The sequence below is a fragment of the Euleptes europaea genome, chromosome 2 (genome assembly GCF_029931775.1).
Source record: "Euleptes europaea isolate rEulEur1 chromosome 2, rEulEur1.hap1, whole genome shotgun sequence".
Lineage (NCBI taxonomy): Eukaryota > Metazoa > Chordata > Lepidosauria > Squamata > Sphaerodactylidae > Euleptes > Euleptes europaea.
The window spans coordinates 35,890,308-35,962,396 of NC_079313.1; the positions used below are offsets into that span (position 1 = coordinate 35,890,308).

General features: G+C 45.4%; 1 protein-coding gene across 4 annotated transcripts; it reads left to right on the forward strand.

Annotated features, from left to right (window-relative positions):
* Positions 1-877: 877 nt before the first annotated feature.
* Positions 878-33,426, forward strand: LHX9 (LIM homeobox 9). 4 transcript variants are annotated; one of them, XM_056844449.1, is made up of 5 exons: positions 878-1,097; positions 4,133-4,335; positions 8,135-8,505; positions 24,195-24,397; positions 32,647-33,426. In XM_056844449.1, the coding sequence occupies exons 1-5, from the start codon at positions 924-926 to the stop codon at positions 32,701-32,703; spliced, it is 1,008 nt and encodes a 335-aa protein (XP_056700427.1). In that variant the 5' UTR covers positions 878-923; the 3' UTR covers positions 32,704-33,426. The 4 variants fall into 4 exon arrangements, with proteins under 4 accessions (XP_056700427.1, XP_056700428.1, XP_056700425.1 ...); XM_056844450.1 differs by having other exon boundaries at positions 8,138-8,505; XM_056844447.1 differs by lacking the exon at positions 32,647-33,426 and adding an exon at positions 26,409-26,676.
* Positions 33,427-72,089: the final 38,663 nt, after the last annotated feature.

Consider the following 72,089-nt stretch of genomic DNA (forward strand, 5'->3'; position numbering starts at 1 on the left):
CTTCCTTCCCCCTCCCCTCCCCATTGTTAAAAGCGGTGAACTTGAGGAGTGAACGCCGGGCAGGGATTTAGGAAGGGGAGGAGGGTGGGTGTGGGGAGGGGAGGGGGAATCCAGCCTGGGCCCACAGACCGGTCCCCTCGAGGCAAGCGGCGAGCTTCTCTCCTTTCCTGGAGGGTGGGGGGTGGGGGGAGTCTCACTCTCTCTCCCCTCCCTGGGATATTTGTCACTGCTTGCCCATCACCGTGGGGGCTGAGAGGAGTTTGACAGCTCTTTGTTGTCTGTGTAAGAAAGGAGGGGGGGACACCGGTGGCAGCTCCTGGGCGCGGACTCCTCCCACTGAATTACCCCAAATGGGTTGGCTTTCCTCTCCAACAAATTGGACAGAGCTCCGACAAGCTTCACTCCCAAATCCAACCTAGAGGCAACTGGGAACTTTTCAAGCAACCGGGGATCGCTGCTACTGCTGTTATCACTGTTCTTTTTAAAAAACATCCCCCGCCCGCCCCAAATCCTGCTTGGCTTTTCTTTGTATCCTTTCAAAAGAAGAAGAAGAAGTCGACGGAGGACTTGCCTTTGGACCGACCCGAGTCCGCCGCTTCGTTTGGCGGCTCTCTCTCTCTTTCTTTCTCTCTCTTTCTTTCTCTAGTTCCGCCAGCTGCAGAGCCCAGCCCGGACAGACCCTTGAGCTGAATCGGCGCTTCCCTCCGCCCTGCCCTTCCCTCCCGGCTGGGGGCTGTTCTGGGCGGCCGCCCTCCGTCCCCCTGCCCCTCTTCTCCAGGAAGGAGCCCGGCCCTTGAGCTCCCGCCGGGGGGAGCCCCCAGCGCCCCCCGCCCGGCCGAGCCTCCCTCCGGCGGCCGCTCGCCCTCCCCGCCCCCCCGGCCCGGCGCTTCGGATGCTCTGACTCGAGACTCTGGGGTCTGTATATGGAAATAGTGGGGTGCCGAGCCGAAGGAAACGCGTGTCCCTTCCGTCCCCCAGCCATGCTTTTCCACGGCATCTCCGGAGGGCACATCCAAGGCATCATGGAGGAGATGGAGAGGCGCTCCAAGACCGAGTCGCGGCTGGCCAAGGCGGGCCAGATGAACGGCCGGGAAGCGGTAAGCCCGGGAGGGGGGGGGCGGCGGGAGGGGGCGGCATCCAGACCGGGGGATCGGGGACTGCCCGCGGCTCTCTTGGAGTTTTCTTTCGCAGTTTCCGAGCGGGGAGGAAAGCCCCCCTTGTCCCACCCCACTCCACATTCAGGGTTCTTTCCCTCTTTTACAAAACAAGAGGCTGCAATAAAAACTCTTGCAGCATGATCCGAAGGATATTTACTCGAAGCACGACCCGCTCAATTCAGTGGGACTAACTCCCAGCTAAGCGTGTGTCCTCGTTTGTCCTACATTTTCGCCGCCCCCAGATATGACCAAAACCAAACAGCTGAATCCAGCACCTGTTAAGCACTTCTAAATTGTTTTTTTTCCGAGGGGGGGGGGGTCACATTGAATTCAGCGGCATCTACTTCTAAATAAACATGCTTAATATCGAGTTAGTTTCCCCTGATTTCTAGCATAAATTTGAAATCAATGGGGCTATAAAGTGGTTAAGGTCGGCCGGATTATGCTTCGGATGTTTTAAAATTCTCCCTCCAAAACACACTCCAGGCCCGATTCTAATAAAACATGGCTACTTGGATGTAAGTTTATTGGCACTTAAGTAACATTTCCGACTGGTGGCATACTGGGGGTGGGGAGTCTAGTTCTTAACTCTCCAAGAGGGCGAAAATCCCCAAATAATTACCAAGACTTAAATTCGAGGAAGCCACCGTGACTTACTTCTGAGTAGATCTGCTGAAATAGAACTAGAATGATTCGGGACTCGAAAACGTGTTTAGAACCGGAATCTAGCAAGACTTGCGTTAGGAAAAGGGTCCCTCACCGGAGGGGAGTAATTCGGCCTTTGGCCTGATTTTACTGTTTGCCCTTTTCTCATTGCCGCGACTGCATCTCTAACCCATTCTTGCCAGGGAAGGATGGAATACTGCGATACTGAGAGCAACAGCTTCAAGTGACTTACTTCTAAATAAGCACCTTTCCTATAGAGTTTTAAAGTCCAAATTGCTATCAATAAAAAAAAAATACTGCGGGGAAAGGCCCCTGTTTTTTTTAAAACAAAGAATTAATTGGGGGAAATTACTAGGATGCAGATAATTAATTCCAGCTCCGTCCCTTTAAAATCTCTCTCTCCAGTACTTTATACTCCAGATCTGCAAACGTTAGTCACAACATGCGGTGGGGAAAATCGCTTTTGAGAAAAACAGTAAAGGACAGAGTTCAAGAGCAGGGGAAATAAAAATGTAATCCAAGAATTTTATCCTTTTTTGCACCTCCGGAAATGGTTTTAATACCTAGTGATTTTAAGTGGAATCATATCTAGTAATCTCTAGATAAAGAGACACAGGCCCGTCCCTTTTCAGATGGTTTAATTCCCGAGAAAGAAAGAAAGAAAGAAAGAAAGAAAGAAAGAAAGAAAGAAAGAAAGAAAGAAAGAAAGAAAGATCGTTTGCCCTCCCTCCCCCTAAATCCCAGAGCTTCCGCTGGGCACCCCCATCAATGCAAGTCCCCAGGAAAGGCCTGGAGAAAGTTCAGCTTCACCTCTTTGAACTGGCGTCTCTCTCCTCCACCGCCCAGCAGAGACCCAGTTCGTTAGGAAGGGGTTCATTGGACCCGCAAACTTGCCTCCCTCCCTTCCTCGCCGTGGGGAGGAGGAGCGGAAGCCCCAGAGAAAGAAGAGGGGGAAAAACAGTCCTCCGATTTGCGTCTGGCTACTGGAAGTTGATTCTTTTGATTCTTTCCTATCTTTTTAATCAGCAAGGCGTTTACAGGCGCTTTCTAACACGTGTGGGTTTCTCTCCGCTCCCTCTTCTCTGATTTTCAAAAGACAAACTTTACCCCCACCCCCCCAAAAAAAAACACTTTGAATTTTAATAGGCCGTTGTGGATTTGGGAAAAGACAAACGCTTTTTTCTCCTTCCTTGTTAATGGGATTTCTGATGAAATTTTTTTTTTTCCGGGCGACAGGGAGACAGGCCGTGATTTTTTTTTTTTTTTTTTTTAAGGGTAGCACCAGGGCGTTTTCAGTTAACCCCGCTCCAAGAAACGAACACTTTCACCCTGTTAAGAATCTGATCCTGCACATTTGCAGTTCGGTCCAAATCGCGGCCTCCAGGCCCAGCGTGACCACAAACAGTAAACGCCCTGGGATCGGACTGTGCTCTGCTTAAGCACTGCGGGTCGCAGTTGGATCCTGTGTGCGAGTTTCCCGGGCTGTCAATCCCAGCCAGTTCAGTGGCGCTTCCTGCCGAGTTCAGTGTCCTGCAGCCCCGACCGCCCCGTCAGGGTTGGCGTGAGGCTGTTGTTTTGCAAAGTTCCTCCTCCTGGGTCAGCGAAGTTCACCGCTCGGCGGAAGGAGGGGGCTTTCAGGCTGGCGGGAATGGCCGCTCCCGGCTTGAAAGCAAACCCGCTTTCCTGGCCGTCAACGCGACTGAAATGCACGAGGTTCACCGCTCACCCTGCTTCGGAGGGGCCTCTTGCGCGCCGCGGAGGCCCCGCGCTCCCTTGCGCTTCTCCGCCTGCGTTTCTCTTTTGGGAAAGCAGCCTCTTTGCACGCTGCGAGTTGGAGAATGCTTGGGCCCGGAGCAGCAAACTGATGAGAGCTGGAAATCTCTCGGGGAAATAATAATAATAACAATAACAATAACAATAACAATAACAATAACAATAATAATAATAATAATAATAATAATGGAACATTTTTTCAAAGCCCTCAGAAAGTCCAAAGTGTGGCTCACTTTCCTCGGGTCTTTCGAAACAAAACTCTGGAGCCAAGTTCGTCCCGTCCAACTGTGGTCTCGAGGCGGCCTTGCCATAAAGTTTCAAGGCTTGATGTGGTGTGTGTGTGTGTGGGGGAAGAAACCCAGGAGTCGATGTCAGGAAAGACCCACACAGAGAAAGTCCCCTGCGACCCCCTAGCATGGAGGCTGTCTTTGATGGACTCCCGTCCCTGGAGGCCCTCGAGTCGCCCGCGCTCTGCATCGCCTGCTTTGCACATGCCATTGTTTTTTTTCTGACCCCCCCTCCCCTTTCCCTTTCAGAACATGCCCCCTCTGAGCCCGGAGAAACCTGCCCTGTGTGCTGGGTGCGGAGGCAAGATCTCCGACAGATATTACCTGCTGGCTGTGGACAAGCAGTGGCACCTCCGGTGTCTTAAGTGCTGTGAATGTAAACTGGCTTTGGAGTCAGAGCTCACGTGCTTCGCCAAGGACGGCAGCATTTACTGCAAGGAGGACTATTACAGGTACAGCACCCCGCGGTGGGGGGAGGGAAGGGAACAACACACCTGGGACGTGGGTAGTTACAAAAAACAGCATCTTTGCCAAACGGAAATGCTCCTCTGAGATTCCAGAATCCAAGTGGAGACTGATCCACACGTGCTTGGCATCCCTGGATGTCTTGACCCCCGGGGCACCGACGTCAAGGTAATCACTCTGCACTCTGCAGATGATGATGGGCCAGGGACGGGTCGAGAGGCAGGAAATGCAGCAACCGGCCTGGCTCTCGCCAATGCCTGGTCTGGCAAACCCTTTGCGCGCCGCCGTGAGCTCCGTAGTAGATGAATTATAAATGTGAGAAATCAATCCGCTTGGGTCTGTTTGCCGGCTAATCCTTCCACGGGTGGAAAGCCAGTAGGGTTTGCATGTCTGAGTCGGCCAGATGTGCATCATGGCAGATGGACTCTCCCTGTCAAACCGCCTCAAAGGCAATGGAAACACTTCCTGCCTTCAGCTGCCGGTCCACTGGACATGAAGCAGGTGTCGAGAAATCAAGTCAGCTGCGCACGTGTGAACTGCCTGTACTTGAGGCGCCGCAGGAAAAAAAACCCGTCTGTGGTTGTAGCTGGAGCCTGGCTCCTCACTGGGCCCTGTAGCCAAACGGGCCCGCGCGAAGGGGTAGACGGGCTGCATGGAAAAGCTGGGCAGGAGACAGGGCAGCCCTGGCTGTCCGGTTTGGACCGGCAGGGCTTGACTCGCACGTGCAAAATCGCCCTCTTTGGCCATGCAGACGGGCACGCGAACCAGAGCAGCCGGCTGGAGAGAGGCTGGGAAGCAGAAGGCGGCCTTTGGGGACAACCGCGCGGGGCCAAGCGGCCGCCTCCTTGGAGGCCGGCGGAGCTTCGGTTGCCCACCCGGGGGCCGCTGGCTGAAAAGTGCAGCCCAGAGACCCGCTTGGAAAAGATTGGCCATTTATGCACCGGCCGTTTTGCCTTGGCTTTGCCGCTCTCTAGCTGCACATTTTCCCCATCCACATTCGCAAAACTCAACAATAAGCCCCCGCGCAGGGCTTTGAGAACTCGGATGGGGGAAACGTGCATCTAGAGAGCGGCAAAGCCAAGGCAAAACCTCCCATGCATAAGATCTGACCATACAATCGCATCTGCAAAACGCTGCACCGGGCTCACCTGCGCTTGCTGCCTGTCCATGATCTCGATCCTCTGCACGTTTTCTGGGTTCAGGGGAGATCTCCCTGCCGGGGAAGCGTGCAGAGGATCGCTGCGGGAGCCCCTTCTGGGCTGGAGAAACTCTCTGAGGCCAGCCACGGCCTGGTGCGGTACGAAAGCCCCCCCTTCCCCCCCCTTCCCCCCCTTCCCCCCCCTTCCCCCCCCCTGCAGCCAGAGCCTCTCTCTTGAACCAGCTCGGGCCCTCCCGCTGGGCAGCCTCGCCGCGCTCCCTCGTTAGCGCTCAACCGCCGGCAGACAAGCCTCGTTTTTGTGTCCTCATTAAAGGGAGGCATTCGGGGTTTGCCAGCCTTTCAGACGCAGCTCAGGGCCATTTGGTAACCGTCCGGACCGTCCCACGTCTCCTCGGAACAATTTCCCATTGATTGCCAGGGCAAAGGCCTGGCGAGCGCAGAGTGCGCAGCCTTCGATCCAGAACCAGGGCATTTTTGCTCACAAGGAAGCCCCGCCAAGTCCAGTGGGGCGCGCTCCCAAGACGTCGTGCATCGGAGTTCCCTCTAGCCCAGGACCGTCTTTAAGGTGTCCCCCAAACGCTTGCTTGTTTCTGTGCATTTGGGGGAGGGCTGTTCTGTGCAAAAATCGTTTTCCCCCCCTCCTTTCTTTCCTTCATTCCTCCAGGGTGGTGTAGTAGTGGTTAAGAGCGGTGGGTTGGAGCGGTGGACTCTGATCTGGAGGACCGGGTCTGACCCCACTCCTCCACATGAATGGCGGAGGCGAATCTGGCCTACTGGATTTAGTTTCTCCACTCCTACACATGAAGCCAGCTGGTTGACCTTGGGCTAGTCACGGCTCTCTCAGCCCCACCTACCTCACAAGGTGTCCGTTGCGGGGAAGGGAAGGTGGTTGAAAGCCGGTTTGATTCTGCCTTAAGCGGTAGAGAAAATCGGCATATAAGAACCAACTCTTCTTCTTTACAAAAATACTTTGGGACAGCGACTTTTGCCCAGCGGGCAATTAACAAAAACGGCACAAAGCTGACTCTCAGCTTTTCCCCAAGAACCGCATCGATGGCGGGGACGAGTTTGATGAGGCTGGGCATGATCTCTCAGCCCCCCTCCCTTGCTCGGGCAGCCTGACGAAGGTCGAGGAGGCCAGGAGAGGCAGCTCCCAGGTGAAACGCCCAGGGCCAGGTGTTTTACTCCTTGGGGCTTCCCCTCGCACGACGGGCCCTGACTGGGAAGTCCCGACGTTTGCAAACGAAACGTGGCAAGGCCGGGCTCCAAGTGGTGCCAAAGCCCAGCGGGAAGAAACGGAGCCCACCCAAGCCTTCGGCCGGGCCTGAAAGTCCATCCCAGACTCGATTGCCTGGCCTTGCGGCTTCGTCAAGAGTTTTCCGGGCTTTGCCTGTCAGATGTTTTCACTTCCAGAGGGCAGAGTCCCTAGACGGTCAGTCGAAGAAGAGGGCACCTGAGCATGTACAAAGGGCAGCGGAGCCGCTCTAGGCGCTGGAGACAGGGAGGGGTTTCTTTGCAGCTTACACCCGGGAACCTCTCCCTGTCCCCTGAGCCGCTCGGGAGCCTCTTTCTCTCCAGCCAGGGAACTGCTTGGCTCCGCGCACGGTCTGTAGCCTACGCAGTCCGAGCCTGTGCAAGTTTACTCGCAAGTAGGTTTGGTTGCGTTCAAGCGGGCCGACCGGGCTGCAGCCGTTATTCACTGGTCACTCCAGGGTGAAATATTTTTAAAATTTCCCCTCGATCAAAATAGGCATTAAATTGATCCGTGTTAATAATCTCGCAACTCGACGCGTCTTCTGAAGGGGAGCCTGTTGCAAGACCAGCGGCATCGTGCAAAAAATAAAAATACGTAGGCTCCCCACCTTTATCGTTCTTGTTTATTCACTTCCAATTTTATGAAGATTTCAGCCATTTAAGGGCATACGACTTCTTCAATCGGGAGACAGCTAAATTACCGAAGCAAACCCTTTTGTTCCTTGTTCTGTTTTAAGAAGGGTCAGAAAGGGCACCTGGATCTAGGGCATCCGTATGAGGCAGGAGAAGCGTATGAAAAAAGTGGGGGCAGGAGAGGTGAGGAGAAGCGTGTTGCGATTATTTGGGGCCACCCTCGACCCAAAGTTAAGCCAGGGCGACTGGAACAGGTGCTTCCCCACTGCTTTTTCTCTATTCAGATTTCAGGATGTTTAAACGCGGGCCATCTAAGCAAGGGGTGGGGAGGAGAAAGCCGACCCCATCTCTGTCTTTTCCCTCCTCCAGTTGAACGTAGGGCTCCTGAAGTCCTGTTTCTCTAGGGTTTTGGAGGCTCCCCCCCATTTTACTGGTCCGATTGCGCGGCCTTGAAAGGACCAGCTCCGGACTGCGCATGAGATGCGTTGGAGAGCATCCCTGCAGTGCAGGCCGCCCCTTCGTGCCACCGTCCTCAGTTGCCCTCTTGCCCTAACTTTGCAGCCTTCTTTCTTGATGCCTGATGCCAGTCAGGGTCTATCCAGACCACCACTGTCCCACACACGTGTACCTAAGGCGGGGCGAAGGTCTGTCCCCGAAGCGCTCAGGGTGGGGGCTCAGCGCCCTTGGGGGGGGGTCTCCCGGCCTTCCCCGGCGCTAACCGGGCGTGCTTTTCCCTCCAGAAGGTTCTCGGTGCAGAGGTGTGCCCGCTGCCACCTGGGCATCTCGGCCTCGGAGATGGTGATGCGGGCGCGGGACTCGGTGTACCACCTCAGCTGCTTCACCTGCACCACGTGCAACAAGACGCTGACGACGGGCGACCACTTCGGCATGAAGGACAGCGTGGTCTACTGCCGGGCCCACTTCGAGAGCCTCCTGCAGGGCGCCGACCCCGCCGCCTACCCGCCGCCCCAGCTGAGCTACACCGAGCTGGCGGCCAAGGGCGGCGGCCTGGCCCTGCCTTACTTCAACGGCGCCGGCACCGTCCAGAAAGGCCGGCCCAGGAAGAGGAAGAGCCCCGCCCTGGGCGTCGACCTGGTCGCTTACAACTCAGGTGAGTGGGGGGGGGGTCCTGTCTGCGGTGCCCTGCGGTGGGGTGGGGGCATTAAACACCTCCCTTCATAATACCCCGTTGGCATTGGAAAGGAACTTCATTGGGGGGCGGGGGCTTCCCTGTAAATGGATTTTGGAAGCCATCCCTTTGCTGGGAAGGGTCCCTGGCTCAGTGGTAGAGCCTCTGCTTGGCATGCAGAAGGCCCCCGGTTCGATCCCCGGCGTCTCCGGTTAAAGGGACTAGGCAGGAAGGTGATGGGAAAGACCCCTGCCTGAGACCCTGCAAAGCCCTGCCTGTCTGAGCAGACGATACTGACTTTGATGGACCCAGGGTCCGATTCAGTATAAGGCAGTTTTCATGTGTACTCATTTAGGGGAGAGGCTGTGGCTCAGTCGTAGAGCATCCGCTTGGCATGCAGAACGTCCCAGGTTCAATCTCCGGCATCTCCAGTTAAAGGGACTAGGCAGGAAGGTGATGGGAAAGACTGAGACCCTGCAGAGCCATGGACAGGGGCCATGGCTCAGTGGTAGAGCATCTGCTTGGCATGCAGAAGGTCCCAGGTTGTGTCCCCGGCATCTCCAGTCAAAGGGACTAGGCAGGAAGGTGATGGGAAAGACCCCTGCCTGAAACCCTGCAGAGCCCTGCCGGTCTGAGCAGACAATACTGACTTTGATGGACCCAGGGTCTAATTCAGTATAAGGCAGTTTTCATGTGTGCTCATTTAGGGGAGGGGCTGTGGCTCTAGTGGTAGAGCATCCGCTTGGCGTGCTGAAGGTCCCAGGTTCAATCTCTGGCATCTCCAGTTAAAGGAACTAGGCAGGAAGGTGATGGGAAAGACCCCTGCAGAGCCGCTGCCGGCCTGAGTAGACAATACTGACTTTGATGGACCCAGGGTCTGATTCAGTAGAAGGCAGCTTCGTGTGCCCATGTATATGATTTCCAAGTAAGCCAGTTTTGTGATCCACGTTGGGCAGGGTGACAGCGCTGGCGCTTCAGACGGGAGGAACAGGGCTGGTTTTCAGAAGCCAGCCCCCCTCCCCATCTCAGGATTCTCCCCATATTGCGGACTGGGTTGAGTGAGGCCCAAGGGCGCCTGGTGAGTTTATGGCCGAGGCCGCCTCCCAGCCTGGGACTTTCTGATCCCGGCGGTCCGACCCGCGTTTACTCGGCAGTGTCCGCCACAGAGGTCGCTGGGACTGCTGCTTTCGGTGCTCTGTCAGGATCGCAGCCTGACCTACCGGCTGCACCAACTCGGAGAAATCACCCCTTTTCTCCATTAAAAGAGTGCGGAGGATGTTAATTGGACTGAGGCCCGATTAATTCTAATGATTATCCTCAAATGAATCATTAATATATTATATTAATTCAATATGTTAATATAATATATTATATTAATTCAAGCGGGGGTTCACTTGCGGGGGGGGGGGAGGCGAGAAGAAAGGGACAACCGAGCACATGAAGGCTCTTCATCGCCAGAAATGATGTCCATAGTATTAATAGGCATCATGAACTTGACCGTCCGGCCACCTTCGGAGACCTAAGGCTCTATCTGGCCGGCCTTCCTCCCCCGCCCCCCTAGGGAACCCCCGCTTGAATTGGGAGCGAGTGTGGCTGAAGCCCAAAAGCTGGCGGCCGACGATGCCAAGGGCTCAGCCGAGGGCGGGCGGGCTTGCATTTACCCGTGAAATTGCCCTCGGACGGGAGGTCCCCGAGCATGACATTTGCCGTTGGCTAAAGCGGAGCCCTTCTGGTTTGTTCCTCTCCTTGGCTGGACCAACTAGGGGCGCGACTCATTTGGAGAGGGGTGGGCGCGAGTCTTCAGGTGGGCGTGAAGGGGTGGCCGGTTGGCTCCGCGGGATCCAACCCCTCTGGTAGGGATGGTGGATGGCCCTCTTTCTCGCTCGGCCTTGGATTCACCGCTCCCGAGATGCGCGTTTCCCCCACCCGAATTCTCAAAACTCTGCCTGGGGGCTTACTGTCGAGTTTCGAGAATTTGGATGGGGGAAAGGCATCTCGAGATGCAAGGCGACCCCCCGCCCCTGCTTAAACAGAACGTGTGAGCCCGTGCAACAAAGGCCTACCAAAGTCTGATCGGAGTTGGGGGCCGTCCCGGGTGCATTTGTTCCGGCACGAACGGGCCTGAGCCCGTGGCTGTGGCTCAGTGGTAGAGCATCGGCTTGGCATGCAGAAGGTCCCAGGTTTGATCCCCGGCATCTCCAGTTAAAGGGACTAGGCGAGTAGGTGATGGGAAAGACCCCTGCCTGAGACCCTGCAGAGCCGCTGCCGGTCTGAGTAGACAATCCTGACTTTGATAGACCGAGGGTCTGATTCAGTAGAAGGCAGCTTCATATGTTCATACAGGACCGCTCGCCAGCGCACGCTTGCATCCGAGATGGAGGTCCAGGAGCGTTTGAGGCTTCCTCCCCCCAGAGTGGGAATGTGGGTTTCCAACGGGGTCTAGCCCCCCAGGAGTTGAAAGGGGCCCTTCCGCCCCCCCCAAAGGCGAGGCAGCCCTGCTCCGGGGTGCGGTCTCCCTCCGGTTCACCCGAGGGCCAGCCAGAGCAGCAACCCGCTTGTCCTCCCCCCCCCCCAGGCCAGCCTCTGTCCCCCGACGGGGCGGCGCAGCGGGAGGGAGGGAGGGAGGGAGGGAGCGCGGCCGGCCCGCATTGTTCGCCGCTAATTGGAGACGACATCGGAATCTGCGGCAGCCCAGCCGCCGCCCGGCCAGCCTCTGCCGGCTGCGCACGATGTGGGGCGGGAAGGGGAAGGCTGGACGGGGCCGGCTTCCGAGAAGCCGGCTGGCCCCGAGCGAGCGCCGCGGTGGGCGCAGAGGCGGCTGCTGAGCCGCCTCCACCCCCGAGCAGGCCCGGGAGGCAGCCGGGCCTCTCCCGCGGAAAGCAACCTGCGCCCCGTCTAGCCACGGAAGAAACCCCTTTTCATTGGGGCCCAACGGGTTCAAAGGCAGACCCTTCCAACACTGGCTGAAATCGACAGGACGTCTGTCTGGCACGTTTACTCGCGGATAAGTTCCGCGGAGCCGAAAGGCGTGTGTGTGTGTGTGTGTGTGTGTGTGTGTGTGTGTGTGTGTGTGTGTGTGTGTGAAGCCCCATCAAGTCGCTTCGGACTCATGGCGACCCTATGAATGACAGTCCTCCAAAATGTCCTGTCTTTGACAGCCTTGCTCAGGTCTTGCAAACTGAAGGCTGTGGCTTCCTTTATTGAGTCCGTCCATCTCTTGTTGGGTCTTCCTCTTTTCCTGCTGCCCTCCACTTTCCCTAGCATGACTGTCTTTTCCAGTGACTCTTGTCTCATGATGTGAACAAAACAAGATAGCCTCAGTTTAGTCATTTTAGCTTCTGGGGTCAGTTCAGGCTTGATTTGATCTAGAACCCACTGATTTGTTTTTTTGGCAGTCCACGGTATCCGTAACCCTCTCCTCCAACACCACATTTCAAAGGAATCTATTTTCTTCCTATCAGCTTTCTTCAATGTCCAGTTTTCACACCCATACTTCTAAATAAGAGTGTTGAAGGTAGCCGTGTATTCTTCGTTCCAGGTCCTACTGTCATGTGAGGTGACAGGCATGCGGTCTTCAATTCCTTTCGCCAACCCTTCCCAGCATTTCTAGAAGGGGGGGGGGAGCGCACCCATCCAGCTAGCCCCATACCTTAATTACAACCATTTATTTTTGCTTCCCAGTGCTCCATTTTTAGGAACAAAACATTCTCAGTATGGAGATAGTTATAAAATTCCAGCAGGGGACTTAGACTTTGAGAAGAAAAACCTTTGGGTGAGTTTTTGTAAAGCCAAGCTACTCTGGAAAACAGAACTGGAAAGGCAGAGGCAGAAAAGTTAAATCAAGATGGCTTGTCCTAGGTTAGAGCATTTCTCCAATCTGTTTGCAAAATCACCTCCCTTATATTTAAGTGGGGCTTGCACAGGAGTGGGGCTTTCTGGTACCTACAATTCCCTAAAGATACAAAATGAAACAATCAACAACAAAACTATCAGCATTGTCTGGTGAAATTAGGCACTTCCTATGCTCATTTTACTAATTTTTTTTAATCCTTCAAAATCTAATGTTGCAAGAATAGCCAAAATCTCCCAAATTAATGCAGTTACTGAACAATTTATTTTGGAGCAGACCCATGATTTCCATTGCACTGCAGCTTCATTGGTAACATCTTCTAAAAATCTTAAACTGGTTTTACTGCCCAAGTTAAATGTACCTAGAACTACAACTTTAAAATTTGCTTTAAATGGGAGAACTGCAGTGCAATCCTTAACAGATGTATACCCTTCCAAGCGCACTGACTTTGCACTGCCAAACTGTACATCTTTCCCCATGGGAATTTAAACATAAGCTTAACATAGGCTGAACTGTACCAAGAATAAATAAGGAGATATCTGCTATTTTTAGGGGATAAAAATGGGTGAATGTTCCAATAACACTAACGTAAAGGTACTTAAATATTAGTATCTGACAAGCCACGTAATTAAAAAACTCTCTGGATGATGATGATCTGTTTTTGATAATTGTTTACTGGGAAGCAAGAATCCCAAAACAAGAGAAAGTCAAGTGTGTAATCTTGCTTCCAGTACTGCTATTATTTTCTGTAAGAGCAGAATTGCAGCCTAGGCAACAGAAGTTTCCAGGCAACAACCTACTTCATCAGATGCTAAAGTGTTGCTTAGAAAAACCTCAGCCCAAACAAACCATTTGATCATCTTCACACAATGCCACTGTACACAGCTCTTGACTTTTCCACAGATGTGATAATGCTAAAATGCACATTGCATTGAGAAGTGTCTACCTTCTGCTTCTGTTTCCTCCTTAACAAAATTATCAAATGCACACAAAGCGTGAAACAGATTCCCAAGTTATATTAATGGCATGTGTGAAAATAAAACATTGACTGTCCTAAATGCATTGTCATAGTTTGTGATCTATCCCAAACTCATGAGAAGCCTACACATATGCACTCAGAAGTAAGTCCCCACTGATTCAACAGGATTTATGTCCTAATAATGCAACCTTCCTAGTAAGATTGCAGCTGTAGCTAGCCATCCCATGAAGCTTATTTGGAAATAAGTGTTATAATCTAGAGCAAAGTAGGACATTTCCAAGTAAATATGCATTAGGCTGACCTGGCATTTGGAACCAGGAGCTGATTGCCTTGTTCAGGGGACATGCAGTACACTTCTCTGTGTGATGGCAACTTGTCAGAATGCTCTGGGAGCTGGGCCTCCCCAAGTCAAAGGTCAAAAACGCATGGTCGCTTTATCCTCCTTTAATCCCTGTTTCAGCCAGGATTCAGCCAGGATCCAATGCATGTGTTTTGCTTAATGTGCGTTTAATCCTGGCTAAAACAGGGATTAAAGGAGGATAAAGCGACCATGCGTTTTCGACCAAAGTCTTCTTGCATGAGAATATGCCAGGCAGAAGGGAGCATTTAAGAAAGTAGCAGAGTTACCACAGATCAGTTTCACCAAGTGAAGCTTAAATTGGGGGCAGTTTGAACCAAGGGGGAATAGCCTGCTGGTGGGAACATAAAGTATTTTTAGATTAGTTTTTAAATATTTTGTGTTTGTTGTGTTAATATTTGTTTTAGCACATTGTTTTCATACCATTGTTACCCGCCTTAAGTCCTGAGAGGCTTGGCATATAAGTGTTTTAAATAAGTAAATAAATTGGCATTTACATTTCCTGTTCTAATTTTCAAGTAAAACCCTGGCATTGGCTGGAATGTACATTTGATTTTGTGGGTCTGTTCCCCTCCTGCAGAAATAACACAGAGAAGTGACATATAAACACAGAGTCAATCTAACTAATAATCCTTTCAATGTTTACTTGGAAGCAAGTCTGACTGAGTTCAAGTAGATTTGCATGGGATTACACATGTAGACTGCTCTGAGGTGTCCATTCAGAACAAAAATAAAATGATCTCTACCTGATTTATTTACTTCCAAATCAGGGTGCATGCAGCCTTACTATTACATGTGAACGTGCCTTTCATTTTTAGGACTCAGTTCCTTCACACAGCCTATTTAGGAACAAATCACGCCATTCTCCAAATTTTTTCCCCCTTTGCATTCAGTTTGATGCCTTACGGGCATTGAGTCAATTATATAGTATCTTGACAATAATGTTAATGTTACTTTCACATATAAAGTCTAACATATGCAGATGTTAAATGGCATTGAATAATTGTTAAGAAACTACAGCAGTGCCCTCAAGGCTACAATCCTATGACACTTACTTGGGGGTACACTGAACTCCAATTACTTCCGAGTAAACTCGCACAGGATCAGAGATGTAAACTCATTTATTCAGATCTGAGGCACTAGGTGTGACTTCTTTCACAAGATTTGGGATTGTGTCAAAAGTCTGTGGGCCCTGGTGCTTTTAAAGACTTGCACAGAAAAAAGAATTTTGACTGATGGGTTTTCCTCCCCATAGAGTTGCGGTGGAGTATGTATTCCGTGTATTCAGGAGTGTATTCAGTGGCATTTAATCTTTTGTTTGGCAAGGGGGCATTAATCCTCTTATTCCAGATATCTATCTTGAGAGAAGATGTGTTGACTTTTTTGTATGGTGACTGAGGTGACTTTAACTAGGAGATGGCAGTTCAAGGCACCTAACAGAACTGAAATATTGGAAGGCAGAGCATGGGGTTTTTAAAAGGCCTCACTACATAGAATATATGTGGCAACTGACCTCTATACCCATCCTTCTTTGGGATGGGAGTTGCATTTCATTCTGGGCTCAAGCAGGAGCTGTAACGTTTTCCACCAGTAAAAAAAATGTCTCTAAATTCTAACTCCCAACTTGCTGGAACAGTCAAATGAATGTAGCAGTGACCTCTGGTGGCTTCTGAAGGGAGAAATCCTTCTCAGAAAGAGAGGAAGACAGGGCAGAGAAGGCTGGGGGACAGAGTTTTTAAATTTTGAGCTGACTGTTACTGATGTGTCGGCCTTAAACATGAGGGACAACAAAAGATGGCAGATTATACAAAGCCCGTTTTCACCCGTTCACCAAGCCTCCTTCTGAAGCATTAGTAATTCAGAACAATAACAGAAACGAATGAGGTTTGACTTCTCTTAGAAAATTTGGGATGTCAAAATTCTGTGGCCTCTTGTACATTCAAACACTTGCTTGGAAGAAAGAATATTTTAGAAAAGAATTTTGCTTGATGTGTTTTTCTCCTGTCACCATAGTGCTGACATGGTAGGGGAAGTTGTACACAGTGGCATTTTCCTTTCTGGGCAGCCTTCTCAAAGGCTGTAAACAGAGCACCCCTAGTAGGAATACAGTATTAGACTCAGTATGGTGTGTGTGTGTGGGGGCAGATCTGCCGATTAAAGTCTCTCTGCCCCCAACTGTAAGCTCCCTTCAGGTCCACCACAAAAATTCCAAGACAGCCCCTTTTCCCTTACATAAAGTCCAATCCACTCTTCCCTCGCAGGGAGTTCGGTTTGCTTTGGAGCTAGTTTTTAAGTGCAAATGAATAGTCTCCACAGACCATATAAGAAAAATGTAGTTCTTCTGTATCAGCAGGTCCATTTCTTAGGATGAGGACTAAGCAACAGCTGAAATGTGAGATTAAAAAAAAAAATTTTTTTTAAAGAGGAGAGTAAGACCGTTGGGTCAGAGGCACTGATAAGAGCCATTAAAAAGACACTGGCCCATTTGTGATGGGGCTCTTCCGTATGGCTTTGAGGAGGGCATATATCCTTCCTGGATCCCTCTAGGGTTCTATGTTTTCTTGATTGCTTTGACTGTAAATTCTATCTGGCCCTGTATTTTCCCACTCAAAGCAATTTCTGCCTTTCCCTTATCATGATGTATTAGAAAAATATAGCTTTGGATTTTAAAAAAGATTTCCCTCTCATTTTGATTCATAGTTCACAACTTTTGTATGTGTACTATATGTGACTAGTATGTAAGAGGCTCAAAAGTCCTTTCATGTGTGAAAAGTTGGGCATGAAAAAACCAGACTAAATAGTATTTATGTGTGAATAATTTCTATTGGAACCACAGGGGCTTACTTCTAGTAAATATGAGTAGCAGCATCAGGCTTCATGGGTGAAGTCCAGTGCTAGTGAATGTATCTGATTAATTAACATATTAGTTTTCTCACTAAAACAGGTTCTTAAAGCAATTTGCACCATAAAATCTAAATCTTATAAAACACTGCAAGATTCTGTTTCAAGCAACCAAACACAACTAAGGCTGCAGTCCTACAAACACTTACTTGAGAATATTGTCGAAGGCTTTCACGGTCAGAGTTCATTGGTTCTCGTAGGTTATCCGGGCTGTGTAACCGTGGTCTTGGTATTTTCTTTCCTGACGTTTTGCCAGCAGCTGTGGCCTCTGAAGATGCTGGCCACAGCTGCTGGCGAAACGTCAGGAAAGAAAATACCAAGACCACGGTTACACAGCCCGGATAACCTACGAGAACCAACTTACTTGAGAAGTGGAGCCAATGAAATTTATTTTCAAATAGGGATGCATAGCATAGGGTTTCAGTGTTAAATTGCAGCAATTAAAACACATTGTAGTCACTCATAATAGTAGGGTTGCCAACCTCCAGGTACTAGCAGGAAATCTCCTGCTATTACAACTGATCTCCAGCCAATAGAGATCAGTTTCCCTGGAGAAAATGGCCACTTTGGCCATTGGACTCTATGGCATTGAAGTCCCTACCCTCCCCAAACCCTGCCCTTCTCAGGCTCCACCCCAAAAAACTCCCACCAGTGGAGAAGAGGGACCTGGCAACCCTACATAATAGCCAGAAAAAGCTGTTGTATATAGGAATATTTTTTATCTAGTGGCAAAAAGAAAGCAAGGAAATGAGTTGATTAGTGTTCTGGGATAGGAGTTCTTGTGTTGATGTGACCATGGCAAAGGCCATACATTATGTCTCCACTATACTTGCATCTGAGAAACAAAGAACACTGAGTAAGACCCCCCACACACACACACATGTCTCTGTTTCTGATTTGAGGGGGCTTGGAATGAAGATCCCATAGAATTCAGCGGGCCTGAGAAAACGTGTATAGGATCAGGCTGCAGATTCTGGAGTAACTTTTAAATTAAACATTGCTCAATTTGAATTTTAGTTGTATGTTTAAAAAGAACTGTATTTCCTTTTCTTTTAAAAAGAACAGTATTTGTTCTGAATATAAACTTGCAAGAAACAAACTCTGACTGGCAGAAAATCTGACTAGCATCCAGCTCGCCATTGTTAGAGCATCAGACTGTTTGGCTCCTTGATACAATCTAGAATAGCAAGTCTTTGGGTCTGATGATTTTTCTTATGATCTAAGCATGTGCAGCTTTATCTGTTCTCAAAAGCATAGCCTGCCCAACTATAAGTTTCTCTAAGTGGCACCTGGATTCTTAAGTAAAACCTTTTAGGACAGCAGGCCAACTGAATTGGTTTATACTAAAAAGGGCATCAAATTTAATCAGGTGCTTGATGATGGAATACAGGTAATGGAAACCAAATCAATAAAACTCTGCTAAAATAGGAGGCTACTCATCATGAAGTGTACATTTTACGAGCTCAGCCTACTGTTATTTTGACAACTATGGAAATTATCCATATTTTTTTCTCCCCCCCCCCACAAATGGAATATAATATGTTGACTCCAGTAAACAGAACATGACAACCAAGTGGGAAAGGGGCAGGCCTATATAAAGCCCCATGTAGGATTCCTATTTAGGAATGTACCTTCACCTTTTATTCACATTGTGATTTAGAGTAAGGTCTGGGGTGAATTAAAGACATGCTGAATGGAGGCTATTTTAAATTGCTCCCTGTGGTGCTTGCCTCCCTTGTGTGGACTGTTTCAGTGCAGTTAATTGGTGATGGAGTTGCCAACTTCTCAGTCAGCCCCCATAAATGCGCAGGTGATATTATTTATCTCCATGCTATTAAAACCTTCATCTGAATCAAAGCACTGTTAAAGGGACAAAAGTAGCCCGAAGCACTTCTTCTGGTCAGTTGGCAATCCCAATGGAAAGGGAGCATTTGCAAGGACAGGAAGGCCAGTGTCCAGGGGCATGCTCTGTTTATACCAGTCTTGATGCATGCTTCATCCTGGTTGGATTTACTGGACACTTGGGAAGTTAAAGTTAGTAGTATTTGTGATATAGTGAGAATCATCAGGGGGAAAATAAATCCTAAACATAAATATGGCCTCTGGCATATTAGTTTATTATGCATTTTACATGTGTATTTACCTTGAAAATCTTTGTGGCAAGATATTGCTCAGGGCTAGAAAAACACCACAGAGGTAAATGCTTGCAAGAACAGATCCGAAGCCAAGGCAATTTCCTTTCCCAGACAATACACTGTGTACTATTTCTTTAGATGTCTACACTTAGTCATGAATGCAGTAACTTTGTAGCTGAACCCTAACAAAATCATGGTAGCCAAACATCGCTGCAAACCCCTTTTCATTTTGATGCCACAAAATGGTATTTCTTTTCATCATCTTCGGAGAATGCTGAAATCATTTCCTATTCCTTAAGCCTTGAGGAGTCCCATGATATTTTTATTCATGATCAATGGGCTGTCACTTATTAATTATACAGGCCTTCAAGTAAGAGAAGTGTTTTTAAGTTCCGAGAAGTAAATGTTTACTGTTAACATTTTACAGAGGGGGAAATGAGGCTGAGAAGTGGTTATGCCTACCCATAATCTAAAAGGAGCCCTGCCCAACGTGTGGCCCATTGAGACAATGGGTTACCAGCCACGTATTGTGGCCTACTAGGAGCTTGACCCCTCCCCCTTTCAAAGTTCCAGGCAGCATGAAAAACAGGTGGTTTACTGAGCTCCTAGCAGACTGCCACATATGATTTGTGGGCTGTGTTCCACTTAGTGGACATGCAGGGGGCAAGTCTGAACTGAACATTCAAGAGATTGGACTTGAATCCATTTTCTGCTTCTAAGTCCCAATACATTTGCCCACTAGATCAAAATGATGAGAAGACTATATACATGGGCATTCCTGAAGTACCATTTTTGCTACTGAAATTAATTTTGGAGGGTGGTGTGGTCCCATGGCTGTATCGAAGAACTTAGCACTGGAAACTGGAATGCAAAGCTTGTTCCTGTGAACAGCACTCTTATGTGGCCTTTGTGGAAGTCACTGTGGGTGCTTCCAGATGATGATTTTTTTTCTTTGCTAATGTTATAAAACACTAGCCTGATTCAGTCTTAATTGTGTATATGCTATGGATTGCCTTAAGAAGGCATATCTAACCTGGAGAAACTTCACCTCCACTCTTTCATCTGGCCACCCTTTTCCTTGTAAAGAGGACTCCAGTCTGGCACAGCTGCTGTCTTGGGGAGGGGAAAAGTCACTCTCTCCTTAACTAGAACCCCTGGCTCTTGAGGGTGCTTCATCTGTCCTCTCCTTCCCCCAAAATAATTTCCATGCTACTGCTGACGTTGCTCTGAATAGCAGGGAGCGCACGTGAGATGCACACAGTATTATCTTTTATAAAAGATGTGAAGTTGGCAATGGTGTTTTGGATGGGGTGCAGTGCCTGATAATTTAATCCAAATTGGACGAAAGATGTCACAGCTAGAAATGCTTCCCACTGAACTCAGTGGGAACAAAAGTGGTTATAGCAATAAAAATGAGTGAATGTAACATACCAATTGTAACATACCAAACTTTTGAAACAAACATTGATTTATAATTAAACAAAACAAACAGAATTATCTCTAGTTCAGACATCACACAACTGTTACACTTACGATAGAAGGTCCAAATTAGCAAAAACCCAGCACTTAAAAATAAAATAAAGATGCCATCCAAGGAGAAATGCAATAGTTTGAGGGGGAAAAATACTTTGGATTCTCAATAATATATGCATGAGTGAATGGTGTCAATAATGGAGAAGAAAGCCATTTCACATGACGGGACTGGATCCTGACATAGATGGCCTCAGAAACTTAATGAATATTACTGAATATTCATCTTATCCTCTGACATGCTAAAAGAGGCACAGTGGCCTTTAACATCTGTAATATGAAGGCGTACAATTCAGATTTGCTTGCTTCTGGTGGACTACCTTCTGGCTATCATGTGGGATGACGCAGGAACAGTCCCTTGCACAAATACTTCCCATGGTTAAAAAAAACACACACCAGTTCTGTACATTTTGCTCCTTTAATTGATCATCATTCCATTTTGGAGTTTTCCCAGCCAGTGCTCTGTTGCAGTGGTTTTATAGTTGAGATGTTAAAAATTTATATCAAAAAGTAGCTTGCCTCTTCAGCATGTAACAGAAACTTCTCAGAAAACTCAGAGTCCTCAGCTTTTTTAAATGAAAGCATCAGGAACCACTTGGCAGTGCTTTGAGGGACCACACTTTAAGAACCAGATAACTTGCATTTCTTGATTTGCCTTTCACAGAGCAGTGGAGAGAGCATTGTTTAAAGATTTTTGTTTTCTTTTCTATGGGAGAGGGAGGGTAAATGCAGATGTGAGATACTTTAACTTTTTAAAAATATATAAACTGTAAAATCTCAGTCTCCATGGACTGATGTAATGTTCAGTGTATACTGTATGCTTTTCCATCATTTTCTCAGGGGTGGGGATTGGCTAAGCTTCCTAAATAAATCTAGCCAACTGTTGGGACGCAGTCCAAGGTGTCTCTGTGTGTGGAAATCACATGATGCTCACACACTCACACACATGCTTTAAATACAGTCTAATTAAATTCCTTTACAACTGATCATTTAAATTCCTTTTAATTTTGTATCGGTTGCTTTGTGACCTGAGCTGTGCTGCTGAAGTCTCTTCCCTTTCCCCGCAGGGCTGAGCTGGCTTCATTAAGCAGATCCTGAAAAATGATCCCATTCCCCCCCCCCCCAGACTTAATAGTTAAAACAAATCTACTCACGCCCACAGTCCTAAACACATTGCACAGCACCCCCATAACAGTATCCACTTATTTCCCCATAATAGGATCAGGGTGTTAGAAGACTTGTTATTTCTCTTGGTACCTGGCTCAGTTCAGCTGTTTGAGTACAGCTGCAGTGTCAGTGGCTCTGAAAAACCTGTGAGGGAATGGTTTGCAATATACTCCTTTTTTCCCCAAAGACATAATCCTACTAAGGATTCTTTCAAATGTCGGCAATGCAGTTAGTTTTGCAAGAATAGAAAGCAGCTATGGATTTGAATTCAGTGCCTCTAAAGGCTGGTTTAGCTCTTCTACAGCATGCAGCAGAGTGGTCTCCAACTTCTCAAGATCCCGGACCCACCTTCAACCGATGAACTGCAAGTATGTGACAGGAAGTAACACGACATCAGTCACGTTACAGGAAGAAGAACCCAGCTTTTGCTAAAAAGAAATCCTGTCCACTGCCCAACTTGCTCTCCTGTTGTGCCTTTCAGCTTGCTTGCTAAAGAAGGAAGGAGGTGTGGCTCTCTTGCTCCCTGTCCATGACTATTAGCAGCAAAAAAAAGTGGCTCTACAGGAACTTGTCGTAGGGTTGTCAGGTCCCTCTTCACCACCAGCGGGAGGTTTTTGGGGTGGAGCCTGAGGAGGGTGGGGTTTGGGGAGGGGAGGGAATTCGATGCCATAGAGTCCAATGGCCAAAGCGGCCATTTTCTCCAGGTGAAGTGGTCTCTATCAGTTGGAGATCAGTTGTAATAGCAGGAGATCTCCAGGTAGTACCTGGACGTTGGCAACCCTAGCTTGTTGTGACCCAGCAGGTGGTCTCCAGGATCTTCACTCACTAAGGCATGGAAGCAACTTCATGATTTGCACCTCCCCTCACCACATATAGAGCATAATGTGTGACATAAGACCCACATACATTTACTCTTAGTCTCACCCACCAGGAGGGCTGCCAGGTTCCCCCTCTCCTCCTGCAGCAGGCTTTTGGGGCAGAGCTGAGGGGATTGTGTGCCGACGCACATCACTTCCGGTTGACAACTGGAAGTTGACAACCGGAAGTGCCACCTCGCAAGGGGCCTTATCCCACTCAAACTCCCCGTTTGGCACTTCTGGGTGTAAACACATTGCAAGGGGCCTTTTACCACTCAATCTGGAAGTTTGAGTGGGATAAGGCCCCTCACGAGGCGGCACTTCTGGTTGTAAACCGGAAGTGAAGTGCCACGGTGTGTATGTGCACGTTTGCCCCCCGATCCACAGCTGGTCGGTGGGCAGAGGGGTGAATTGCCAGGGGTTTGCCCACCACCACCGGGCACCTGGCAACCCTACCCACCAGTGACTGATCACATGGGTGAGACATGTGTATGCTGTCCATATCAGTGATCACACATGATGTTTTTATGGGTGGTAGTTGGGAGGGGGCAAAATGGACTACTGGCTCAACATCTAAAGGCTTACAACCTCACAACACAGTGCCTAGAACATCCGTGCTGAGCCCCTGTGTGAACTGATCCTAAATCGCTTGCCAATTTGATTCCATTCTAGAATCATCTATGCAAAGCAAACATTCATTCTGAAATGTTGTCTGAGCAAGAAATAAAAAGCTGCATATATGACTATCCACTTGTGAATTTAATGTGAACTAAGACAGTATGGTGCTGGTAATATGTGAAGATCTTGGAGAGCAACCTGAGAATTCAGGGGTAAACTGGAGATATTTAAGGATAGTATAACTATTAATGCTTAGGAGTATTGTTTCTGTGGCCAGGTACAAACATGGATTCCTGCCCCCCCACAATGTGACAAAAACAAGCTGTGGGGTGATGAAGGGGAAATGTAATGGATGGAGAAAAGGTTAAGCATCCTTTCTCTGATCCGCTGAAAACTACCCCTTCCAAATTGTACTTTGCAGAGAAGAAGTGACTTCCAGGTTTCAGAAGGTGGCTGCATAACATGTAGTTCTAGCCACAGTTGGTTGATTTTTAGCTAGTGAAGTTTCAAACTATGATGAGCAAGGTTTTAAATGATTCCTTGGGGATGCACAGCAAAGTTCTTCTTTTCCTTCAGGGAAGAGGCCTGTCTTAAAAATAGTGCTAAAGGAGTGAAACTTGGCAGGCTTGCTCTCAAAACACTGGCGGCTCCCTTAGCAGATGTGGATCCAAGGGACATAATGCATGTTTAAAGCCGGAAAAGATCATTATGATCGCGTTTGCATTTCATCTTAAAAAGCACTTCTCCTTTTATTTATTTACCACAACAATCTAATGCTGAAAGAGGTGGTAGAATTCTGTACTGCATGACGTCAGGTCACAGGTGTGATGTATATGTTTGTGATATTTCAGAATGTTCCCCCGTGTTAAAGAAAAACACGTTCCTGTATATAAAAAGCAAATGGATTAGGGATTATGTCTTTCCCTCTGATGTAACTAGTTTATAATATGCAGAGAGTTTAAAAAAGGATGAGCATTCAGAAAGGCAGTCTATCACCTGCAGAATCAAGAATCTAGAATTCTGTCACCTGATGTGTAGTTTAGATCTTCAATACTGCTAACTTTTCTAGTACATAACTATTCACAGTGAGTAATATGGTAATACACATCCCATGTTACCAGCCATGGTATTACCCAGGCCTGGCAAACTTCCCACAATGTGGGGAAATATGCTAGTCTTCTACCCTCTTCTACCATTTTAAAGATGACACATGGAAATATCTGACAAATAACATCTTCAGCCAACTCCTTGTTGCTTGTGTGGTTTTTCGGAACAGGTTGTAATGAAAATGAGGCAGATCATCTGGACAGAGACCAGCAGCCTTACCCCCCATCTCAGAAGACCAAGCGTATGCGCACTTCTTTTAAACACCACCAGCTCCGTACCATGAAGTCCTACTTTGCCATTAATCACAACCCAGATGCCAAGGACCTCAAACAGCTTGCCCAGAAAACAGGCCTAACCAAGAGAGTTCTGCAGGTAAGAGGTCTCCATTACAAATTTTCTCCCATACCTTCTTCCCCACCTAAAAGTAGCATTACCCTTATTTAAAGGTTTTGAATTTCCCTAGTGAATCTCCCTAATACATTTTGTCCCTGAAAAGATACATAAAGAGTTAAGGCATTTGGATTGTATGATCCAAACGCAACAAAGAAAATCTGAAGTGGGGTATGAGGCTACAGTTCCTGGGATTGAAGGAGTATCCCACCTTGAAAGGAGCAACCTTCTGCTCTGAGCAGGGTGGAAAATCTGTAACCTTCATGTGATGTCTCTCCTGATTTAAAATACTAACAATTTATTGCTCATTTAAGGCAAATGAGCTGTTAGCACTGAGCACCCAGGCATGCTGTAAACACAATATTTTCTTTACCCGTTATGTGAAGCACGTTTTAGTTATAATTTTAATTGCTGAAATTCTCCATATTTGTTGGATACAAATAATATTGAGGATCCTCCCTTTGAACTAAAGTAAGGGATGCTTTTCCTGATTGGTAACCCCATGTGATATATCTGTTGCTGGACTGGACTGCTTCAGGAGGCAGGCAGGGGTTTTATAGAGTGGAGAGGGAGAAAGTTCTAGCTTCTCCCTGACATACTAGTTTTGGCTATGGAGGGGCAGTGCTTGTTTGCTTGTTTGTCTACAAGGGGAGCATTTGAACATATGATCCCCCAACCTGCTGCTTGCCATCCAGCAATAGATACATCACATGGAATTCCTGGTCATGTGTTCTGCATCTAAGACTGGATTCCTGTGCTAGGTTTATATGTGTTTTAAAAACACTTTAACTTGTTATATTTATATATTGAGCACATCTTTGGAATGCACACCGTTGAACAGCTTTGCATCATTCTCCAGGCTGTGAGAAATCTCATAGTTCACCGAGTGACACATTCCAAAGTACTGATCACCATGTAAAGATGCTATACAGAAAGTCACTTCAGGTTGACTTTCCCCCTTTAAAACTGAATGCCAGCTTCTGGCCTTGGATACCACATCTTAACATTACCCATAGTTTCCTATATACTGTATGCCAGATCCATAGAAGCTAGCAAAAATGAATAGCAGAGGTTTAAGAGACATTAATTTCCTAGACTATGTGCAAAGGGATGTGAGCAAAGCCAAAGAGATGACCAGCACAGTGCTGAAATGCCCTCTGTGCTTTCCCTGTAAGAAAATTGGAGATGGTATTTTTCCTCCTGCATTAGCTCTTAAGGGTTTAAAATGCTGATGTAAGTTTACAAACTCCAAGCACAAAACTCCGTCCACCCACCTTTTACTAAAATGCTGTGGCAATTAAAAAACATAAGTTAACCCATCAAAGCAGTTCTTTTCTAGAATAAGCGGGTAAACAGAATTTTTCAAATCTGTCGCTAGCATTATTTCACTATAGGCTCCAGAAATGCATTTACCAGCACCTACAGATTGAGGTGAAGCATGTGAACAGAAGAAAGTAAAAATCAAAAGAAAATCTTTCATATGATGGTGGTTTTCATACGATGTTCACAAGAATCCTGGAGTTCCTTGGGAACTTATCAGGGTTTTTCAATCAGAAGTTTAGTAATCGCAAAGCTTCCCCAAGAGGTCATTTGCCCAGCACTATAGATTTACCCCCGTAATGCACAGCTGCAGAAAGGTATGACAGAGTGTACTCTGGAATGCACTCTTAGTTCTCGTAGGACAGCAATGAGACCCAGTAAGCCCGGCAGTGTTCTATGTGAGTGGAATATGCATCTTTATCATGCCCCAGCATCTTCTACAATGCATTAGGTTTCTACTACATGGCAGCAAGCATTCTATGGCAAACAGGCTAGTGAGGAAAGAGTTCTCTGATGGTACAAAGTCTGAAAACCACGGGTGTAAAAGATTCGTTCCCGTCCCCTCCACTAAATCCCACAATTTTTTAAAAATGCATTAAAGCAAAACAAGAAAAAAAATCCATCAAAACAAAGACAAACATTGGTAAAGAAATCAACTGGGATTGGTTTGCAGGTTTGGTTCCAAAACGCAAGAGCCAAATTCAGAAGGAACCTTTTGCGGCAGGAGAATGGGGGTGTTGATAAAGCTGATGGCACGTCACTTCCGGCACCGCCCTCAGCAGACAGCGGCGCTCTCACTCCACCCGGCACTGCGACCACTTTAACAGACCTGACCAATCCCACTATCACTGTAGTGTCATCAGTGACCTCTAACTTGGACAGCCACGATTCCGGAAGCCCCTCACAAACTACCTTAACAAACCTTTTCTAACATTTGACTTTTAGAAAGGAAATTCTTACTCTTTTGTTCTTCTATCTTCATTATTATTATTATTATATTATTATTATTATTATTAATATTATTTGCAAGACTTTTTAAAACAAACAAACAAACAAACAAACCCACAAAATAGTTGGGGAAAACCAGCTTGGTGTGTAGCATTTGCAGCCACTTGGCGAATGAGTTTGCAGTAACCTAACTCTATTATGAAATGACGTGCTCTGTCTATAAATTGTATTCAGACTTTTCTTAAAAGAAAAATTCATTGCCTAATTAAAGGGAGTTTTCAGTCATTCTATTAAGTGCCTCTTAAAATTGTATGTTCCTTATTTCCAGAATCTTGAAAAAAAATTGGTTACTATGGAAGTCGGAGAATTGTGTTTCCAAACAAAGCCACAGGTTTCTTCCAACCGTTGGCACCTTAATCTTAAAGATGATATCCTTGTAAGCAAGTCCCATTGAGCAGGGCTGGAGAAGGTTATTTTGGTGCCTGAAATGGAAAGTGCAAACAGTGCCAATCCCCAGCAGTTGGGGAAAAAACCCTGACAATTTGGCACTCCAACATCTGCCACATGGGGTTGCTGCCTCTTTCTATCCCATAATAGAGCTGGCCCTGTCATTGAGTCCAATGGAATGTACTTTTTGTAAATTTGCAGCCTTAAAGGCTGCTTTTAAATCCTACTGTTTTCATTTGCAGAAGTGCATGCAAGTAACTCCTGCGATGAAAACCGTGATGCCAGAAAGACCTTTCCCTATGTGCTGGCAAGTCAGTGCGATATATGTGGCTACTGGGTTCATGGCAATTCCTTTGTTCAACAAACCACAGTGGCATCCTCCTTTTGGGATGTGAATTTATGACTCATTTGCAACAAGCAGAATTAACGAGATTTGCACATCACCACCACACCATGCTGTGGTTTGGTTGACATGCCAAATTGGCACCTGCTTGCTATGGTAAATGAGGCATGACACCTATGTGCCACTCACAGGGAGCCACACCAGGCCAAGGAGAGAAGCAACCACCACAAAACTAGACTCCATATGAATCAGGGTCAATATAAATGAATCAACATAGGTCTATAACAGGGTGGATACAGACAACCACTTACTAGGAGCCATGATACTACCATACAACTCCAGGGTGCACACTCTCACTTAGAGGTAACTTGCAATACAATCCTCTTCAGAGTTTCTCCAATTCACCATTGATTCCAATGGACGTAGACTGCAGAAACTCTGGAGAGGATTGCACAGCCAGTCACCTGCTTCACCCTGTTAAGTAGTAATATGAATTTTACCACACATGAGATGGAGATGCATGATAAAATGATTGTATGTGCAGACTCTAAATAGTAACTTACCACTGGATGTTTATAATCGCTTAGGGTTAGGGTTAGATCCAAATCAGCATGTGTCAAGTGAAGCTTGAGGAACAGTACTTTCCCAACTCCTCTTTCCTGCTGCCCACCCCTCAAATTCTGCCCTTGGGGGCCCAGGGACCTTCAGGAATGGCATGGGGGACAAAGTGGGGGTTTACAGTGGGACAATCAGCGAAAATCATGCCTCCCTCCTCCATCAATGGAAGTAGCAAAAATGCTGTTACATCAACAGAATGGCACCTTTGGATCCAACCTTTAATAAGTTTTCTGTATTATCCTGCCCATTAGTAAGGATGTTACTATATGTCAGACCTGCCTTTATGCACACTCAGTGTAATGAAGCCAGAGCCTATGTGGGAACATACTGTATGTATATAGGTTCTATATGTGCAGTTAGAGAATCTGCTTTTGGTACAGCCTAAACAGATACACTGGCTATGCATGTACAGTTTATACACATAGGTTCTTGCAGAAATTTCAGATGACTGTGCGTGTGGATGGGGCGTGGCTAGTGGGTGATCTACTCCCCTCCCAATGTCCAGTGACTGTACTCACATGTAATGTGTGCACCATCCTCCACAGTCAGTTCTTTGAGGATAACAGTCTTCAGCCATGTTCAGTCCACTCCAGTATGTACTGAAAAGTACAAGAATTACTTCCTAATTCTCACACTTTATTAACACAGAAATAATTATCTGGTGGTCTGAAGACTGGGCCCCAAAGCCCTATTTACACTACCAAATAAGTTTTCCCTAGAAGGAAAGGCAATTTGTTTCACATCTCTCTCTCTCTCTGTCTCTCTGTGTGTGTGTGAGTCAGTGTGTGTGTGTGTGTGAGAGAGTACACACTTCAGTTTCTTCTCTCTTTGGGCTTTGTGTGCATTACCCCAGTTGAGCCCCAGTGCATGCACTCAATCATCATGAAGCTCCCATTGCTGGATGGCACCAGTGTTATCAAATACTTTGTCTACTTGTCAAGATGTCAGTCTGTGTCCCTCATAGTGGGCAGACTGCAATCCAGAAAACAGAGCAGCCCCTGAAAATAGAGAAGGTGACCATTTCTGCTGCAGCACAGTGTAGACACTGATCCCAAGGCCAAAATTTTATGGACCCTTATTTGGGAGGAAGTACCACTGGCCAAAGTGAGGCTTACTTCTAAGTAAACCAGCATAGCGTCCACTGCCTATATACTATACTGATTTAAGTGGAATTCACTTTCAAGTAATAGGCACAATCCAGATGAAGGTAAGCACCAAAACCCACTGATTTCAGTGGCCAAGTTCAATGTACTCTGTCGCTGAAATACAAATATATCTGAAGTACTTAAATTTGGAACTGGAGGGGCATGCATCGTCTGTGCCAGACTGAAGATCTTCCTAGAGGACTGTCACTTGTTAGAGTTGAAATGTCTACAGTCCTGTACATACGTCTGCTGGATTAATTCCTCTGAAATGAACGAGCTAATTCAAATGATTTTCAGGGATGTAGCTAAATAATTGGAGGTTAAACTGTTGAAACCTTTCCAGTTTTGTTTCCTATTATGAGCACAATCTGGCAAAAGTGAAGCATTTTCAAGTCCCAGTGGGATGGTGGGGGCACACCCTAACACCAAATTAGATTCATTAAAAAAAATTATAAACACAATTCTGTCTTTAAAATATTAATATTGATGTCTACTATTAAGGTAACTCTTGACATTATAAATCATTTTCAGGGTAGATGGAAATAAGCAAAATATGATTTCTTAAGATGTTTAAAAGCTAATTCTAGTATTTCGTATTCATTGTTTTTTTAAAAGCATACTTTAGATTCTATGAGATGGTACCTGCCATTTTAATGCATAAACTTCAAAATGGATAATCCAGCAAAATGAGTTCCGATTATGACAGCAATCCTATGTGAACCAACCTGTGAATAAATCCAATTAAACTTATTGAGACTTACTTCAATGTAAACATGCATAGGTTTCGATTGAAAGTCCCACTGAAACTGGAGTCACAACTAAGGGCCAAACTGCACAAGATGTCTGGCCATGAGTCAGGGTTCTACTGACTTGACTCACATTCTCCACCGCCAGATGACAGCTGTGGGGAAACTCATTTTCTAGTTTGGACTGGGACTGTGGTGTGGGAATGAGGGGCTTCTGCCTCCCCCTGTACCATTTTCCCAACTCAAAATGGCTCCAGGGGCATTATTTGCTTCTGTTGGGACTGCACATGCACTGCTTTCAATGGGACAACTGTCATGACAAACATTTGCTGGATTATATCCATTAAAAAACCTTCAGCTCATAATGTGTGGGTGTATGTATTTATACATCTGTAATAACAAAAATAAATACATACACATGTGCTGGCCAAAATCTATCACAAAGGTAAGAATGCTAAAGCCCATTGAAATAACAGGTCACAAGCATATTTCAGTAGAGTCCCCTAGATTTTTTTGTTTAAAATATTTTAGTACAAAGAAAATACGTCAGAAATCTTACAAATTGTGCATTTAAAACTGAAAAACGTTGAAGCCGCTAAACTCAGAAGCCTCGTGGATGCATTGCTGATTGAAATACCTTTCCTAGTTTACACTTGCAAGTGTTTGGTTTATTTTTTTAAAAAATTATTTAAGCTAAAAGTCTGAATGGTCTGGGCAGTGGTGAATGTTCATTTGTATCCTTTATGCTGAAAAACAGTAATTAGATGTGGGACCCTCCAAAGCCAAACAGAAATCTGTTAAGATCGGTTTGGATGGATCGTTAAGAATAACTTTTGCACAAATAGTTTTCATTTTAGCCTCTCCCTCCACACCCCCTCAATCAAATATCTCTCTTTTAAACATTTTATTTTTAGTACACAAAGTGATTAACAAAGGAATTCTCTCCCCTCTTTATTAATGTGTGGCTGCATACTGACAGTTCACTGCCCATATTAAAGTGCATTATTGTAACTTTTGCTCAGGGTTTTAAAAAAAATTAGCACAGAAAAGTAGCTTATTTAAAAAAAAAGGAAGAGATGTTAACACTGTAACAAAGGAAAATGTGTCTTTGTCATTATATATTTAGCAAGTGTGGTCATCATCTTCTGGGACGCTTAAGGCTGCTGACCTAAAGCACATTTAGATGGAAGTAAGTTCAATTGACATGAATGGAATTTACTTCTAAGCTGATATATTTAGGATTGAGGTGCCAACCTTGAACTTTTCCTGTTTCTATTACCTTATGGGCATTTACCACTAACCAGACCAAACAATCTTGGAAAGGCTCAGATCTTTATTAATACACTTTTACAGGTACAAAAAATTGATACTTATAAATTTTGTTCTTTGACAGAACAACTATATGGTACTATAGATCTACTTTATTAAGTAGACTAATTATAACTCAGTTCTGCAATGTGCCTTATGCTATAACTTGGGAGTAAGCTTGTGGAAAATAAATCAGGATATATATGTGTTGTTTGTTAAATTAACTGTTTCAAGCCCTTTTGACACCTCACTAGTTTTGTACTGTTTTACCTCTTATTTCTGAAACTCTTTTTATGGTGTATCCTGGTAGAGGGGACAAACATGTCATAGAAAGCAGTTGTGCACTCTTTCGGATATAGTTGATAAATTCAATAATCTTATATATTGAACTTCGTGTTTATAGTACAGTTAAGTGGTCTAGCAAACTTGTCCATGTTTCTTTGTTTTATTGAGAAATGCATTGTATAGAAACTATTTCCCCTAAATATTTATGGACCAAACAATTGTGATATATCCTATTAAATTTGTGTGAATAAACCATTTTGAATCGAAGGAGTTTTATTTACCATCCATTTCCTTTTTAAAAAAAGTAGTCTTATCTGTGGCTGTGTGTTGTGTTGCTTTTACTGTATGCGTGGATGAGTGATGATGAACACAGTCAAGGGCATTTTATCAATATTTTAAAATATAAATTCTAGATTTCCCTTCAAAGTACATATACATGATGCAGTTTTAAGATTTCTGTGGGTTTTTTAAATGAAAAGTAATGCCCCACTGATTTGATATTATAACCTGTTTTAGGCTACAATCCTAACTACAATGGCTCCAATCCAATGAACAACAGTTGCACTTAAATTCCATTGAAATTAATGGGCTAAGTTAATTGTGACTAATTTGAACTTCACTGATTTCAATGGGACTAAGTGCACCTATTTTTAGGTGGACTGGGGCCAATTACTTGGAAGTTAGTTTCCCTGAAAATTGTTGGGACCCACTTCCAAGTCATATGGGGCACAATCCAGTATGCTGGCCCAAACCGAATGCCATTGAAATCAATGGATTTTGAGTTATTCTCGAATCTGTCCCATTCTATCATTTCCCTTTGGACTTAGTTCAAACTAGCTGTTGTTGGATTGTGCCCTTGTATGTTTTGGATCAGGATGCCACATTTCTTCTAAAAACAAAACCCCAGATAGTTTAGGAGCTGAAGTAATTGCATGAAAATTATAACAAATAATTATGATGAAATGCATCAAGATTTAGTTGCTAGGTATACTGAACACAAACTAAAAGTACAGACCCCTAAAAGCCAGGTTGCTCTGTAGTTTAATAAATTGTCACTATGATTTCTTTCAGGGAGAACAAATCTTGGGGCATTACAGCCAAACATCCCGACGTTTGAAAATTCCCTAAAGTATTAAAAGAAGGGGAAAGTTTGATCGGAAATCCACTGCAGTGAAGACAAAGACAATATTAGGTTATGATAAACCATACATTTAAAATTTATTGAGCCAAAAATAATTTTTAAAAATAGACTCAATGTCATTTCCTGAATGTTAACACATGTTATTTGATGATGTCTGACTAAAAATCCGAAGGCTGTGTATGACATCAGAGCAACCTGGCAGTACTACCCAGTCCTATTTGAGAAGATTCTTCCATTTTTTTAAAAAAAAGAACAACTCACATTTGTCAAGCAAAAATACCTGTAAAATAAGATCCAAAAACTGCATTCATTCCATTTGCTTGCCAATGTGTATTAATCATATATGTTCAATGACATTTTTGTAAATTCAGAGGAGAACATTCTCACTCATTCAAGATAATAGGGATCAAGATTAGTATTATTTGTTTCTGACTTAAAAATAAAATTAAAGCAATCTGCATGCACTTTTTCATCTGTCACCTAGAGTGTACTTTTTCTGTATGATGCATTTCGTTTTGATGTTTCTTGTACAGTAGTTTCATTAATAAACATTTTACTTGATGCAAACCTAGTTAACACACACATAACTGTTGAACTTAATTTAATTATTTCAACAAAATGATGCATCCCCCATCAATGTTTTATATAGCAAATGAAAAGAGGTTGTTGCACAATGTAAAATGACTTCCTTGGTATTTCTTTTTTCCTGCACCCCCCTCGTCTTTTTCCTTTCTTGTGCACAATTGACATGGATAATGAATGCCCATCAAGAAAGAAAGGCATGATTCAGCCAAACTTCAGCTTAAATCTCCTCCACTGAAATCAACACGGCACCAAAATTGTCAACTGAATTGTGCCCAATTTCTTAAAGCTAAAATTTGGGCAGCAAAAAAACAAACATAGGAGTCAGAAAAAATGTCTAGAAACCAAACACGTGCAACCCGCTTTTTGACTATGGCAGTAGCTCTGGTGCTATTGGCCAAGCACAATGTTTTTGGTGCCCATGGCAGTTGGACACTTTGTTTTTCCATTGCTGCAAAAAATCCCTTATTCATGATTTTAGGAAGGCTTAAGCAGTACAGTATAATACCATTAATGGCTTTAGCTTAATGATCCCTAATACGTTTACATACTCACTATGCAATGAGCAAAATCATTTAACGGTTTTTAAAAAAATAGTCTTAGAAGACCTGATCTGTGCAGCATCCAATCCACAGCTGAATTCCAGCTACCAAGGATAAATGTCATTACTACTTCAGAGATGAAGCCTTGTATCTATTAAAAATCTTACTTGTGGAAGATGTTGAAGAACTCTGTTCCTCTTAAACTGTATATCCAAAGCATATGTTAATTTGTTTTAGGCTTGCCAAAAAAGAAAAAAAAAAACCCTTTTCATTTAAAATGAAATTTTATTATATACAAATGAACCCTATGTAAACAATGTAACTTCTATGAATACGGACTAACATTAAAATATTTCATTTATGTGTATATACTGAGCATTTTGAATGTTTTCTTAAACTCGTGGTTCTCTGAAAAGTGAAAAAGAAAAGAAAACCATTCCATTCTTAACAACATAGCACCAAATTAACACACAGATTACTTGTGTAGTGTTTTGGACTCTGGGAACAAGGTTGTATTTGTTTGCAATAAAAGTTCTCACTGGTACTCATTATGGGCCAAATTGTTTAAAGAATGATTTTACAATGTGTTATAAATGTTCTGTTGAAAAGTTACTATAGAGAGCCTAATGCAAATAGGTAGAATGATAAATGTAAGTATATTGTTCAGTTCTTCAGCCTCCTTTGGAGCTGATTTTTTTTTAATGGATGTTATCTTTACAGAATACTTGCTCTAGCCTGGGTCCATTAAATTGCAAGCTCTTGAGACAGGGGTCTTTATTTTGGCATGTTTTCCTTATGTTGTTCTCTGTATCTTAGAAGCACCAGCAGAAAGTGCTGTCGCTCATGGTCGGGGTGGTGGTGGTGGAAACATTTCCTTCAACTTCTTGTGCACGTGCCACTCTGAAGCCCTCCCAGCCTTGAGAGGAAGCTTTTCGAGAGGCATGGGGATGGACTGCAACCCGAAAGGGGGACCTTCAAACTACAAGCAGGGCAGCCAGTCACTTCAGTTTGGATCCCAACCTAAACAAATAATAATAATAAATCCCACTAGCAGTGCAGTCTCATATTATGGATACTCACGTAATGGATACATAACCCCCAACATAATGGGTGGGTGCTTAAAGTATGGTTTGTGGTTCAGTAATATGTTATTGTCGAAACTTGAGTCAGATTCCTATTGGAAATCCAGCTAGTTGTATTAAGAAATCAATCACATAATTTTGTACGTTAGTTTTAAGGAAGAATATATTTCTTGGTATTGACAAGTGCTTCCCCCCTTCCATATTTTGTGCAAATGGGAGAAAGCATTCTATTCTATGAGCAACTAAAATTATCATATGTAGTACAGGAACAAAAAGGCATGAGCTGGCACATGAATAATTTGTTCCCTCCTTCTTTGGGACCCACAGGGTCAAGTGGAGGTGACCCTTTTTGGAAAAACACAACTGAGGCACAGTTAAGCCTCATTATCTTACTGTATTCCATTTCTTTCATCACTTTTCTCCCAGTTAGGAGAAAATTGCTTCAAGAACTAGAAGAATACAAGGAATGGAACAGGAGGATTGAGCTCTCCTGACCCCTGCATTCTGGCTTTGTTCAATATCATGCAACTCTTTTCTTGAAACCAGAATAAATGCCACTCTTTTATACCTACCATGACTAACAGAAATTGAAGAAAAGGATTTGTAATTGCTTATATGAAATTCCAGACACTGAGCAAACTTAGATCCGAAATCAACAGTTTTCTCTCACATTGAGAGGTCTCCTGATCACTACTCTCTCATATCTCATTTGTAGAGTTGACAACCTCCAGGTAGTAGCTGGAGATCTCCTGCTGTTACAACTGATCTCCAGCTGATAGAAATCAGTTCACCTGGAGAAAATGGCCTCCTTGGCCATTGGATTCTATGGCATTGAAGTCCCTCCCTCCCTCCCTCCCCTCCCCAAACTCTGCCCTCCTCAGGCTCCCCCCCAAAACCTACCACCAGTGGTGAAGAGGGACCTGGCAACCCTACTCATTTGACCTACGATATGTGTTGATTGGGGGTGGGAGGAGCTTTAGTTTCTACCTATGATTGGCTTGAGACCTCTGTTGAGAATATTGTATATATTAAATAAATAAACTATCCTCTCCCCCATCAGTCTGCAGGGCAGGTGTGCTACCTATTTCTCAGGGGACAAAGTTTGACAGTCTGTCTCTGTTCCTTGTCATTGAAGACTGCCAGCCAGTACAAAGCATTTCTCTCTCCTTCCTGTTAGGAATATGAGCTAGCTGGTGCTACCTACCTATCATCGGGAAGGAAAAGCTATGGTTCTTGTAGGTTATCCGGGCTGTGTGACCGTGGTCTTGGTCTTGAAGGACAGACACTGTCCTTCAGTGTTACTCCTCTGAAGATGCCTGCCACAGGTGCTGGTGAAACGTCAGGAAAGAAAATACCAAGACCACGGTCACACAGCTCGGATAACCTACAAGAACCAATGAACTCTGACCGTGAAAGCCTTTGACAAAAGCTATGGTTTTTGTGCCTCTATCCCTTCCATCTGCCCCACATGTCCCCTTGTGGATATAAGCAAAGTCTTTCCTGGAATATGCATAGCCCCTAGACAATGGAATATAACCAAGACCTGCATATATAGAATGAGGAAGTAGGAACGGAGTAACTACAAAAATACAAGCTGGGATGATCCTATTCAGCAAGAACTCTTCCAGTTGTCATTCCTGTCACAGGCATTATTATTATTACTTGCTGATTATTAGTCACTCTGTCCTCTTGCTGCTATAAAATTTTCTTCTGCCCAGAAACTGGATATTGCAGAACCAGAAGAACCACCAAAATACAAGGTTTCTATTCCCAAATGTCAGAAATTTAGCTTGGGTTATGAATGGGCAAGAGCCCCGTGGCACAGAGTGGTAAGCTGCAGTACTGCAGTCGAAAGCTCTGCTCACGACCTGAGTCCGATCCCGATGGAAGTTGGTTTCAGGTAGCCGGCTCAAGGTTGACTCAGCCTTCCATCCTTCCGAGGGCGGTCAAATGAGTACACAGCTTGCTGGGGGTAAAGGGAAGATGACTGGGGAAGGCTCTGGCAAACCACCCCGTAAACAAAGTCTGCCTAGGAAATGTCGGGATGTGACGTCACCCCATGGGTTATGAATGGCCTGGTGCTTGCACAAGGGACCATTACCTCTTTTTTTTTTTTTAATGAATGGGCACTGGTTATATCAGATCTTAATAAATTCCTGAAGGCACATGCCTAATAATGGGGGTCCAACTTCTTTAAAAAAAGATTATTTGTGATAGCCTTGTTTTTGTTTCACCTCAGTCCCCCTCAATTGCCAATGCAGCCATTTTATTCAAGTGAACTGATTTCTATTGGCTGGAGATAAGCTATAATAGCAGGAGATCTCCAGGCACCACCTGGAAGTTGGCAACCCTAGTACCGTATATACTCGCGTATAAGCCGAGTTTTTCAGCCCAAAAAAAGGGCTGAAAAAGCCGGCCTCGGCTTATACGCGGGTCAATACGGTAGGGGAGGGGGGAGGGAGGGAGAGAGGAGGGAGGAGGGAGGGGGGAACTTACCGCCGCCGCCATCGCCGCCTCCGCCGCCATTGCTGCCGTGCCCGCGTGGCTTCCCCCGGCCAGGAGCGCCCTGGAAGGGCCTCCAGAGGCCTCTGGAGGCCCCGTCGCCGCCCCTGCCGGGCGCAGCGAGGCTGCTGCCGGCCGGCGCCGGCCTGGAAGGGCCTCCAGAGGCCTCTGGAGGCCCCGGCGCCGCCCCTGCCGGGCGGAGCGAGAATGCTGCCGGCCGGCGCCGGCCTGGAAGGGCCTCCAGAGGCCTCTGGAGGCCCCGGCGCCGCCCCTGCCGGGCGGAGCGAGGCTGCTGCCGGCCGGCGCCGGCCTGGAAGGGCCTCCAGAGGCCTCTGGAGGCCCCGGCGCCGCCCCTGCCGGGCGCAGCGAGGCTGCTGCCGGCCGGCGCCGGCCTGGAAGGGCCTCCAGAGGCCTCTGGAGGCCCCGGCGCCGCCCCTGCCGGGCGCAGCGAGGCTGCTGCCGGCCGGCGCCGGCCTGGAAGGGCCTCCAGAGGCCTCTGGAGGCCCCGGCGCCGCCCCTGCCGGGCGCAGCGAGGCTGCTGCCGGCCGGCGCCGGCCTGGAAGGGCCGCCCCTGCCGGGCACAGCAAGGACCCTGCCGGCCGGCGCCGGCCTGCGCACCTGGATTGAGGTAAGCCTGCGGGGGGGGAGGGGTTATAAACCGACCCTCGGCTTATACGCGGGTGCCTAATTTTTCCCCATTTGGGGGGAGAAATTAGGCATCTCGGCTTATACGCGGGTCGGCTTATACACGGGTATATACGGTACATAAATACTTCCTTGGTTTTATTTTCAAACAACATTCCGAGGAATCTTGGAATCTCTCAGAAACGTATTAGGGATTAGCAATGAAAAGATCCATAGTGAACAAACTTCCCTGAGAAACACTGTATTCACATCTGCCAGTCTTCATGCACAGCTGCAGGTGAGTGCTTCGTACTTTAAAAGCTAAATTTTCAGGCCTGGTCTACACCAGAATGAGGTAGTAGACTCCCGAGGAGGTAGAATATGTCAATTTCAGACTACAACGTGGGGTTGCTACTTTAAATGTTCTCCCAGCAAAAACACCACACAAACCTCCTTGCAAGTTAAAAAAAAAAAAAAAACACCCCAAAACAGTGAGGACCAACAGCTCAGCCAGTGTGCTGTACAAACTGAGTATGCAGCTGCTTCTGCATGGATGTTTTGCTATCCCTTACTTACTACAGTTCTGTTTTGACAGCACCAACATGATGTCCTCTTCTTTTTGTCATGCTTCTGTGTTTTCCTCCAGTTTGCTGTGATTTTTCCCAAACATGGTTTGGTATGATTTTCAGAGGAAGAGCACAGTAAAACCACCTTTGCACACTGTGGACTGGAAGGTGCACATTTTGCTGCTCCTGGGCACACAGGCACCATTTTTCTTGCTCCACCACCCTTGCTCACAGCATAACTAGAGGATTTTTTGAGGCTTAAAAAAATCAGTAATTCACATAAAGAACCTGGGCAAGGGGGGGGGATGGCGGCCATGCAGCGCTGTGGCAAGGAATGTGCAGGGAAACCACCATGTGGATGCTCCAATGGCGCTGTGATTGCCCGAATGCCTCTGTAACAAAAGGAACACAAAAATTGTCACAATGTAGCAGCAGCCTAGAACACACTGCCGAATCTTTGGAAGCAGATGTTCTGCTGCAGATAAGCTGAGAGGAAGAACCTTGGTAGACAAGTCAATGGGGTTACCGCATTATGTATTCCCAGCAATGTATTAAGAGTTTGAAAATGTTATAAAAAACGTCGCTTTAAAAGGGTTTTTGGATGCCATGGCTAAAAAATGGTTGGAAGACGTCTTCACAGCTAAAGGGGCCAAACAAAGTGCGAACAGTATTTTTTATAACAGTTTCAAACTCTTAATACATCGGCGGGAATACATAGAAAGTGCGAACAGTATTTTTTTATAACATTTTCAAACTCTTAATACATTGCTGGGAATACATAATGCGGTAACCCCCAATGTGAAATGGAATAGGACTTTTGAAAAAGACTGCTCTAAAGAATAACACTAAGACAAAACTTTTTTTTTTTAAAAAAATCACAAAATAGTAATGTGGTGAGGATGTTTTGTTCATTGTTGTTATTGATGTGCTATTCAATTTGGGTCCTCAGCAACAAGATGCTATAGAACACTCACAGTGGGTTTGCAGAGCATGAGAAGGGTGAAAAGAAGATGGAAATATATTTTCCCAAATATTACAACGTGGATGCTCAGAAATGGGTCATCTCGGGGGAACAGAGGCTGTTCTGAGAACAGACATCGGAGATTCCTCAGCACTATGAATAATAACTGTATAGCAAAAATGTGAGAGATGCATGGTGTAGAGGGCAATACTTGTACAGTGATGCTGAATGGGTGACCAAGAGAAGCTGAGAGGTCATGTGAATGCTGCCAGTGGAAGACACTGGGAGGTGGTGGAGAAAGCAACGCAGGCCCGTGGTGCTTGTCCTCACTACCTTGGATGATACATGTGCCATTTGGGAGATTACAGACCCTGAGAGAAGGGACTCTCTGCGTTCTGTGAAACACTGTAGCATACCAACAAAGTGCAACAAAGTGTTTAACATGTTATAGTTCTCATCTTACTGTCAAGACTTTCCAGTGGGATTCACATCATGAAAACAACTGTTTAATTTTTTTTTAAAAATGTTTTCTCTCTTGGAATGAATTAAATGCTTTTTAAGATGAGGTTTTAAGTCCTGCAGAATGTATAGTATGAAGCTTTGTATGTAGGACAATCCACAGGATAAAACAATGGTAATTTCGGTGTAGTCATATATAAAGTATTTTTAGCACATATTTATTGTTTGAATTTGATTAATTTTGTCTACAATTAATGTGCAATTATGTATATGATGATAATATTCTATTGAAAAGTTCAGCGTTATAATGTTTTAACTTGATATATTACTAGCTCTATTGTGAGTGTATGAGGCTGATTCTGTAATAAATTTACTTTATTTTACTTTAACTTTAAAAGGTTCCTACCTCACACATAACAAAAAGGAAGGTACATGCTATAGTAGCAGAGAATGCAGCAGTTGGCAGTGATCTCTCTTTTTCTGCAGCCCAGTCCTGAGGGCTGCTTTGATGCCGCCAATGTAACCGTGGCCGTGCAGGTTGGATCCTTATGGCCATTATGCAGGGGAGAAAAACAACACGTGCCCCTCCACAAGGTGCAGTCTGCATAGCAAGCATACTAGAGTCCATAGCAACCAGAGAGCCAGTGTGGTGCAGTGGTTAAGAGCGGTGGTTTGGAGCAGAGGACTCTGATCTGGAGAACCAGGTTTGATTCCCCCACTCTTTCACATGAGCGGCGGAGGCTAATCTAGTGAACCGGGTTGGTTTCCTCTCTCCTCCACAGCGAAGCCAGCTGGGTGACCTTGGGCTAGTCACACTCTTTCAGTCTCAACTACCTCACAGGGTGTCTGTTGTGGGGAGGGTAAGGGAAGGTGATTGTAAGCTGGTTTGATTCTTCCTTAAGTGGTAGAGAAAGTCAGCATATAAAAACCTTTTTCTTCTTCTTCTTCAACCACAACAACACCCATCAACCAGGCAGTGGTGCCCAATGATATTCCTTTGAGTAGCATACACACCTTCCAATGCAGCCACCACCCCTTGATGCCTCTTCCTGCCTACGGAGCACTAGGGGACAGGGAGGAAAGGCCCAGTGATAGTGCAACCCCAACAGAGGCACATGGCTGAAGTGTCTGCCCATAGCCCACAAAGAAAAGGTTGCCCACACAGCAGACAGGATACCCACCTGTTCCCTGGCAAAGGTATGACCAGCAGCAAAAGTGCTGGCCACATGCAACCATCCAGCTCCAAGCCACACACATCTCCCTGGCAAAAAGAAAGAAAACAATTTAAAAAAGAAACAGAGACCAGGCTGAAACCCTCAGCTTCCACACTCAAGACCATCAAACTAACTATTGGGCCAAGAAGACAGATGTAAAAGATGCACAGCATCAGGCATTAGGAACTCCACTGCTGCCCTAACAATACCATCTCAGAAGATGCACAACATTGAAGTCAGGTAAGGAGATTACATGTGGTATAGTGGCTAGAGAATTGTGTTCAATTTTGAGTCTCCAGATTGTGTTCAATTTTGAGTCTCCAGAGGCTTGGACTCAACAGATTACCTTCAAGAGGCATCTCTATCTCCATCTTCCATCTATAAATGGAAAAGAAAACTATCACCTTTGCCTATTTTAGTAGACTGTAAAGTAAATTGCAAGGCCTTCTTCTCTGGTAGGTCACTGTGGAAATCTAGATGGCCCATTGGTCTTGTTCAACAGGGGTATTCTTATGTTCAGATTAATTGTGAGATTAAACCTTCCATTAAATAGGGCCTCCAAAGGAGGGGGTGCAAGGCAAGGCAATCCTGGGAACATGTTTCTGGGAGTAAGCCCCACTGAATAGTCCTGAGTAAGATTCTGAATAGACCAGTTTAGTAATGCTTTCTGGGTAACCCCGGGGCCCCAGGGAGCTAGGCAAGATGCAACTAGGGGATAGAAGCAATATACTGTTTCTAATCAAGATTCCTGTGTGTGTTGTTCTTAATATGAGGTAGGCCCCAAAGGGAATTTCTGTCAGATTCTCAGCAGCCCTACTGTTAACAATTTCTAGTTTTCAGAAAAGGAATATTTTTACTCACTGACCTACTTTGGAAGCCACCGGACAGGCCATTTCACAGTATACAGTAGGTGGAGAAGAGCTACAGCATTTAGAAACAAGAGTGTGAGGGGTATGGTCTTTGCTATGAGAACAAGCAAATACATAAGCGTTCCTATTATACACACATTTATGGAAAAGGTACAACTAGTAAAGATGCTCAAGGGTTTACAAAACGTGACACCAGGTGAAAGGGAGAAGAACCACAAGAACAGTTTTTAAAATAAATGAAGAAAGGTCCTCAAGTTTGAAGCATAGCACTACAACGCCAGCATTAGCTTTTGCTTATCAGGAAATGCATCCTAAAATGCAAGAAGAACTGTTGAGGTGTAGAATATATTATGAAGTTATAAAGTTGTGACCTCCCTGGATAGTGCAGGCTGGCCTAAACAGGATTGGCTCTGGTTGTAGGGTTGCCAGGTCCCTCTTCACCACTGGCGGGAGGTTTTTGGGGCAGAGCCTGAGGAGGGTGGGGTTTGGGGAGGAGAGGAACTTTAATGCCATAGAGTCCAATTGGCAAAGTGGCCATTTTCTCCAGGTGAACAGATCTCTATCGGCTGGAGATCAGGTGTAATAGCAGGAGATCTCCAGCTAGTACCTGGAAGTTGGCAACCCTATATGGTTGGTATTTGGATGGAGAATAGGATTGCCAACCTCCAGGTACTAGCTGGAGATCTCCTGCCATTACAACTGATCTCCAGGTGATAGAGATCAGTTCCCCTGGAGAAAATGGCCGCTTTGGCCATTGGACTCTGTAGAATTGAAACCTCTCCCCTCCCCAAGCCCCGCCCTAACCAGGCTCTGCCCCAAAAACCTCCCGCCTGTGGTGAAGAGGGACCTGGCAACCCTAATGGGGGACCACCAAGGTAGTCAAGGATTGCTACACTGGTGGGAGATTTTTTGGGTGGAGCTTGAGGAGGGCGGGGTTTGGGGAGGGGAGGGGCTTCAATGCCATAGAGTTCAATTGCCAAAGCGGCCATTTTTCTCCAGGTGATCTGATCTCTATCGGCTGGAGATCAGTTGAATTAGTAGGAGATCTCCTGCTACTACCTGGCAGCTGGCAACCCTAACACAAAGCCAGCAATGGCCAACCACCCCTGAACGTCTCTGGCCTTGAAAATCTCAAGGGGTCACCTTAAGTTGGCTGTGGCTTGAAAGCACTTTCCACTACCACCAAGTTGTTAAGGTTTCTGTCTTGGCGTTTCCTAGCAGCAGCATTGGATATTCACTAAACTGGATAATCACAAATCACAAATAAGCCTGTGTTTCCTATATCCATGCTTCCATGAAAGGTCCAAAATAGCATAGGGAGAAGTAGCATAGGGTACATAACTATATATTATACAGAAGCAAAAAAGTCAGGAAATACATAAATGTAAACCTCACTTCCTGTCTTACCCACTGGTTTCCTGAAACTATACCACTTGATTTCTCAACCATTGATGACTCACAGCTGATTGTTTGAATAGATCTTATTGAACAAATTGCATGTAGTAATATGAATATTCTGTCTGTTGAGTTTGGCCTTTGACAGTGTATTCAGACATGCAAGTCTTTACTTCATGCTGCAGTCCTCCAGTGATCAAGGATCATATGCAAACTAGGTCTAGATTTGGAAATCTAAATGAAACCAGGCATTAGACTAGATGAAAGGTTATGTACTAGCCCTGCTTTTGTGAATTTAATTGCAGCTTGATAGACAAAAAATTAACAGTTTAACTGTCTTGGCTTCCTCCCTTCAATGAACAATTTGGGGACTTGGAGATTAGTGAGAGTGCTGAGAATTCTCTGTTAGACATCCACAGCACTAGTAACCAAAATAAAAGTCTCTGGGTTCAGCAAGGAGAAGGAATGACCACTTTAAGTCTCGAGTGTATCTGGTGATTCGTAGAGATACGTGCTGTCACACAGTTGCTGACAACGATTTTAAAAAAATTTCTGCCAGCATCTGGAATACCAGCACACACATGGCAACCTTAGTCTGAGGCAGTCCAATGAATTCCCAAACCAACAGGTAGCCTCTGAGCCCTCTTCAGGCATAGAAAAGAATAGGGATGTAGAACACCAGCCCTTGAGATTGGCTGGCAGTAGGAAGTGGACTGGACTGGACTCACCAGACCTGGTACAAATGCTTAGGAATGAGTCTTCTGCCCTTGCTTAGTCAATAGAACATTACTTTCCACATGCTATATTTCAGCATCGAGCCCTTGAGACTGATACTCCTTAGCAACTCAGCTCAGACACCTGCTCTAGATCTTGATTTAAGTATACTCACCACATAGCCCTGGCTTCATTCAGACACCTAAAAACTTCATACTGGCACCAAAAAACGACAACGTGTGAGAAAGATTTCCTCCCTCAGAACAAGTGATCTAGCTTCTTTCATGAGCATGAAACATGAGTTCAAAAATTCTCTTTTCCAAACACAGAGCAGAAATTATACAATACCTATTTGCCAGTACAGCTATAGTGCCAAAGAATTTCCTCTGTTACAGTGCATTGATGAGCAATTATAGGCTTTTTACTTGACACAGACTTCTCCAAACACATAACCTTATATACATATTTCCCCAGCTTGCTTTCACATACTCAGAGCACATTCATACTAATTTAAGTCATTCAAACCAAAACAAAACCTCCCTATGCAGTGTAATCTAAGTTGTAATTTTAATGTTGAGACATTTTCTTTTTGCTTTACAGTGCAGCATTGCTAAAAAGCTTAGATGTTTTAAACAAAACACTCGCATTTGTATAGGATTTCTTCTCATATTTTTGACAACAAAATAGCATTCTTACTGAGAATATCTGCCAGCTGCTCTTTTTTGTGTATCGCACACACCGTGCCTATTGCAGCTAATTATGAACAAAGGATTCAGCACAATAACTTAATATTACCATTAATTTTATGAATCATATTCATCAGTTATTGTTCCATTTTTTGGCACTGCTATTTCCCTTCCTTGTCAGTCCTATTAGTGCCATTCTACTCATTGGCAAGCAACTGGAAGAAGAGTCTTAGAGTGAAAGATATATGCATACATAGAGACATTTCAAAAATGTGGCCTATTAACTGTTTGGGAAGGGAATTTTAACCTTTTTGAGTGGGTGAAAGTGCAGAATTGTGGCGAAGAGAAGAAGGTGGTTCCAGGAAGCTGCTGGTTCAGATTTCACTTCACAACTCACAAGGTGGCTTTAAACTAGCCGCACTCTCCAAGCCTTAATTCCCCATCTGCAATATGGGGTTAATTATACTGGCCTATATTATACTGGCCTATATTATAAGGCAGATAATTAAAGCTGCCAAGACCCTGCCAGGGGTGAGGCATCCCCTGCCCTCAGCTGTCACTCCCACTGCTGATCAGCTGGGAGGCGGGGGGACTTACTGGCACTGGGGGGGGGGAGTTCTAGCCCATCAGCGACACAGAATGCTCTGGTATTTGTGCAAAAACTCTATGATAAAAATGGCTTCTACAAAAGAGTTTTTGCCCCAAAACCAGAGAATCCCACGATGCCAGCAATGCAATGACATCACTTCTGGTGTCACTGCAACACCAGGCTAGGCCTCCCCCATCTGCCAATAAGACGTGGCTGGCAACCCTACAATAATGTAACAGAACACTGAATACATTACACAAATTAACCTCCCACTGGTGGGAGGTTTGTGGGGCAGAGCCTGAGGAGGGTGGGGTTTGGGGAGGGGAGGGACTTCAATGCCACGGAGTCCAGTTGCCAAAGCAGCCATTTTCTCCAGGTGAACTGATCTCTATCAGTGGAGATCAGTTGTAATAGCAGGAGATCTCCAGCTACTAACTGGAAGTTGGCAACCCTAGCACAAATGCTATGGATTATTTTTGAAAGGGCTTTACTAGCTTGATTTCAGCTGCTCTGTATGAACTCCAATGTATAAGGGGGATCAGTTTCCACAGTATTCTTACACCAAAATAGTACCACATGTTATATTATTCAGACATGTCTTTTGTTTCCCTTCATTCCCACCATCTCTCCCCATTTAAAAAAATCAGTAGTAGGAATATTGCTATAAGGTTAGGACATTATAGTGATATACCTACTACCAACATTTTTTTAAAGGGCAAAAGACCCATCAGCTGTGTGTGTGAGAGAGAAAATGTTGGGCATGAGGGGAAATGGTCCCATCTACACTTTCCCCAAATCCACTTTGGGTATGATCCTCCTTAAAGGCAATTGGAAACCCTAAGACAGATAACAAAATGTATTCATCTAATAGATCAATCAACAGTTAAAGCAAAAGGAAAAAGAGTGGCAAAATCCTAGATAACAATATGTACTCAGTATTTTATAAATCATCCACCAACAGAAGTCTAAAAACAAATTAGCAGCACTATACGTCAAGATTCCCCCCCACAGCCTTATAAATCAAGAACAGTGAGCTCACAAGGCATTTTACTGTTTTAAAATTCAAAACCATACAAACTTGAAACTAAAAGCACCAAACTACTAAATGTGAAATTTAAAGCAGCATAAAAACAGTGAGGCTTTCCAATCTCCATTCATTCCCAAATGACCCATGGAATTTTTTTTTTTTTTTTTAAAAACCTGTTTTCAGCCGTCTACAAAAGGAAACCAGGGAAGAACATATCCCAGGGACAAGGTTTATTCTAAGCTTTTCCCCTGTACTGCACAAGCACCTGGCACATAGTTTGCCTTCCACCTAGGGTTGCCAACTGCCAGGTAGTAGCAGGAGATCTTCTGCTAATTCAACTGATCTCCAGCCGATAGAGACGAGATCACCTGGAGAAAAATGGCCGCTTTGGCAATTGAACTCTATGGCATTGAAGTCCCTCCCCTCCCCAAACCCCACCCTCTCCAGGCTCCGCCCCCAAAATCTCCCGCCGGTTGCGAAGAGGGACCGGGCAACCCTACCTATGTGACATCTGCTGTTCTAATTTGGGTTACGAACAGCAGACCTGCAGAGAAATGTCCTGACCCTTTAACAGAGGTTTCGTGTGTGGAAATGGGCAGCTGAAGCTTCTCACGACATGGAAGTAAATAATATCACTCAGTAAAGAACATCCCAGACAGGTTCTATTAAAGGGACAGGGCATTCTTTTTCTCCAGGCAGTTGGCAATCTTAGTCGCAACGCAGAGAAGAACACAGTAGGGTTGGAGAGGGAAGGCCAAGGAGCCTGCACAAAAAGGTGGAAGGATTGTTGTGAGCCTGGCTTGCGATCTGTCATGCTGCCCACTTGAAAGAGATTGAACCGTGCAGCCGGGCTATGTTCTGCGGAAAGGCTGAGCACTGGAAGTGGCATTGCAACAAGTGGCATTGTCTTTATCATAGAGATTTGAGGGATTCCTAGAGCATTGCCCAACATCCCATTTCAAGATAACCTCCTTGAGCATGGTAGCTATAACAACAAACAACATCTTGCATTGGTTTTTTCTTTCCTATTTTGCCAGCTTTAATTCTCTCTTAAAGTGTCCTACGTTTCCCCCTCCATCCAGAATAATTTTCTCCTCCATTCAAACACCCTCTCCCAAATTCAGACAAGACTTTGATGTGTTTTGTTGCTTATAGTATTCTTTGCTATGCTAATGTTTTCTTTGTTGGCTGCTCAAAGCATGTTTTCTCTCAAAGACAAATGACATGTTGTTTTCTAAATGTCAAGCCAGCCATAAGAGAGCTGAGCCTTGCAATACATTAGAAACATTTTAAAAGAAAAAAAAATACCATTAAAGCTCTCATCTAAGTGAACAGAAGGAATCAAGTGGAGAGCCAACTTTCCCCTATACAAGTTTTCAGCAAGTACCATTATACTGTACACAAATTAAGGGAATTCATATTATGAGCAGCCTGGAGGGCTATCGGATGCTACTCACACGAGTCAGTTATAAAGTTACATGAATCGGGAAGCAATTACATCAGCATGCCATGATTTCATGATGGTTTTGCTCTACTCTTGTGACCTAGCTTTAGTAATTTTCCATAGACCAAACCTAGAAAGTAAGTAGGAAGACTATGATGACCATCGGAAGGCTAGCCAGCATGGTACAGTGGTTAAGAGCGGTGGTTTGGAGCAGTGGACTCTAATCTGGAGAACCAGGTTTGATTCCCCACTCCTCCACCTGAGCAGCGGAGGCTAATCTGGTGTACCGGGTTGGTTTCCCCACTCCTACACGCAAAGCCAGCTGGGTGACCTCGGGCTAGTCACAGCTCTCTTAGAGCTCTCTCAGCCTCACCTACCTCACAGGTAGGGTTGCCAGGTCCCTCTTCGCCACTGGCAGGAGGTTTTTGGGGTGGAACCTGAGGAGGGCGTGGTCTGGAGAGGGGAGGGACTTCAATGCCATAGAGTCTAATTGCAAAAGCAACCATTTTCTCCAGGTGAACTTATCTCTATTGGCTGGAGATCAGTTGTAATAGCAGGAGATCTCCTGCTAGTACCTGGAGGTTGGCAACCCTACTCACAGGGTGTCTGTTGTGGGGAAGGGAAGGTGATGGTAAGCCAGTTTGATTCTTCCTTAAATGGTAGAGAAAGTCGGCATATAAAAATCAACTCTTCTTCTTCTAACTAACATCTGCTGACACCTGTGTGCTACTCACACAGGGAGTGAGCTGAGGGTGGTCTAAAGAGAGGGCAGGTGGTCTCTGCATCTCACACTCCTCCACTGCAACGATTGCACCTAATAATCCAGGCATGATCGCAGACACATTGGCACATAGGGGGCACAATGCCCGATGCCATGCCTTCCAGTGTCTGGTTTTTTGGCCCAGTGGTGAGGTTGCTGGTCTTGGGTGAGGGGGCTGAGAGTTGCAGGACAACCTTTTGAGTTTTTTTCTGTGTCTTTTTCTTTCTTTTTTGAGGGAAGAGTGTGTGTGTGGCTTGCAGCAGGGACAGTTGTGTGTGGCCGGCACTTTTGCTGCTGGTCAGATCCTTGCCAGGTGTCCTGTCCACTGCCTGGGTGCCCCTTCCCCTGTGAACGGTGTGTGTGGGGGAACATTTGGGCAAGGTTGTGCTTGCCAGGATTGTGCTGCCTCTGGGTCTTCCCTCCCTGTCCTCTGGCACTCCATGTGTGGGAGTGGCATCAAGGTGCAGTGGCTTCAAAGTTCCTAGTGCGCATGCCCCGCACAGCGCTTTTTCTTTAGGGACACGCTACTTTGAGACCCAATACGGCGTTGATTCAGCTTCAAAGTTTTCATTGCGCATGCTCTGCACATCGCTTTTTTCTTTTGGGAGACGCTACTGTTTGCTGCTACTTTCTGGCTCAAATCTATTGTACATCTTGGGATTTGTACCTTATATTGTATATTGATTCTGAATTGTGTTGTGGAGACATTTGTACCTTGATATTTAAGCATATGCTGTAATATGCGTTTTAATGCATGGCTTGTGATGTATGTTGCTTATATAATATAATTTAAATTGACATAGACATTGCTAATTCTTATTATTTGTGGCTTGTGTGCTTGTTATATCAAAACCCCTTTTTGCTCAACCTCCAGGTAATAGCTGGAGATCTCCTGCTATTACAGCTGAGAGCCAGCGTGGTATAGTGGTTAAGAGCAGTGGTTTGGAGTGGTGGACTCTGATCTGGAGAACCGGGTTTGATTCCCCACCCCTCCACACGAGCGGCGAAGGCTAATCTGGTGAACTGGATTTGTTTCCCCACTCCTACACACAAAAGCCAGCTGGGTGACCCTGGGCAAGTTACAGTTCTGTTAGAGCTCTCTCAGCCTCACCTACCTCACAGGGTGTCTGTTGTGGGGAGGGGAAGGGAAGGTGATTGTAAGCCAGAGAGCTGACACTCTGAGCTCTGAGGGACAGAAAGCATTCGAAGCTTTGGACCCAGCCTGGATAGGAGGCCGTGAAGGGATTCGAAGCTTGGGACCAGCCGGAGAGGGCTGTGATAGATTGGAAGCTTGGTAGAAAGACTGAGCGGCAGCCAGACTGAACTCTGAGGGGTCCTGTTAAAGCCAAAGCTATTGACACACACAACCTGTGGTAGTGACAGGAGTGAGAACTGGGTTAGAGAGGGCCCATTCTCAAGTCACAAAGGGGAATGAGTCTCTGAGGTAGAGCTATTCCGGTAGCAGGGAGGTGTGGAGGATTACAGCCACTAAGGTGGGGTAGTCAGAGAGAGCTAGGCTGGGGACAGAGACTGAGGGCGAAAACGCACGGTCGCTTTATCCTCCTTTAATCCCCGTTTTAGCCAGGATTGAACGCATGCGTTCCATCCAGGCTGAATCCTGGCTGAAACAGGGATTAAAGGAGGATAAAGCGACCGTGCGTTTTCGCCCTGAGAGTCTGTGTCTGAATAATAGTTCTGAGGGATAGAACTAAGCTAAGCTTGAAATGGAATCTGAGTAAGCTTGAAACTGAGAACTGAAAGAACTTGAGTGAAGAAAGCATCTATCGTATATACCCATGTATAAGCCGACCCGCGTATAAGCCGAGGTGCCTAATTTCTCCCCAAAAATGGGGAAAAATTAGGCACCCACGTATAAGCTGAGGGTCGGCTTATAACCCCTCCCCCCCGCAGGCTTACCTTCAGGCCCAGCGAAGGCGGTGGTGGCGGCGGCGGGCCCCCCGCAGGAGGCTTCCCCCGGCCCTTCCAGGGCGGGGGGAGCCGGGAGCGCCCGGTGGCGGTGGCCGTGTGACCTTCCAGAGGCCACAGGAGGCCCAGCGGCCGCGCGGCCTTGCAGCGGCCGCAGGAGGCCCTCACAGGGCGCTCCTGGCCGGGGGAAGCCGCATGGGCCGGCAGCGATGGCGGCGGCGGTAAGTTGCCCCCTCCCTCCCTCCTCCCCCCTCCCTTCCCCTACCGTATTGACCCGCATATAAGCCGAAGCCGGCTTTTTCAGCCCTTTTTTTGGGCTGAAAAACTCGGCTTATACGCGAGTATATACGGTAAGCTATTTCTCTAAAGTCATCTTGTGTATATAAATCTGACTTTGAGTTTTCCCTCCAATTCCTGCCTTTTTCTTATAAACCAATCTCTGTGAGTTCTCTTCAATAAACTTCCCTGCTTCGTCTGTTCAAGTTAAAAAGCCTCTTGTCTCCTATTTCTCATTGAGGTAAATACGGGTGTGGGACTGGAGGAGAAGGAAAATAATCTCCTCACAAATATACTCAGGCCAGCGTTTTTTCCCTCAGCATATACGGCCGGGCTGAGAGAGTGGGATATTGAAGTGGTTGAAAGTGGGGTGCGTCATACCCGCCCTCCTCAGGCTCTGTCCTCAAAATCCCTCGCCGGTGGCGAAGAGGGACCTGGCAACCCTACCAGTGCCGCTGCTATTATTTGGGTGGGTGGCGGCCACTGCAGTAGAAGCCTTCAGGATTGGCTGGTGAATAAAATGGTTTTACAAAACCTCCTACAAGTTACCAAGGGTGGTGCCTCCCTCATTTTCTTGGGGAGCCCATGCTGTAAAGTGCTAACAATCACAGAGAAAGTATGGCGCTTCATTGAGGCCAGGTAGTATGAATATCTTAAAAGCCAACTCCAGAACTGTCCCTGCCACAGTCAGCAACACCCCCCCTCTGTCAACTAATTCCTTAAAATAACCCTTAAAATAACCTCTGGAGCGTGTCCAGAGGAGGGCGACCAGAATGGTCAAAGGTCTGGAGTCCATGCCCTATGTGAAGAGACAGGGAGTTGGGTTTGTTTAGTTTGGAGAAGAGAAGGTTGAGGGGAGACACGATAGCCATGTTTAAATATTTGAAGGGATGTCATGTTGATGAGGGAACTAGCTTGTTCTCTGTTGCTCCAGAGACTAGGACACGGAGTAACGGATTTAAACTCATAGAAAAGCAATTCCACCTAAACATTAGGAAGAACTTCCTGACTGTGAGAGCTGTTCGATGGTGGAATGCGCTGCCTCGGAGGGTGGTGGAGTCCCCGTCTTTGGAGCTCTTTAAGCAGAGGCTGGATGGCCATCTGTCGGGAGTGCTTTGATTGTGGGATCCTGCATGGCGGGGGGAGGGTTGGGGTCACTGGGGATGTGGGGGGAGGTAGTTGTTAATTTCCTGCATTGTGCAGGGGGTTGGACTAGATGACCCTGGTGGTCCTTTCCAACTCTATGATTCTATGATTCTAACCCCCTCCCTTCCTTTTTCACTCTCCTCTGTTCTTCCTTGGAAGCACTATTCAAAGTCATAGGTAGGTTCCCCATGACTAGCCATGGGTGAAAACATCTAAGTGGTGCTCAGGGACTTGAAGCATTTGTGGCTGAGAAGGGTGACCAGGAAAGGAACCGACTGCTTCAAGGCCTCCAGTGCCACTGCTGGCCAGCAACTGATGCTAAGCTTCATGGCCTGGTAGTCAGAGGTTGACAGTGGGCCCTTGAGGCTTGGTGGCTGCCCATGCCAATTCTAATGTTGGTCCTGTCTCCATAAAAAAAGAAGGGGGGAAAAAAGAACACAATATGGGATGCAATTTCAAGCTGAAACTTCTTTCCTTAATGTAGACTTGCATGTCTTGTGAGTTTCTGAGGCAAATGCACCATTCATTTATTTATAAGGATCTTGATAGATCTCGGTTTTTGCTGTCTGCCTGGGATAGCAAAAACAGGGGGGCATCTGCATCAGGTACTCTGCTCTGTTCTGTCACTGTGAGAGGTTGTCAACCTCCACCAAACACTGGTGTTTTTTTTAAAGTTCCTGGGACTGTAGGAAGAGGTTCACTAAAATGTACCCAATGTTTTTTAGATGGAATTGCTAAGCATTATTTTAAAGGGCTTCGGGGAGTTCTGATCAGCTGAGCTGTTGTTTTGGATTCTAATTTGTTTGTAATTTTGTCCTTATTCTTTTTCATAAATAACGGTTATTGTGTAGCTATGGTTATAGGCTGCCTTGTTGGTAGGATATCAATATTTTGAATAAACAGACAAATAATTGTGCTGGTTTCCCCAAATGGTATCTCCATGTGAGTAATGCATGGCCGTGAGCTTAGAAATGACCCTCACATGCTCCCAGGGAGCTTTTATGGATGCTGCCGTACATATGAACATAGAAAGCACAGAAATAAGCTTAGGTCAACTATGATAGCAAATGTTGTTTCATCACACTTTCCCTTACTCATGAGTGGGATCTGACTATTGTATTGGAGTGCTTGGGGAAAGGAAATATTACACTATATTCTAAATTCCTTCCCAAAGTAATTTGCCAGCTACAATCCAGAAACAATAGAACATCAGCAAACAAAGTCCAAAATGCCATAAGAGAAATGGTGGTGTGCATTGGGCTAGCTTGCTTTATAATGCACGAAAGCATCGTACATAGCGACAGGCTTGGAGGTCTAGAAAGCACGGGCTCAAGATTAGATTGCAGTATCTAGTTCCGCAAGAGAGTTGTGTGTGTGTTAAGTGCCGTCAAGTGTTTTATTTCAAAACTGCTGGAACCCTAGGCAGAGACAGAGAAAGCCGGGGGTATGATCTTATGGATTGGGGCAGGCTCAAGTGGAATTTTCCAAGTCAGAAGTGGAATTTGGGTGGAAACCTCAGGATGCTTTCTTCTGAAATCCAAGTACTTCCCTGGACAATGCAAAGGACCCTTTTCGAGTTATAAATTAACAAATAAAACTTCATTCTGTATCATAAGGGAAAGTGTTTCCGAAAAGTGGTAGTACATGCTTGGGACAAGATTCCTGGTTAATGTAGATCTAGGGCACTGTTACCACCAAATATAACCCACAAGTGGGTTTTTATTAACACTTCATATTCTATCAGAAATATTGCTTAATATCAGAGTACACTGATAGAATACTTTTAATATGAAGTGGTGTGTATGTGTGTGATAACACTGATAAAATCTGTCAGTTGTGTACTGATTAGCAGGCTACTGGTGTCAGGTTGTAGCGTCTTGGAACCAGAGAGCAAGAAGGTTTCCAGGAGTCTGAGTCTTTTAGCCCAAGGTCAGTTGGCAGAGGTTCAGCAAGCACTACTAATCTGGCTAAGGTCAGCGTTTCAGGCAAGGGAGTGGCATTGGGCTGTACTCATTGCAGCCACGCCCAACAGATTCCCCTGAGAGCCTTCTATGCTTTGCTCCCACTGATTTAGTCAGCATCCTGCCACAGCTCATCTCCACTATTGGCAAATAGCTGCCTTCAGCTCTGGAGCCGAGCAATGCACCTTCTCTCCTGCAACTCCATTTGTAGGCTCCTCCTACGTCTCTCCAAAGGTGTAGGTGAGCTGGAAGGGCCGGGCACCACTGCTTGCCCTTCATCTGCTGGCTCAGGGCTGGGGGGGGGGGCAAGCATGACTTGGCTGCTGACTGAAGACTGGGGGAAGGGTGTGCTTCCTTGCCCAGCTCTGTCTGAGCCTCTGTCCCTTGCTGGCCGCCTTCTGTTGGCTCTGGGCTGGCTACACAGGGCCCCTCTTCCTCTGATGAGTCCTCACTTCCATCCAGTCCTGACTGCCCCATGACAAGTTGGAGAATGGAGAAAAGTTGCATTCTTGATACACAATCCACCAAAAAACTTTTTGCACAGCCCTACTGAACCATCTTATTCTCAGCACTATCATAATAATGTTATGTAATATTATGGAGAGCCAGCATGGTGTAGTGATTAAGGCATCGGACTAGGACCTGGGAAACCCAGGTTCAAATCCCCACTCACACCATGGAAGCTTGCTGGGTGACCTTGAACCTGTCACACACTCTTGGCCCTGACCCTGGCTAGTATACAGATGAGAGACCTCCAAGGAATGCCAGGGTTGTGACGTGGAGGCAGGCAATGGCAAACCACCTTAAAACGTCTCTTGCCTTGAAAACACTACGGGGTCACCAAAAGAAGAAGAAGAAGAGTTGGCTTTTATACCCTGCTTTTCCTCTACCTTAAGGAGTCTCAAAGCAGCTTACAATCGCCTTTCCCTCCCCACAACAAACACCTTGAAAGGTAGGTGGGGCTGAGATAGTTCAGACAAAACTGTGACTAGCCCAAGGTCACCCAGCAGGCTTCATATGTAGGAGTGGGGTAAAAACAGAGTGGCACTTACCTTTAACTGTTGTTCATCGAGTGGTCTTCTGTGCAGGCACACATGGGGAAATGACACATGTGCAGGCCAGCAGCAGAGAACTCTGGTGGAAAGCTTCTAGAAAGGGGATGCTCCCCCACTCCCCTCCACTCCATACAGGAGCCAACAGCTCTTCCTGCTCAAATGGTCACGTGATGGAGGGGCGAGGGAGTGGCCATCCCTCAGTTCTCTCTTCAGTGCCGTGAAAAAGCCTCTCATGAGACATGAAGCAGCCCACAGCAGGAAAAGGAGGGAGGGATGTGTGCCTGCACTGAAGACCACTTGATGAACAACAGTTACAGGTAAATGTAACTCTGTTTTTCATCTTCGTGGTCTCTGTGCAGTCCCACAAGGGGAGAATGGCAAGCTCACTTAGTCAGGAGGTGGGAGTGCGGCTGCCTGGTTGTGAACCAAGCATAATTGAAGTATTGATTGCAACATGGCTTTCCCAAAAGCTGTCTCAGATTCGGCATCTATGTTGATGGAATAGTGACGGATGAAAGTCAGTGGAGATGACCATGTTGCCGCCCTGCAGATATCTTGGATGTCACCTTGAACACAGAATGTTGCAGAGGACTCCTGTGCCCTTGTGGAATGTGTATTTACCTTTAGTAGACTACCACACCTGGCAGTCTCATAGGCCACTCTGATGGCCGTGACTCCCATCTTGACAATGTCTGAATAGACACTCCACTCCCTTTTTGTGGTCCATGAAAACAAATAAAAAGATGATTATCCTTCCTGAAAACTTGAATGTGATTTAAATAAAATAGTAGCATCTTTCTCACATCTAAAGTATGTAGAGGACAATACTCAGGGCGAAGCCCCCTAGCAACTGCCCATATTGAGAACCTATACCATTTGGAATTGTATGACTTTCTGGGTGACGGTTTATGTGATGCCAAGAGCACATCAGCAACCCTGTCTGACCAAACATTCAGGGGGTGAGAAACCAAGCTGTCAGATGCAGGGCCTGGATGCTGTGGTGGTAAACTGGACCTACCGACAGTAAGTCTGTGCAGGAAGGAAAGGGGATGTAATTCCCTTTGGCTAGTTTCCATAGCATCGGGAACCCCCGCCCTGTTGTGCCAAAATGTGGGGCAATCAGTATTACCAATGCCTGGTCTGTCACTATCTTCTGTACTGCCTTGTGGAACAGTGGGAAGGGAGGAAAAATGTACATGAGGGGACCCTTCCAGTCAAACTAGAAAGCGTTGCCTATGGATTGTGGACCCCTTGCAGCTTGGAAACAGAATGGGCGATGCTTTGTGTTCTGCATTGTAGCAAACCGATCTATCACAGGAACCCCACGTCGGTCAAATATGGGTTGAAGATACTTTATGTCTAGAGACTATTCATGTTGGGTAGAAAGGTCGCTGCTGAGGGCATCTGCAGCAGTGTTGCTGGAGCCTGCCACATGGATTACGGAAATGGAGCCTTGATGTTGGATTGCCCATTCCCAAATTAGAGCAGTCACCCAGCACAGAGCTAAGGATCCTATGCCTCCCTGCTTGAAAGCATCTTAACCATTAAAAAAACATTATACAGAGTTCCTGCTGTGCAGACACTAGTCATTCCAGAGATTTTTTGGTAGACACTCGTGAGGAACAGTCTGCCTTTCTTCCCTTAGGTTTGGGTTGAAGGGTAGTACTGCTACCCTTGTCTATGGGAATACCTCTGTCTCCTGGTTGTTGAAGGTGTCTGCTGAGTTATACTTGCAGTGATCCTATCCTTATGAAACTTGTGCAGTTCTTCATCTGTCATTTGGTGAAAGAGAGTACCCTCATCAAAGGCCATGTCTTCTATTTTTGCCTTCGCATCCAAAGGGAGGGTAGAAGACCTCAACCATGAATGACGTCTAAGTACAATGGTTTTACTCGAGGCATCAGCAGAATGACGGGTTGCACTAATTTGGTGCCTACTCAGGCAATACCCTTTGGCTTGCAGGACTCTCCCCACCTTCTTTTTATCTTCAAGGAGACAATCTATCAGTTGCGCAAATCTGTCCCATAAATATATTTGATAATGGTCCATGAGAGCCGAGAAGCTGGAGATGCGCAATGCCAGGGCTCCAGAGGAGTATAACTTTCTCCCCAACATAGCTAGCTTTCTGCCCTCCTTTTCTAGAATGGCTGAATGGGACCTTTGTCTACCCTTAGTGGGCAAGGTCTCCATGACCAGGGAATTGGGTGCCGGATGCTGGTACAGGTATTGAGAACTTTGTTCCCTGATCTTATATAAGTTCTCAACTTTACACACTGAAGGTACAGTCAAAGCTGGCTTAGACCAGTTGGCAGTAGCTATGTCTCTGATCCCCATAACCATTGGAAGTTGCACTGGGCCTGTCTCGGTCCCATAAAGGATATCCATGATGGGATCAGCTTCCTTCGGTTCCGAAGTAACAACCTCCAAACCTAGCCTTAGCAATCCTGACTAATTGTTCGTATTGAGTGTGATGTCCTCTGTAGGGGAAACAGGAGTCATGTCCCTGACTGTATCATTGGGTGAGGGCAGTGATGTAGTCTTGGAATCCCTGTCAGATTCTCTAACATGCTCATCTGGATCTGAGTCAACTTTGTGAGAAGAAATGGCCAAGGTCCTTGACTTTGATGGCACAGAAGCACTCAGTGCTGATCGTTTCCCAGCGTGGTCAACCGGAGCCTGATCCGGAGGTTGACAGCCACACTGGCCGCAATGATGGGATGCTGGTGATTGGCAACAATGCCACTGCAGATAAGAGTCCAAGCATCGAGAGGAGGTCTCATGTCGACTCCAGTGAGAATCTCTCAATGTATATGACTCCACATCTGAAGACGCCAGGGGAACCTCAACAACATTTCCCTCCAAAGACAGAAAATATACATCTTCCACTGAAGGCGATGGAGTAAGGGGTTTTCTGTGTCACCCACAGTTCGCTACAGCATCAAGATGAGACAGACCCCGGGTATCGAGGGGATCCACAGCCTTTTTAGAGAGCATGATCCCGCCATGGAGACCTGACCTGTTGGGTCAATGTACCCAGGGATGGTGTGCGGCATCAGGCAAGTGGAGACTGTCCACTAGCCAAGTCCTTATCCTTCTCCATTGGTTCCTTTGCCGGCAAGGATCGACTCGGAGGTGATTGGCTCCAGTGGTTGGCATTGGCAGCTACCGAAGTTGATGGTTCCAGGCCACTCTTCGACAGGGCAGAGCCCCCTTCGTCAGAAGAGTGCTTGTCTTCTTTTTAGCTTTTTTGCCCAGTGGCCCTGAGGAAGCCCTCTTCAAAGAAGGGGCCAAGCACTGACCCACTTGAGATGGTGCCGGGGGTACAGAGGCGGTTGAAGGCCAATGCCTGCTTCTCACCCGGTCCCCCAAATCGTCTGGAATTCTCATCAACTTTTCCTAAAATGATGCCTTCAATCTGAAAGCCTGCTCTTGGCGGGCATTTGGTGTAAAGAGCCCACAGGCTCTACAAGTTGAGGGAATGTGGCCCTCACCCAAACTGAACAAATACTCTTTGTGTTTGTTGTTCTGGGCCATTTTCATGCTACAAGCACCATCACTCTCTGAGGAATGATCCTCAGAAGAAGAAAAAATTCAACAAATATTAATTCTATGAGGTAGTCCTCACAATGAAGCTCTCCACATGTCCTCTCCATGGTGACAAAGGAGAACTGAGGGATGGCCGCTCCCCCGGCCCTCCATTACATGACCATTTGAGCGGTAAGAGCTGTTGGCTCCAGTGCAAGATGGAGGTGACAGGGGAGTGTCCCCTTTCTAGAAGCTTTCCACTAGAGTTCTCAGGGGCTAGCCTGCTTATGCACAATTCCCCCATGAGGGACTGCACAGAGACCATGAAGATGAACAACCTGTTCACCAGATTAGAGCCCGCCGCTCATGTGGAAGAGTGGGGAAGCAAACCAGGTTATCCAGATTAGAGTCCACCGCTCTTAACCCCTACACTATGCTGACTCAAGTCAGCTGTAACTTGATGGCAAAAAATATATCTATAAATATTATATTATATTATTAATGCAATGTGTATAAATAACGCATAGTTTCTTTAAAAACAAATAGTTGTTTCTTACAGCAACAGCAAATAATTTTGAATTCTTTCTGTAAGGCAATACATGGACCATACCTGAATTTCTGCATCTTGTCTTATTGGAATTATAAGGTATTCTATGCAAAAATCTGTTCATGACTGTGTTCTAGAATATCAAAAAGATTGAAATAATTATCACTAATCATTGTCTGAACATAGAAGCTGTCTTGCTTTTTTTATAAACCAAAAGTCAATTTTTTCAAAGTTATGGTACTGTTTAAACAGTTGGTTTTCAGGAAGTCCTCTGAAATCACCTTTCAAAATATTTTGATCATATCCATACTTTTTTTTGCACCAATGTTTTAGCAGCAAAATTTGGGTATCAGTGACTTAACTTCCCTCAGCTCTTGTAAGGATATATTTAAAGACTGATCTTTAAAAAATACAAGTACTTTAAAACATTATCAAAAGTAATAAAGAGCAAAAACATGATCTTTTACGGCTAATCTCATGTGGGCTGCTTCTACCCCATAATAGAGTAAACACGATAGAATCAAACTCTGCGGTTGACATGTCATGCCTGTCTCTCTTGTTTGTCTTTGAGCTTTGCTTGCCTAGATGTTAACGTCTGTTATATATGATGTCCGCTCTGATTTCTTAGACATTTTGTAGCTGCTGGTAAGATGTTAGTGCTGTGTGACATGTTCAACCTTATAAACAAATAATTTATTCCGAAGGCTGGCCACTATATAGCATGTTGTGGAAACACTGCATTTGAAATATTCAGTTCAGTGACGTGTACAGTGTCCCTAGAAATCTCGCTGTTACTTTTCAATGCCTTTAGAATGGTAAAAGAATTGTTCTTAACTTCTGAGAAAGTATCCACTTTTTTCCCTAGACAAAAAGCCTTTTTGTTAGTTGTTTGCTCACTCATTATCGGTGGTGGTGGTGGTGGTGTTTGGGGCCGTGAACGGCACTTTCATCTTTTTCCTGACAGCCACATCAGAAGTAAGCAAGAGATCTAACTGGTTTCCTGCTAACTGCCATTCCCACTCACGTATTTGTGGAAAGAGATGTCAGGCTGGTTAAAGCTGGCTATCTAGCAGTGCAGGGAGAGGCAGAGGTCCATAAAAAGGACGAGAAAGACACACACACACCGTAGGTCACAGTAGGGGAACAAGTTCCTTCTTTTTTTCCAAAGGAGAGTGAGATAACACATTGTGGGTGTTTGATTCTGAAATGGACATGCTGTTATGGGAGGATGGTTTGATATAAAGCAACCACTTTCAGCAGGAAGAACAGAAAGCTGGCAATCTTGCGTTCATGTTCTTTGGTGGACACAGGAGCCTGACTGAATTTTCTTCAATGCTACGGGGACCTGAAGGATTCCTAGCCCCATTAGCTATACCTGATCATTTCCTATGTGAGTAACTCTGTTCTTTCTTCATGTTTCCTAGCCAAATAGGTCAGTGATAATTTTGTTTTGCTTTGGGCAGAAGGCTATCAAAATGTGGGTAGTCCTCTCTTGGGTGTGTTTTTGCTAGGTACACCTAGAAGGGATGATAAAAATTTGAAGGGGGAGAGAATACTGCAGCCAGCAGAGCTGCAGACTTTCCTCCATCAGTTAACATCGAAATTGTAATGGTAACCACAAATGGTGCGGGAAGCATATGGGCAACTGAATTCTTCTTGCCCTTTTAGCTTGCTTGCTTGTCTATCCCTTATTTTAGTCCTCTCCTAATTATTTCTCTATTGTCTTTATTTAGAATTTTTTATGCCACCTCTCCAGGTGCTAAGGTGGCTTGCAGAACAAAACATAATACAAACATAGTACGTTAAAAGTTACTAATTAAAACCCAACATTCAAAATCCAGAATTAAGAAACCCAGGCACAGCATAAAAGCAAAGATCACTGAGCCGCTTAAAATAACAGTTTTCAAACTAAAAGTACACTGTGAAATGGTATTAAAGGTGCATCCCTTTAATTAAAACCTTAATGTTTTGGCCTGGCACCAAAAAGAGAACAACCTAGGTGCCTGGAGAGCCTCCAGGGGAAGGGCATTCCATAGGCAAAGTACCACTACTGAAAAAAACCTAGGTGGTTACCACCGACCTCACCTGTGAAGGCACAGAGAGCAGGGCTTGAGAGGCAGAGTTTAACTGGTGGGGCAGATAATATGGGCGGAGGCAATCCCTCACATTCCAGTGTTGGATAAGAACACATACACAGTTCTGAATGAGAATTCAGAGTGCTCATCTGTGTGCCTTCTGGAAAGTTGTGGGTGCTTTGAAGATAAGGTAATTATAAAAGGGGCCCAAGTTTAAGTGCAAGACCTTGCTCCATGAGCTGAGATGGGTGATGAACAAAGACAGTGCTTTCTCTGTGGTGGTGCCTTGATGGCAGAACGTCCTCACAGTAGCTTGTGTGACACGCAGCCTGTTACGTTCTAGGCACCGGATGAAAATTTTTCTATTTGTCTCGCTTCCTGATTTTTATTTTATTTGTAATACAGAAAGCTGCCTGGAGCTCTTGGTGGTGTACTGTGAGGCAAAAAACTGCCCTGGAAAGGACCTCCTTCTGGCCCCATCCCCTGATGGAGGGGGAAGGGAAGAGGGCCAGCCCCTGGCTGACTCCATGGGGGGTGGGGAGGAAAGGAGCAGACTTGCTGTGGCTTCCATCTGGCTTGTGCCTACCCAAGCTGGGCAGGGGCCCATGGCTGTGCCGGCTTCCTCAGGGTGGTAGCAGCTCCCCTCCCCCGTCAAAGGCCACCAGCTCACAGCAGCAGTGACACCATGCCCACTTTCCAGGGTTGGGGTGGCCACAGCCGGGGCAACTCTCCAGGCCATCATCATCCCACCAGGACTTTCCCCAGTCGCCTGAATGGCTAATCTGCCCTCGTGAGCACTTGAAACAGAGAGGTGGTAAAATATATTTTAAATAAATTAAATGTATATCCAAACGGATCCTCAGATAGCATTGATAATGAAGAGACTCCTGTTGCATACCTGAAAAAAGGAAACATTTCTATCAGTCCGCTGATGAGCATTTCTATCAGTCCACTGACCAATCTTTTCTCACCACAAACCTACTTTGTACAGGGGCCAATAACAAGAAATGTCCCATAATATATGGCCTACCTATATAGACACATGCCTAATGTTAGTTCATGGTCTTCGGCCCAAATATAGGCCAGAGATCTGTTCTTACAATCTTCTCTTTCATTCTCTTTCATTGTTAGTTCAGTCTGAATATGTATATTTGTTTGGACAAACTGGTAGAACTATGAGCTGATAGTGAGCATAGGAATACCAACATAGGATAAGAGGTCATTTTTTGCTCCCAACCGTGACTCAGGTAAGGGCAGCTTCAGAGGTACCTTCTTATTGTCAAAGATTTAATGTGTGACATTACCCAACATTTATGGAACTGCTCGTTCAAGGTAACTATCTTTAAGCTTTTGTGCAGTTTAAATGCTTCACAGAATGCATAAGTGACGCAGTCTTTGTTCATGAAGTTTACAACCAACTATTCAGGGCAGTTCTTTTGCTGGATAGTATACAATTGGTGCAAATTCATTTTGCTTGTTGTAATAGGGAAGTATTATAGCTAACCACAGAGGTCAGCATAATCATCCATGGCAAATGGTTACAAGTTCTTTCTGTATGACTAAAATAAAAATAAAACAGGAGTCCAGTAGCATGTTACTCCTGTTTTATTTTGCTACTATAGATTAACAGCTACCCATCTGGAATTATTGTCTGTAGGATTAAGCAGCCATATGCAGATTGTGGGTGATTATTCTGTATAAACCAGGGCCATGTCCGCACTGCACGTTTGCAGCTCCGAATTCTGCTGGCTTTCCCTGCATGTTCCCACTTCAACTCACCTGAAGGATTCCGAGGACGTCTCCAGAGCGCAATTTCGCCGCGTTAAGCGCATCCGCTTATACGGCGAATTAAAAAAATAAAGCATCCTCCACACCCGGTGCCTTTAAGTGGGAACATGCAATGTGTGTTCCATCCACTTCCTGCTGCCAGCCAACCCCCGCACTCCCCCCGCCTCCCTTACTCACGCTGGACCAATCGCTGTCCTTGCTTGGAGCGCCGACTGGGCATGCGTGGAAGTGTGCCGGTCTGGGGATTTTCAAGTGCAGCGGGGAAAGGCGGCGCGGTGGGAACAGAAATTTAAACTCGTCTTGGATGCTTTCATACTGGACGCGTGTAAATTGCGAGGTAAGTTGCTGGTGCGTTCACGGGCCAGGACTATAAAATTTGTACCTCCGTAAATAGTATGCTACCAGCCAGTATTCAAGGACTCTTTTGCAGTACAAAAGAAAGAAGGTTGTCAATCAGTAGCTGGGTTTAGCTTGGTGTGTCATATATTGTATAGGATTGGTACAAAGATTAAACCTGTACAAACTATCATGATAGCAGAAGAGCCCTGCAGTGTAATAAATGATAGCCTCTGCAATCTACATTCCCTCTTTAATCATGTGAGTAATTGGTGGTAAAAGAGAAACTCATGTAAGTCAGATTTGTAAACCTGGTTGTCATTTGTAATTATTAGGCACCGTTGGAGCTTAATTAACAAATAGGATAAACAATCTATTTGTGCTAAGCATGGAAAACATGGCCCTAGGATTTATGCTCTGAATTAATTAATTAACAATTGTTATAAAGGCTTAAGCAAAGGACATTGCTGTTGCCTTTAGGAATCTTGCCAGAACTTTCCAGGGCAATTCCCCACCCTCAGAGAAGTTCCATTGTGAAGACTGCATTGGAGACCCATGGTGCCTGTGCAATATTTATTTACTTATAGACAGGATGAGCAGACAAGTATACCCCTACAAAGGGAGTATTATTACCAAACCAGCATCATACCCTTGTAGCTCTTAAAGATAGCATCTTAACCTTACTTGCAAACTCCCAAATCAGGATTCTTTTTTTAAAAAGATATTTTATTAACATTTTCAAAAGAAAAGATAACAAACAAACATATACATACACTTCCATTCATACATTTTGTGCTTACTTCAGGGGTCAGTTTACATGAACATTATTCTATTGTTATAATATTTACTTATACATTGCTGAACTTATCTATGTTTATACTCTAAATTTATCTTTATCTATAACTTATTCAGCATATATATTATTTTCTATCTCTGTTTAATTTTTATTCTACACTTTCCAGTTAACATATTCAAAATAGCATTCCCATTTCTTCTGTGAATCTTCAATCATTCTTTCTTTCAGGATGTTGGTTAATCTGGCCATCACTGCAAATTCTTCCATATTTTGTTGCCCAAATCAGGATTCTTGATAACTCTTCTGCTCTTATCTCTTTTGCAGATCAAACTGTAACATTATTTCTTCAGTCAAGAGGATTGGGATACTAATTCCTGTGGCCTGTTGTTGTTATTATTTATGAAATAATATTAACTGGGAGTAAAGAACACAGTGCAGAATTCTACATCTGGGTAACAAAAATGAGAAGCACACATACTGGAGGGGGGATACACTTCTGGGTAACACTGTGTGTGAACAAGATCTAGGGGTATGCGTGGACTGCATGCTGAATATGAGCAGTCAGTGTGATGCAGCAGCAAAAAAGGCTAGTGCAGTCTTGGGGTTTATCAACGGGACATAACATCCAAATTGCAAGATGTCATCATCCCGCTGTACATTGCATTGGTCAGGCTGCACCAGGAGTACTGTGTGCAGTTCTGGGGGCCTCACTTCAAAAAGGTTGTGGACAGAATGAGTGGGGGCAGAGGGGAGTGATGAGGATGATCAGGGGCCTGGAGACCAAGCCCTATGAGGAAAGGCTGAGGGACTTGGGAATGTTCAGTCTGGAGAAGAGGAGGTTGAGGCAGGGACATGATTGCTCTCTTAAGTATTTGAAGGGCTGTCACTTAGAGGAGGGCAGGGAGCTGTTTCTGTTGTCAGCAGAGGATAGGAGTCACAATAATTATGCCAATAAAGGTATTGACTTGAGTCACAATAATGGGTACAAATTATGGGCAGAAAGGTACTGGCTGGACATTCGGATTTTTTTTTTTACAGTGACAGTAGTTCAGCAGTGGAATCGACTGCCTGGGGAGGTGGTGAGCTCCCCTCACTGGCAGTCTTCAAGCAGCAACTGGACAAACACTTGTCAGGGATGCTCTAGGCTGATCCTGCATTGAGCTGAGGGTTGGACTCGATAGCTTGTATGGCCCCTTCCAATTCTATGGTTCTAAGATTTAAAACCTAAGTAATACCTACTTATGGTCTGGTTATGCCTGGCAATTCTCATTCTGTGCCTCAATTTTCCTTCATATGCCTCACTTCCAACATGCGCATAATAGTTGATAAGAGCATTCCATATGGACAATACACAAATTGGGTCTCTGCCCAGATCTTCTTGTCATTTTCTGAGTAGGACTAATAATACAAATCAAAAGCATTCTACATTGCTATATGTATGGCCTTGTACACTCACACATACAAATAAATAAGGGGTAATTGGGGTAGGTAAACACATGAATTGTCCCTATGAAGGAACCATCCTATGAAGTACTGAACTTTATGTGTATATTATGTGTCTGATACAGTGGTGATACAGTGTGTGAGCCTCTTAAAGCATAAATTCTCAGTCTATTATTTCTAACACATCCAGTGCACAGATACAACATTGTACTAATTTATTAGTTATTTAAACCCACTGTTTTTAGATTTATCTATGATGTATAGAGAAAAAAATATTTTTCCTTCTCCTCCTATCCATTTAAACATCTGAAAATTGTCAATACGCCTTCCTTTATTCATCTGTTTGGCAGGTCCACTAGAGATCCCAACTTCCAGGTGGGACTTGGAGATCTCATGGAATTACAACTGATGTCCAGATGACAGAGTTCAGTTCCCCTGGAGAAAATGGCTGCTTTGGAGGATGGACTGTATGGAATTATATCCTGCTGAGGTCCCTCCCCTCCCCAAAGTCTGCCCTTCCTAGGCTCCGCCCCCAAATCTCCAGGAATTTCCCAATCTAGAGTTGGCAACCCTCGGTCAAACTTATCCAGTGCCTTTGGCTTTTCCTCTTTATGACTAGTCTTCTCATCTCCTTGATTTAATTTTTGACCTCCTAGTTTCTCTGCAACTTCAACCTTGAATGCATTTGTAATGGAAATGAAAAGGAACGTGGTTGGGTACCCCATCACCTTAGCTGGCAAATAGAAAAGACCCCAGCAAATCTTGCCACTATCAGCTTGGCAACTTGTAGAGAAAATCGAAAAGCAGATGATTCCCCCCCACCCCAATATGGACGAGTGTTTACAGATCTCAGAAGATATTTGGCTCTTTTTAGAGCTGAAACCAATTGGTTCCTTAAAATTCTTCACTTTCCATGTTGATGTATAGTATTCACTGGTTATTTTATTAATATTCAAATATTTGCCAGATATTCATCAAATAATTGGATCACAATTATTTTACACTTCAGGCACAAAAGCCCAAATGTTGAGGAACCCAATAGTATCAGGTGGGTGTCCTAAAATACTTCCAATTCCTCTTATGGAAATACTGTAAAAATAATGTAAAAGTTTATTTTACTGCATTTTTTTTCTTTTAAGATAGTATCAGATGGGTAGCTCTGTTAGTCTACAGTAGCAGAACAATATGTATAAGCTTCTGTGTATAAGCTTCTGTGAGTCAAAATTCACTTCATCACATACAAGATGCATCTTCATTCTTCTTTTATAAGACACTTGGCTCCACAATCCAAAAAAACCCTCACACCTCTTTGCAAAAACCTTTACAGCGCATTCCTGAGAGGAATGCCTGCGCCGGGCTTAGGAGGCAACCCAGTGGCGCCTCCTTTTGGCATTGCAAAAAACCCGTGCAACCCTCATAGGTTTTGCACGGGAGATACGCCAGCAAAAAGCAAAAAGCTGGCATATCTCACCCCCCCCCAAAGGGGCGTTCCCGAGCCAAAACAGCTCGGGAGGCCGACTAACATCGCCCCCCCGGCTGGTGCCGTTACACCCCGGGAACGCCTCCCGGGGCACCGGAACGCTTCCCGGCTCGTCACCATGGCCTGTGCCAGTGGCCAGTGGGAGGCTGCAGCAGCAGCCGGGCCCAGCGCTGCTGCGACGGTGGCCAGGGACTGGAGGCCAGGCCTGCACGCTGGTGCTGGGGCCACTCACGCCAGCGTGCGCCTTCCGGGCGCCGGCGTTGTGGGCCCCTGCGCCGGCGGAGGCCTTTGTCAGCCTCCTAAGGCCTTTGGTAAGTGCCGCCAGTGCAGCTCAGGAATGGGCTGTTCTTCTAGTAGATACTCCATGGTGGCATACATATTAGACAAATGATGCCAAGCCCTTTGCAAAAGCCACCACTTGGGAACAAACTACATAGGTACAAGCCTTTGCACCTTAGCTTGCACACGAGCAGCAGTAAATTCGTTTTAAGCTCCCCCCCAAAAAATCCCCTGTTTTTTAGTGAAAAATATCATGACTGGCAGCCAAATCATACATTATTTCTGCCACTAGAACTGCACAAAAAATGGAATGCTGATGGATTGTACTAAATCACACCATTAGTCTATCAAGGTTGGTATTGTCTTCTCTGACTGGCATTGGCTCTCCAGGGTCTCACACAAAGGTCTTTTATGCCACTTACTACTTAATCCTTTTAACAGGAGATGCTGGGGACTGAACCCTGGACCCTCTGCGTGGAAAGCACTGAGCCACAGCCTTTCTCATCCCTCCACTGCTGTATTTAGAACTGATTACCATTCAATATGTACTAATAATATGTATAGTTGCTCTTCCTTGCATGTATGTTTTTATGACTCAGATTTTACACAGTTCAGTGTAATCTCAGCAATGTTGGGTATTCCCATGGTTTTTTTATTTGCGGGGGGGGGGGGGGACTGGAGCCACTTGGAATTTTAGTAAGAAGCTATGATGGTAAACTTTCCTTTGAATACAGCATTTAGGGATATGTTGCTTTTAAGCCTGTGATTATATCAGAATATTAAATTATTAGGCTTAGAAACATGCAGTAAAGTATGGAACAAAGGAGTGAGTAAAAACCCATAGGTCAGTATTTCCCAAATATTTGATTGGGGGCACACTTCATTATTGTGCCTCAATTTTTTTTTGAATGTGCATGAGTAAGAAATAACCACCTGCAGGGGAGCCTAACCCCTCTGTGAGTCACTGTTCTGGGCATACTTTCGCTGAGGGCAGATAATTCTGCTGAGTGACTAGAATGATCCAATACAGAGATGCAACACAATTAACAATGACTGGAAGAAGGCAGACCAGAACCGTGAATCATGTAGAGACACAGCAAGAAGTCCTCTCTGTGGATGGAAGATGGTAACGTTATGCTCACAGGAACATTTATTTAATTTCATTTATTTCTCACAGTCTCACAGAAGACAGAATACTGAGAGGTATTAGTCACAGTCATAGCTCATTTTCTTTGGAGCAATCCAAATTGTATTATTACAGAGTTAAAGTGGCCGCAGATTGGTATCAATACATACAAATGTATTTTTAAAAATCATTAAATGCTGATTTGCTCTTGTACTATCAGGCATGAAAATGAAAAAGAGGCAATGGAAAAGCCAACAGTCAATACTATGTTGTGGTGGTTAATATGTTTGAAAGAGGAGAAACAGGCAAAGTAGGATTAAAGGCTGGGAAACAAATTAAGAGGCAATAAAAAGAAATCTAGGAAAGTTTGAGTCGATGTGTTGTTAAACAGAGGGTGTACTGGAAAACCACACCTTTTTTGGTGATCGCTATGTGTCCTGGAATCCTTTTTGGAAGGTGTAGACAGAGAGGTCGTGAAAGTCGTTAACTGCATGGAAGAAAATGGGAAGAATCATAGTGGAGTAGTCACCACTTTTAACTGCTGGAAGGTGTGCCCTGAATCTGTCAGCAAGATTTCACTCTGTGTTTTTCAGATGAAACAGTACAGCAAAACAGATCAAACTTAACTTATTTTTGTCTGGTTCCCCATCATTCCCTGGAGGAAATGACAAGCTCATTTTACATGATTTTTTATATTACCAGTCCCTCCCTGTATAATTCTGCTTTACCTATTAATTGCAGTTTTCATGTTTTTATATAAACTTCAAACTATTAAATAGGATTATCACCTTTTCGTTCCAATAGTCTCCCCTCATTACCTTTACTTATAATTTCCTTCTTTGTAACAAAATGGACAGCACAATCCTGAGGGCTGCTGCAGTGATGGAGGCCAGCTGCAGACACAAAAGGAGTGCTGCTGGTCTGTTCCCTATGGACACCCCACAGGGGGAAATAACAACACCCCTCCACAAGGAACAGATGGCCTTGCAAGAAAGCTGGATCCCACAGTGATCCCAGCAACATCCACCAATCAGACAATGGCAGCTAACGACACCCTTATCAGCGGCATACACACGGTCAGCCAATCACAGGCTACCAATCTGGTCACTGCCCCATGCTGAGACTCTCCCACTCAATGGAGAGCTAGTGGACAGGGAGGGAAGACCCAACAACAGCACAACCTCAACTGAGGCACGTGGCCCAAGTGCATGCCCCAGGCCAGAGGATGCCTACCCCTTCCCCAGCAAGGAACTGACCGTCAGCCAACGTGCTGACCACACACAGCCATCCCTGCTGTGAACCGCACACCCCTTTCCCCTGAAAAAGTAAAAGCAGAGAAAAGGAGTGGGCGGAGAAACAGGATCGCCGAATGTGTCCTCGTTTCGCTTTATAATAAAAGCTTCCTCAGGCTTTCTTATCAATCTTAGTCTTTCTTATCAATCAAAGCGAAACGAGGAAACATTCGGTGATCCCGTTTCTGCAACTGTGGAGATTGATACATTACATTGTTTGGGACGTTTGCTCCTTTGGAAACAGATGAGTCACTCCTTCGTGGAGGCTTCTGTACTGTTTGCCTTTACTCTTGTATAAAGAAGCATTGGCTTTATCTGTGCACTTAACTGATTGAATGATTTTGTACTCTATTATGAATGGTAGATTGAATCTTTGGTTTATTAATTTACAGGAAAATTGTTACATTATAACTTATATAGACCATTTGTCATCGTGCTGGTTGTTTTGTTTAAACAAGAGAATCCCAGCAGAATCCCCCCCCCCCCAGAACGAAGGGCCATACACAGAAGCCCAGCAGAACAATCTTAAGCAGAAGGGGCCACTTTTGCAAGCCTAGCAGTAACAATGTCAAACCAGAAAAGTGCAGCAGAACAAAAGTTAGGCAAGGGAGGTCCACTTTTGCAAGCACCACAGAACCTATGGCAATCCACAGAAGCTCAGCAGAACAGTCTCAGGCGGGTGGGGGGCACTTCAAAGGAGGGAAAAAACAAGCCTGAATCAACAGCAGCTATCCCACATTTGAGAATGTGTATTCATCTCAGAAAATGCCCGAAAAATACTGGTAAGGTATTTTTTGGGTATTTCTTTGGCTCAGCCATATCCAAGTGCATATCCCTACTTGGGATCCCTCCATAGATCCCCCCAGAAGGGCAATGTATTATTTATATTTATTTCAACCTCACCTGAGCTTTCAAGTATTAGAAAGGTATGCCATGCTCTAATGTGGGAAACAAAAAGGGAATCTCAGTGCTCTGAAGTGTTTCCTTTACTTCATAAGGAAGGAAAGAAGGGCAATTTTCTTGAGAATGGACATATCAATCCACCCCCATCCTTCTAAGGTAATACAGTGTCTCATTTAATTGATTATTGCATTACATAAACCCACAACAGGATCTGTCAAAGATTTAGAGGTGACATGTAAGCACACCCTTCTCTCAAGCTGATATTTTTATTTCCTTTGCCATAGTTTCTCTAGAATATGATATTGCCAAAGTTCAGTTTGTTACTCTGTCTGGGCTATAAACCTCATCAAAGAAGACACTGGCACCCCCAATACCCCCCTCCTTGGGAAATACTTTCCAACCTGTTCTTCACCTGATCCACCGATAAGGTTTAAATGTTTTGGCTCCAATCCAATCAATTTTGAGGAACATCCTATTTCCTCTGCTATCTTAAGACTTGTTTGGTATAAAGATAGCCCTGGGAACCCCAGTACCGTATGGAACTATGAAGTGGGAAGCTGCATTGCCCATCAAGGTGCCCAGAAGACTGGTCCCCATTTCGCTGCCTCCACCACTGCTTTTTCCTTTTTTCCAGTGAATCTTCCTGGACTCCACTCACTGGAGAGACTTGTATGTCTACTTCCCCCTTACCCCCTCCCCCATTTTTATTTAGAGTAGAAAAATTACTTAGGTTAAAACTTAGCCAGGTTAGGATTTATAGAACTGTTATTGAGACTGTGGGTGTATGAGAGTGTGTGATTGTTTCCCCTTGTATTCTGTTTGCTAATTCCCTATGCTATTCATTTTCTTAATACACATTCAATTTTAACTTTAAGTCTGTTCATTCCTGAGAATCTGCAAACTTTATATGAGGCTTTGCCCAAGTACTAGACCCTGGTACACCTGGCAGAGAATCCTAATAATAATTGCCCTGGGCACACGGGTGTGTGGGCTCTTAACATGAGTGTGGGGCTGGGGTGGAGCTCTCACTTCTCAGCACCAAGCCCAGACTTGCTTTACATACAGGGAGCCACCCCCAGCCCCACCCAGGACCCCCTGCAGTCAATGATGGGGGGAGTGCACGAACTCACTGGCAAGGGCTGTGGTCTCTGGGGCAGGGGGCAAAGGAAAGGCAGGTGCAGCCAGGCCACAGGAGCTGGTGTAGAAGCAGCCACAGCCTCAGTGCAGCCAGGAGGACAGGGAGATGCCATCAACTAACTGGGAAGCAGCAGTTGGGAGAAGGACCCAGGAGCCAGGGCTGGCTGCAGCAATGCCTGATGCCGTGACAGTGGAGATCCCACCCCACAAGCACTCAATGGAGGCCTCCCATGGCAGGAGGCAGGGCGAGAAGGATGCATGGGCTT

What these genes read in the sequence shown, in the direction of transcription:
- LHX9 (XM_056844447.1), top strand. Translation starts at nt 924, where the DNA reads ATGGAAATAGTGGGGTGCCGAGCCGAAGGAAACGCGTGTCCCTTCCGT. An exon ending in AGATGAACGGCCGGGAAGCG is followed by an intron (nt 1,098 to 4,132) that starts GTAAGCCCGGGA and finishes TTTCCCTTTCAG; the next exon opens with AACATGCCCCCTCTGAGCCC. An exon ending in TAACCAAGAGAGTTCTGCAG is followed by an intron (nt 24,398 to 26,408) that starts GTAAGAGGTCTC and finishes ATTGGTTTGCAG; the next exon opens with GTTTGGTTCCAAAACGCAAG.